This window comes from Wolffia australiana, chromosome 3 (assembly GCF_029677425.1).
Source record: "Wolffia australiana isolate 7733 chromosome 3, ASM2967742v1".
Classification (NCBI taxonomy): domain Eukaryota; kingdom Viridiplantae; phylum Streptophyta; class Magnoliopsida; order Alismatales; family Araceae; genus Wolffia; species Wolffia australiana.
In genome coordinates, this window is record NC_135837.1 from 23,394,645 (window position 1) to 23,466,733 (window position 72,089).

At 40.5% G+C, this 72,089-nt stretch overlaps 3 protein-coding genes across 12 annotated transcripts; all 3 read right to left on the reverse strand.

Annotated features, from left to right (window-relative positions):
* Window positions 1-15,927: 15,927 nt before the first annotated feature.
* Window positions 15,928-19,604, reverse strand: LOC144701365 (splicing factor-like protein). 4 transcript variants are annotated; one of them, XM_078573166.1, is made up of 4 exons: window positions 19,437-19,603; window positions 19,306-19,361; window positions 17,222-19,224; window positions 15,928-17,020 (listed from the first exon to the last, which is right to left on the reverse strand). In XM_078573166.1, the coding sequence occupies exons 1-3, from the start codon at window positions 19,477-19,479 to the stop codon at window positions 17,251-17,253; spliced, it is 2,073 nt and encodes a 690-aa protein (XP_078429292.1). In that variant the 5' UTR covers window positions 19,480-19,603; the 3' UTR covers window positions 15,928-17,020; window positions 17,222-17,250. The 4 variants fall into 4 exon arrangements, with proteins under 4 accessions (XP_078429292.1, XP_078429291.1, XP_078429290.1 ...); XM_078573165.1 differs by having other exon boundaries at window positions 19,306-19,604; XM_078573164.1 differs by having other exon boundaries at window positions 17,222-19,361.
* A 21-nt stretch (window positions 19,605-19,625) lies between these two features.
* On the reverse strand, window positions 19,626-43,362 carry LOC144701366 (RNI-like superfamily protein). Of its 7 annotated transcripts, none has more exons than XM_078573170.1 (17): window positions 43,235-43,362; window positions 42,901-43,089; window positions 42,726-42,828; window positions 42,349-42,411; window positions 42,082-42,252; window positions 41,895-41,968; window positions 36,014-36,107; window positions 35,388-35,430; window positions 30,414-30,476; window positions 30,019-30,248; window positions 21,412-21,532; window positions 21,217-21,326; window positions 20,998-21,111; window positions 20,421-20,591; window positions 20,187-20,333; window positions 19,976-20,121; window positions 19,626-19,891 (listed from the first exon to the last, which is right to left on the reverse strand). In XM_078573170.1, the coding sequence occupies exons 2-17, from the start codon at window positions 42,971-42,973 to the stop codon at window positions 19,743-19,745; spliced, it is 1,872 nt and encodes a 623-aa protein (XP_078429296.1). In that variant the 5' UTR covers window positions 42,974-43,089; window positions 43,235-43,362; the 3' UTR covers window positions 19,626-19,742. The 7 variants fall into 7 exon arrangements, with proteins under 7 accessions (XP_078429296.1, XP_078429294.1, XP_078429298.1 ...); XM_078573168.1 differs by having other exon boundaries at window positions 35,346-35,430; XM_078573172.1 differs by lacking the exon at window positions 30,019-30,248 and adding an exon at window positions 35,791-35,855.
* A 29-nt stretch (window positions 43,363-43,391) lies between these two features.
* Window positions 43,392-46,425, reverse strand: GATB (GLU-ADT subunit B). Its single transcript, XM_078573175.1, has 8 exons — window positions 45,658-46,425; window positions 44,776-44,985; window positions 44,558-44,698; window positions 44,283-44,486; window positions 44,023-44,220; window positions 43,882-43,950; window positions 43,695-43,811; window positions 43,392-43,605 (listed from the first exon to the last, which is right to left on the reverse strand). Exons 1-8 carry the CDS (start codon window positions 46,282-46,284, stop codon window positions 43,522-43,524), a joined length of 1,650 nt encoding a protein of 549 aa, XP_078429301.1. The 5' UTR covers window positions 46,285-46,425; the 3' UTR covers window positions 43,392-43,521.
* Window positions 46,426-72,089: the final 25,664 nt, after the last annotated feature.

Below are 72,089 nucleotides of genomic sequence, written 5' to 3' on the forward strand. Positions count from 1 at the left end.
TTAATTAGTGTTGAAATATTCGAGTGGATCATCAATTGAATTAACTTACTAGCTTTCCTTGGACGATACAATTTACTTATCACTATACGTCTTAAGTTAGGGTTTTATAAATTTTATTGTATAAGCAAAAATTGACAACGACAGGGGATTATAAAATTGCAAAATTTACGACAAGAGCTCTAGCTAAATCAGGTGGAGTCATAGATATTCTCATATCCTTAATCTAACTTTTGCGTTCCACAGCTTCATAGTTGACTATTAAGTGTATTACCCATTCTATATGAATGGGGGATGCAGGATCTATTAGTGCTAATCTCCATAAACCCATCTCTTTCAAAAGATCCTCACATTGCATCAAGTCTTCTAAGAAGTTGGAAACCATTGATCTCAAGTCGGGACTCTAACTCCTTGATATGCTTTTTAACTATTTCATCTTGGGCAATTGTCATCCTTTGCCCTCGTATACAGGGTGAATAGATTTGAGAATAATTTTGCAAATCCATGACCTCTATGTGGACAGCTATGTTTAATTCGATGAACCAAGTTCCATTTTCATTTTTCCAACTGTTTCATTATTTTCTTTTTCCTTTTATCTTTTTCTTTTCAAATTCCTAGTCGTTCCAATCGTTCATTCACTGGCATGATATGTAGGATTAACTAGTAACATACAGATAGTCCTAATTCTTTTTTAGGTCTGATTTTGTTTCTATCCCAGGTTGTAAGGAAGGTTGGTTTGTTCTGGTTTAATTTTACTATTTGTAAGGGTAAATTGCAGTACTAGCGCTAGCCCTCTACAGCAAAACGACCAAAACACATACATACATTCAACTACATAAATCATGACAAAATTATAAATCATGACAACCACTGAAGAAAAACACACGATAATGAAATTCTTGATTTGTCAGAACATACCTGCGCTTGTACCTGATTTTGAAGCCGAGTAATTTGCTAAAAAATTCCATTCTTCATCGGCTGCTTTTGGCTAAATAATGTTCTGAAGAATTCCCATTTCTTTGAAGATCGTCTTGCACCACCGCCTGGCCCTGTTCTCTGCCCTCGACCCTCAACCCTCGTCCTTCTCCCTCAACTTCCTCGACACCCCTCACCCTCAACCTCGCCCTCCCTTGCCCTCCTCGACCACCATCAACCGTTACTCTCGCCCTCCCTCGCCCTCCTCTACCCACCTAAACTCCTCCGGTCCTTGACCTCTACCCACCTCCTCCAACCCTCAACCCTCACCCCTCCCGCACTGTCGACCTATCTATTCTATCGATCTATCTATCTCACCGTTGTTGAAATTGTATCCAAGAACAAGAAAGGAGGGGAACGAGAGTAACACTCCCTAAGATCCTTTTTTTCTTCCTCTTGGAAACTCTCGGTCAGAGTGTTGATAGATCTTTGACCTGACGAGAGAAGAAAGGAGGGGAATCCAGAAAAGGACAGAGAACTCACCAGGAGGAAGACTCAACCAAGGGAAGGTCTAAAGCCATTGGTGACCCCAAAGTGGAAGACAATTCCAGTAAGTCAACATATATCCAAAAGGAAAATTTGAAAACTTAGATGATTCCTAACAAACTTAGGAGATAAATACATACTACTACAGCACAAATTTCACATATTCTGTGGAAAATTTCTGTTTTACACAATTCATAAGACAGTTGGTCAGCGTTGTTTTCAAAACAAACTTTTTTTTATTCTTTTAGAATATTTCTAATCCAACTAAGATCTCAAAAAAATACCTAACCAAAAAAGTTACAAGTCTTATTATGTTGATTTCCTAATTATCAATAAGCCAAAATTCTTCAACGTTCTGCATAAAAAACACCATATAACTACTCTGCTTCACTTGGGAATTTCCTCGAACACCTTATATCCACATTCTTTTAAATGATTATTCAGTAGTTTCTACTATAATTTGAATTCAAAAAATTGATAAAAATTAGCTTAATTCTCTAATGTACTTATATTCTCATGATGCAACTTTACGTCTTTGAATGAAATCTGTGGAGTAAAACTTATTTTTAAAAACTTATAATAACTATCTCTTCCTGCTTAGATATTTCTACAAACACGTAGTGAGGCCCTTGATTTACTTCAAGTTGTTTCTTGTTAATGTTCATTCCCCTGATTCCCTCTCTAATCTCCACTTGACTATCTTCAGATACACCTTCCCATGTTTTCCTATCTGGAATTTAAACAATAATAATGATAGTAATAATAATAATAATAAAATTTCCTATTAGTATTACTATTATAGAATCTTTATCCTTATCTTCTAAGTCACTACTAATTCTACCTTCAAGAGCCAATCCCTGAGGAGATAACTTTACTCTCTAATGTAGATCTTAGTGCAAGATTAAACACTCACAAATATCATTTGACTAAAGTAAATGTAGAAACGACGATGTTAACAAAAAAATTGGAGCCGTCGGCAATATCCTAGTTTCTAGGGTATTGTGGCTGCCTGATTGTCATTTTCATTGTCGTGATTGTCTCCCTCCTCTGTGGTGTTAGTCCACAAACATCTTAATGTTTGCCTCCCTCCTCCATGATGAAGGAGAAGTAAACAAAAATCATTTTCATCCTGGATGGAAAACATCATGTAACTACTCTTATTCACTTGGGCATTTCCACAAACATCTTGAATGCTCTCCTGATTAGTTGATATTTTAATTTTTTCTCTTGATTTTTTCTTTTTCTGGATAATAACTCCCCAATTTATCTTCCACTTTCCTATTCTCCCAAGCTCCATCAATCATATCATCTGTGGAGTTAAACTTGGTGAGGACATTTTCAATAGGAAAACTCAAAAATTTTATGCCCATCTCATGAAATAAATTCTGATAGTGATGAACCCTTTATGGTCAAGCTCCAGCTGCAATGACAACTTTTTGAAGCCTAAAAAAAATTTCTCTAAATGAAAGCTATGCGGTATCAATGGCATCGTTATTTTCATCACCGTCTGCATTATTTTATCTTTTATCCCTTTTAAATGTGTAAAATTATGTACCATATTTTATCAGAAAAAAATAAATATAAGCTACAATAGAGTCATTTACATAGCTCCGTTAAGTCTTATTGAATGTCTAAGTTGAGAACATATGCCAAACATGGCATGTTATATTGGATGGTGAACTTCGAGCTGATATTTTTCAAAGATCTTTACAAAGCATTTGTCCCTACTTTCTTTTTTGTAGTATTATTAATTGTGATAGAAAATACCTTCAAAAAATATAATGTAAATTAATTAGTAATTATGACAAAAAAATCATAATTAATTACTTACCTTCTGAGTGAGGTTATAATCTGTCATCAAAAGTGAAATACTTTGGCTAAGTATACACCTTGATGAGATCCAATTAGTTATCAAATAGAGAGAATTTATTCATGGAGATCCATCATCAATTTAGCGCATGATAATCCCAAGTATGGCAACACAATTGGAGCTGGTCAAAGTGTCCATCATAAGCGACACTTGAATTTCCTCTTCAATTTTTTTTATGTGGTGCATCATATTGTCTTCAAACGTGGAATAGGTGTTGGTTTTTGGTGCCTTGATTCAATTATATAAAACAGGTTATCTATGAAACGGAAGCGATTAATCGATTCATAATCAATCTTTAAAACAACACATCATATGTACCTTGTGGAGAAGTTGTTCCACCCTTGACTTGCTCACTCTGATATCATTCTGAAGATTTTTGCATGCCCGGCCTTTAGAAGTATCCACACATTGCTCTTGGATCTCCACTTCTTCTTCTCCAACTCTTCTTGAAAACCATGAAGACTCTCTCCTTGGTTGAGTGGAGAAGGGATCAGAGTAGAGAAAGGGGGCATCTCTGGCTGTCATGTGTGTCTAAAATGGGTGCCCCTTCCCCTATTTATACTGTACTTTATTTTATCTCAAAAACCCCATGAGAAAAATCTATTCACCAATGCCCCTATGATCTTATACGTATGACCCTCTAGGCCTATGTATCATTCTAGTTAATAACTTTAGTGGCCCAATAACAATTATTAGCCAACCTTTTTTAAAATATGTCAACATATAGATTAATTCACTACTTATTTATTATACCCAATCGATAGGTTAAGTTTCCAGCCTATGGGGAGGCAAGTTACACCTCGTGCTCTAGAAGATACCAAGTAGTGTTAAAACTCTCTTATGGAACCTTTTCCATCATCAGTTACTATATATGTATAACCCTTCATCTGCATGAGACTCTCAAACGACTTAGGGTATGTTTAATCGCGAAACCCTAATCCGCCATTTGATAATTGCTGATGGTTGAGGGGATCATTTGGGAGCACTTTCTCCAATATCCTCACAACCCTAACTACGAATTTTATGCATCGCCTTTGATGGCGCAGCACCGCCGGACGCCATCGACCCGGCACGCGAGGAGCCACCGTCATCACCGAGCCCGCCACCGACACGTGTCCAGCTGACACGACGACCCGCCGCAGCGACGCGCGACCCTGAGTTCAGGTACTCGGCATGACGCACGCGCCACTTCTTCGTCGGATTTATCCATTTCTATCTCCTTTTTGTCTTCCTTATCAGTGTAGTGAGGGGAAGGCCCATATGGGACATCTTCCCCTCCCAACCCTGCTAATGGGCCTATCTTCCCCTTCCTTTTCTTTCTTTTATCTCTTTTTCCTTTGTTGTTATGGGGGCCCATCTTCACCATCCAATATAAGGAGGGGGTGGGCGCCCAAGGAAAACACTCTTGAATTTGGTTTTTTTTACGTGGAAGTTGAAGAGTCAGATCGTGAGAGGAAGGAAGAGGAATTTGGTTTTTTTAACGTCGCCCACCATCGGCGCCCCTGCCGCTTGCCGACCAACCGCGTCGCCACCCCGCCTCCCGTTGACCGCTGCTATTGCGCTACGCGAGTTGCTGGGTTGCGCGTGCTGTACGCCATGCAGGCAGCACGCGCCGCGCACAGTACTCCGCCCGGCCAGCCGCGTGGACGTTCAGCGGTGCCCACCGAGCCTGGTGCCAGGTGGTCCTTTCTGCCATCCACCAGCGATCGCACGTGACCGCCGAGGGTGCCCAAGCTCTCAGCTGCGCACCCCTGCTCAGCCCTGTGGTTGTCCCCCGACCGCCGACCCCATTCGACCGCCCCCGCCGCCGAAGACACCTTGCCGTCGTAGATTATACCAACCGACGCCCGTGGTCCGTCCTATTACCTCCGGAACTTCCTCCGACTCAAGATATCCCTCGCCAGCGCGACGAAGGTATTCTCCTGCCCTGCTCTTTACGTCTCTTATTTCCTTCAGTGCATCTTAGTATTGCCTCCTCCGCGCTCGGGTTAGATAGGTGAGAGCGAGACAGGTTGAGAAAACGACGAATCTTCATCGAGGGTCTTACCTGCCCGGTACGAGTCGGGTTCTCCCGACGCGTGTGAGCACTTTAGCGAGGCTTCCCCGTTCGGCGACGTACTCGCCCTCGACCCTCTCGGGCGAGATTCAGGAGGTCCGTCTGACCTCACTTAGAGCGATCCCATCAATCACTGGAACGGCATCCCCGCTCGTCGGCGCACGCACGTACGACACGTAGGACATCTCGCATCGCACATCTTCATTCATACCTGTCCATCCGCACTGTTCGGACGACACTTACGGACGTTGTCCGAACGAGATCCTGATTCGATACCGAACCGCTACCTTTGGTGTCGACCGGATGACGTCTTGACGACGTCCGGCATCAGCCTTCCTTTAGTCAATGTCCTCTTATACTGAGGATGAATGATTTCGTCATGACCACTCAATCATCTCTGTGAGGATACCTCGTCGAAACCAACTCCATTGATTCTAAGAAGCTTCTTTTTCGTAACCTGAATAAAATTAATATTATGAGAGAATGAAGAAAAAAATAAGAAAGAATGTGGAAAAAAAGAAGGCATGAAAGAAAGAAAGAGTGAGAAAATGGGAGAATGAGAGATGGAGAGGAGGGGAATAGAGTGTGGTACTGAGAATGAAAGTGTGAAGAGTAGGAGCGCTAGAGACTGAGAGAGTGAGAGATAGAGAGAATGAGTGTAAGAGAGAGAGAAAGTGAAATAAAGATGGAATGATGTGATAGAGTGAGAGAGGGAGAGAATGAGAGTGCGAGAGTGAGAGCATGAGATGTTGAGAAAATGAAAGGGTGAGAGTGAGAGAGGCAGAGTATGAGAGAGTGGGGGAGAGAGAATGGGAGGAGAGAGCGAGAGGGAGAGAATCTGAGCATGAGAGGGAGAAACTGATATAAATAATAACAGAGGAAGAGTGAGAGGGAGAAGATGAGAGAGAGATAGACAGAGACAGTAAGAGAGGAAGAGTGGGAGGGAGAGAATGAGAGAGAGAGAGAGTAAGAGAGGAAGCGTGAGAGGGAGAGAAAGAGAGAGAGTAAGAGGGAGAGAATGAGAGAGAGAGAGTGGGATAAAGTGACAGAAAGAGAGAGTGAAAGGGAGAAGTGTAAGAGTGAGAGAAGGATATAGTGTGTGTGAGATAGAGAGAATGATAGAGTGAGAGAGGTAGAGATTCATAAAGGGAGAGAACAAGAGAATGATTGAGTGAGAGAGTGAGAGAGGAAGAAAGTAAGAGAGTAAGAGAGAGAGAGAGAGACTAAGAAAGAATAAGAGAGGGAGAGAGGGAGAGATAGATCGATAGAGAGAGTGAGCAAGACACACATACAGAGAGAGGAAGATGGAGGGGGAAAGACAGATAGATCAAGAAAGGGAGAGAGAGGAAGCTGGAGGGAGAAAGAGAGAGATCAACACAGAGAAAGAAAGACAGGGAGAAATAGAGAATTTGATCAACAAAGAGAGAGAAAGATGGGAGAAATCGAGAGAGATGGATAGAAAGAGAGCAAGACAGGATAAGAAACATACATACATTAACAGAGTGAGAGAGAAAATGGAGGGAGAAATAGAGACAATTTGACATTCAGGAGAAAGAAAGATAGATATATCGATAGAGAGATCTATCGATAGAGAGAGAGAAAGAGAGCAAGACACATATACATAGAGAGGAAGATGGGAGAGAAAGAGAGATAAATAGATAGATCTATCGAGAGAGTGAGCAAGACAGAGGAAGAAAGAGAGATAGATCAATAGAGAGAGAGACATGGTTATTTTTTTTCATGTTTCCAGGCTCTAGGCATATACAATCAATCAGTGACACATTGAATCTCCTTCCTCTTGACAATACCCATTATGCCTCTACCAATGTTCGTTATAATGCTCTGATTGTATCAGGAGCGGAGGGGAGAAAAGTGGAGAAGGGAGAAGAAGGCTGGGCACATGAAAAATTTTGGCCTCGGTAATTTTGTTCATGGCATTTGCCTATTTATACTTAACTAGAAACTTTCATAAAAAACACCTAAGCTTTAAGTATATCTTATGACATCCAAAAGGCCAGTTGTGTATAACCTGATAGGCCCATGTATCAGTCTAGTTAACAGCTCTAGCCACTCGATAAACTTTACTGGGCTTCTAAATTAATTATAGATATTATCATATAGATGAATTAGTTATAATTTGATTTAGCCCAATCGATAGGTTGAGTTTCCAACCTATGGGCTGCCAAGGTACATCTTGTGCTCTAGCAGATAAAAATGAGTATAATAACTCTCTCATGGGCCATTAAAATCACAATTCATTATGTACATATAATCCCTGATCTACTTGACATCCGACGGATGACTTAGAATATGAACAACTCTTGATGAAGGCAAATTACATATTTAATTTTAGTGGCATTGTAATTTTAATGCGCCTAAATCAAATAAGTTTGTTAAAAAATAGAAAATTCATTCAAATGTGTTGTAGGAGTGAGGTCATCTCCACAGGGACTGGTATTTAGAGGTGAATTTAATGATTGAGTAAGGGTGATAGAGAATTCAGTATTATAATACTGGTAGTTAAAGAAATTAATTTTAGTTGGGTAATAGAAGTAATAATAGTAGGGAAGATAGCAGAATAGTAGAAGATAAGTAATTAGTAGTTGTAAGGTAGTGTTTAATGGAGGAGAGAATTAAGATCTTACTTAATAGTAAGGAATAGTAAATGGTGTGAGAGAGAACTAGAGGAAAAGAGAAACAATAAAAGATATTATTATATCCTTTCATAGGTATTAAAAATTCTAGAGAAGAGATGTTTGAAATGAGTTGATGGTACTATAGCGAAGAGTGATGTTAATGCACGTAGTGAAGATGAATAGAAGATTAGTGAAATAGATGGAAAACTAAAATACTAGTAATGGGAGATAGGAGGTTTATTTATTCAATTAAAAGTAATAGTGGATATTAAGATTTAATTGGCTAGTGAATAAGACTTTATGGTAATAAGGTTTATGAAGATAACTGATAAAAGCATTTAATTTAGTAAAAGTTAAGAAGAAGAATGAAGAAGAAAAGAAATATTACTTATAATAGGATAAATAAGGAATTATATATTTATTGAGATGTAGATAAATGGGATAGAGAAATACTGATATATCCTAAAAGTTTAAGCTTAAGAGAGTTAGGCAAGAGAGTACAGATTATGTAATTTATAATATTTTTAAGTAGATAGATGGAGAGGCTATTTAAACCAGTCTAATTATCCAAATTGACATACAGCGAGAGAGAGAGAGAGAGAGAGAGAGAGAGAGAGAGAGAGCGAGAGATAGAGAGAGAGAGAAAGGTTAAGAGAAGATAGATGTAATAATAAGAGTAATTAACAGTGAAGATTTAAAGGAACATTAGATGAATAGGTAAATTATAATGGTAGAATACAACTCACAGAGGTGTAATATTTAGTATGTAGTAATATATATTTATATAGCTTGATATATGTTTTAGAAAATTTTATATATTTTCAGTATGTTTTTATATGATAAAATCTGGGGGAAAATAGGGACATAAGTGTAAATGCACGATGAACAGAAAATGCTTGATAAAATGCCTCGGAGAGTCTGCAATTAAATTGTCGTAGGTCACTTGATCTGCCCGTGGGGGTCCTTCAAGGGTCGTTGGATGGCAGATGGTCCCCCTTTTTGCTGGAATGGTTGACGGTCAGGGGCGGAGGGGGACAAATCTACCCCTGGTCATCTAATCTCCTTCTTCCGGAGTCCAACAACTATGATTAATCACAGCCATGGAAAAATCTACACCTGGTCGTGCACCCCCTAGCCACGTCAGCCACCCTGTCATCTGCCATTTCTCCTTTGTGATATGTTTTTCAGAGGCCTGAAAAAGAATAAAAGTGAAGAATTAAAAGTACTAATAAATTTTGCCGTTCGATCTTCCTTAAGAAAGTTGTACAGTCAAGATAATATCTGATGGGGGACCATCGTGAGGACATCAACAGGGGACGAGTTCAACTGCGCCAAGCTGCTCGAGTCGATGTTCGTAAACCCAATTTCAAGTATTCGGCTTAAGTTTGTCCATAAGTGTCGCATGCTATGTTTGGGCCATTATGTTTGGGCCTCGTCTATTATTTTCTTTCATCTTTGGAATGTACGTCAAGGGAGACGTCATCTCGCGATGGTTTCTTCCCTTGTTGTCGGCCACTTGGCAGCCTCCCTCCCTATATAAAGGGTAGGCATGCCCAAGGGAAGACAGGATGTTATTTTGAAATTTGAAAGTTTCCTCTTCTTTAGAGTGTCATTCTTTAGAGAGAATAGAGTAGTTCTAGATCTACAATGGTTGGAGATTGTGGTTCCCTCATTGCCTGCATCTGTCCTTCCATGTCGGGACCACTCCTTGGAATGACCTGCTGCCGACAACATCCCTCTCCTGTGCCAGGTTCTTGAAAATCTTCACGAATTCACATACTTGAGAGGTCGCCAGTGCAAGAATCATCTTCTTGAAATAGTCGCATGCCCAAGAATCATTATCTTGAATCACCACCATTGCCGCCGCCACTGCATTTTTAATGGCTGCCGCTGCTGCCATTTTCGTTCTCGTGTCTGCACTCTACGTGATCTCGCGCCCAAGTGCCTGAGCGAGCAATGACACGAGCCGGCGTTTGAGCGTTCCGCCACCACGCCATTCACCCCCCCCCCCCTCGATGGCGCGCCATCTGGAGCTGTCCGAGAATTCTCCAAGGGCCCATCGACCTTAGAACCCCGTGCTTCCCCGCAAAGCACGCCCCATCCCCTATGTGAGCCTGGTGCCCAGTCTTCAGTGCGCGCATTCTTGCACTTGTAAACCCGCACTTGAGCACTCCAAAGCCGAGCACTCCAAAGCCGAGCACTCCGTCTGCGCCGCGCATCACACATCGTGTGCACAGGGCCGTGCATATGCGCCTGCCCAGCGTTGCGCGCCTACACCAAGCCCCAGTGCTACCCACTAACGCCACACGTGCCCAATTGTGGTGTGATCATTCCACGTGCCCTGCCGCATCCTCTCATTGCCGGTGATCTACGTAGCGCGACTCTCCATCACCAGTCGACGCCGGTAATTACACAATGGCCACACCTACACCAGGTACTACTCATTTCCCCTTTCTGTTCAGTATTATTACATATTACAATGCCGTCATCCCCTATCAATTCCTTTGCCGTGTTTTAAAAAAATATGAATCATATAGGATAACCACATGTGTTGAGTGATAGGATATTCTTGTAGTAGAATACTAGCCATCTGATAATGAAAGTTGCGGACGCCTTTGGGCTATCGAGCTCCTTGTGTCTTAGGTATTTCATTGGTTTAACGAGTCATTGAGAGTTTGCTCATGACTCCTTTCTTTCGGAACATTAGTGGATCATTTTCTCTGGCTCATTGTGTTCCATCTCCTCGTTCTGTAATACGCGCCGCCGATCCCATCACCTTGGTATTACAGCAATATCCAAATACTTAAAGAAGCCCATTATGATGCGAGCTTCCAATTGGTTTGGCTCGAAGCCCAGTCATAATGTCTTTCTATTTTTCTTCTGATCGCGAACCATCAGGCCGTGATCAATCCCATCACTTGTTGGCCTGGCCCAGTGCAGAGCTGAGAGAAACAACGGGACAACTATATAAACCTTATAATGATATGTGATTTGAAACCAAATGCATATCACCCCGCATGTGTGGGCAGGCTACCTCTGTACTAGATCTCGGTGGGCTCCTTGTCAGGCTTCTCTTAGAATTGATGGGTCTTGTGCCGGGCACTATTGGTTTCTGGCTATGGGTAGGCTTGAGCACCCTGTGTTTTCCCACATGTGGCTTCTTGGGCACTGTTGCGCATTGGCTCAGCCCTAGTTTCCCACTTAAAACCGTTTTTTTCCTTATATTTATACATATATTTATAGATTTAAATATTTTTCTATCTCTCCTTTTTTGTTTGTTTGTTCAACTTTGACTTCCTCCCTGCAAAAGCATAGATTAGCATAGTAGAGGGAGCATTAATCTCATTAAAATTACCATATCTTAAACACATTTTTACTAGGAAATATTTGGACTTGTAAAAAAAATACATGAAAATGCATTTTTTTGTCAAATGCACCATTTAATCAGTGAGATGAGAGTTCTTGTAAAGATGAAAGTAATACACATAAAATGATCCCAAAATGACTTCAAAATATGCATAATTTGATTCCTTATTTAGGTTTCATGAACTATCAAACTCTAATCACTAGTAATAATATGTTGGTAAATCATTGGAAAACTATTATTTAATATTCCACAATCTTAGCTAAGGAATTCATTGCATCATCTTCCTTAAGCTGTCTCCTCTTATACCAAGGGAATATAATATCATCTTTTTGTTGTATCAGGTCATACAGTGACCTGATGGATTTTTTGTATCCATGCTACGATGGTCTGGAATTTCATGATAAAGAGCTCGTAGTTTATATCAGAGTACAATCGTCCATCCACATTACGTCTATAGTGTCTCCAGTCTAAGGATCACTTACGTAAATGCGATTTGAATACTACCATTCAACATGATTGACAGCTTGGTATAATACCAGTCATGAATTCTTATTGATCAACTCGGTGAACACTTTTCCAAGAGAGCACCCACTATGTGTCCTTAGTGTCTCCAATCTGATGGTTACATGATCAACCATACACATCACATGAGTGATACCAAAAAATGTTATTTTATTTGGACATGTAGATATTCTTCTCACGTATCTGTTGAATAAGAATATTTAGAGTACATTTTTCAAGACTTGTTATTCCATGCAGTATTATATCATTATTATTCACTTAGTCATTGCATGTGTTCATGGACGACATTATAAGAATAAGTCTTGGACGATATATGAAATGAGTCTTGGACAAGATATGAAATGTACTTATTGATTATGATAATGCATTCAAATGAATATATATATTCTACTAATGATTCTTGCATGAGATATGAAATGTGTGTGGCTTATCAACCACATATATTTCCATTATGGATATCAAAACCTGAAAATAAGACAAATTAAATATGCTAATTGATTATGAGAATGATAACAGATAAAATAATGTTATTTTTCCTAATCTAACATATTTATATGATTACAGATAGAGGATAATGATAGTTGAAAAGCTGATGTCGTAAAAATTTTCTACAAAACCCTTACCATAGTTGTTTGCCAATATCATTTATAGTATCATTGTCATAACACAACATCCTAGTGTCTGAAATGAATTCTTAGCCGGGTTTAAAGATGTTGAGAGCTCTATTGGGTGGAATTTATTTATCTATGAGGCAATCCAGATGATCCATTGACAGATCTCAAGACAATACACCTAAACCATAATGTGATCTTCACATGGTTCAACTAGTGTAGCAGAGCATTGTCACCCCCCAAGCACCCAATACCACTAAAAGGAACCCTCTTTTGTGTTTTTAGGTCCAGTTATCAACCATATCAAAGGATACTAAAAACAAATTTTAATCGAGGACAAGGCTGTGGAGTCTCCCTTATATGCCCTACAAAAGGACAAAGGAAACCATCCTACCCTCTATGAACCCTAAACCACCACTAGCCTTTAAGATATCTTCTACCCTTAATTTCCTCTATATTGAGCAGCTGTTTCCTCTTTTTCTCTTTAGCCTTTCCGGTTGATTTTTATACCTTTGTGATACCCATGGATTCTTACTCCTTAAAAATACTAGGATAATTTTTAATCGATCTCCAATTAAACCCTGTCTACCCATAGTTTGTGCAAGAGGCAGTTAAACAAACAATGTGTTCAAGTAGAACAAGTCTAGACTCAAACAACTGAGAGATGATCCCAAGGTGAAGTACGTGTCATGAACTTTAGTAGCGGACATTTCATGATCCTAGAACGATGACCCAACATAATTTAAAAATAATACTGGATGTGGATACTACACATCCCTAGAATGATAACACTACATAATTTTGAACCAATCCTAGACATGGACACTACACATCCCTTGAATGATAACCAATCCTAGACGTGGACACTACACACCCCTAGAATGGTTGCCCTACATAATTTCAAATCAAACCTTGTCGTGGACATTAGACGGCCCTAGAATGTTTCTTTTTTTCTTGATTCTACCTATCTCACCTTTGTATAAAAAACCAAGTACTTATTTTTTGTAAACTTGACATCAAAAGCCTTATTTTTATTACATGTTTGTGCAATTTGGAGTTTATTTGATCAACATTTTGGTTATCACCACTTTATTTTCCCCATTCTTTTCATTCTTATATCATCTTAGGTAAAGTTGTTTATTTTCAGTTGTCTTCATCATGAAAATGCAAGTTTGTATAAGTCATCTCATTAAATTGATGCGGTAGACTGTTGTACAAAAGTCAAAGATTTTCATTAGTACAAAAGCCTCCAATTATAATTATCTATCTTTAGTTTGCTTGTTCTATAGCAAAAGTATGGTTCCTAACAAGCTTGCTCATGTGTCTCACTTAATCTACTTTGCCAAGCAACAATTTTTGGATTTTAAAGCAATGATTGCCAAGAACCATACATGATTTATGGATCTTTAAAATATTTTTATTTATTAAATATATCAACATATAAATTAATTAGTCAATTATCAATTTAAGTCACTTGAAAAGTTGAGTGGCAAGTTATATCACATTCTGTAGAATATACAAAGGAGTATGGTAACCCTCATTTATCTCATTATCCCTCATCTGATTGATAATATTGGGATGACTTGGGGTATGGTCTAACTAGCATACCATAATCAAGCATTGGTGTCACTATAGATGTGTTATAAAAACATTAAAGAACTCTATTCTGATATTCGACTATCTTGGCCAAGGAATTCATCACATCTTTCTTGAGCTGTTCACTCTTATATATCCAAGGCAAACGATCACATCATGATCACTCAATCACCTTCGCGAACTTGTTTTGCATAGTCAAATCATGACTGTCCATCCACATTATGTCCTTACTGTCTTAGGTTTAAGGACCCCTCATATAAGTATGAAATGAATAAAATTTACCATTTGATCCCTTATTTAGTTAAAATTATGAGAAAATGCATCATGGGGGGATTTAACTATGAATCAATTCATTGATTAAAATTTATTACCACTTTATTTAGTATTTGATTTAGTTTATTATATATTTAACTAACAAATAGATATACCAGATCCAGAATATACCTATCAATATACAGATAGAATCAAGATGATTGACAATTAGCTATAACACCACATATAAATTAAGTAAACTCTTTTTACTAAAGAGCATCCATTATATATCATTAATGTCTTCACAATAATGGCTACAAGATCGGATATAGTAACCTATGACTAGATAGTGTTATTTTATTCAAATATTTCTATTTCTTTCTCAGGTATCATTTGAATAAGAATATTCAGAAAAAATTAAAAGATAAGTAATTTATGTATAATTATCTCATTATAAGTCACTTAATCATATCATCTATTCATCCGCTTAATCTGATGCATCAGTTACACATTATTTGGATGCATAGCATTAACGAATATAAAACAAGATGTGCCATGTGGAGAGTTAGCTCAATGGTCACATATATTTTCAATCAGGTATATCATTGTAAGCAAAACACTCACTAATTGTGTCTTCTATTTCTGTCTTTCACCCAACACATGTAGCTCTTTTTTTTCCTGAGGCAAGTATTTCTACTAGAGGCCATTTCCTATGGTATGTCATAAAATTAATATTTGAAATTTAATTTTAAAAATAAAATGAACCCACAACAATTTTAGAATTAATTATGCATCATTGTCTTATGCTCCTATACTACAACAGAAAAAGTTTGATATTGCTAAAAGCTATATGTACTTCGTAATCAATTAGTAATACGCCTAAATTAATCCACGTCAATATACTCAGTTCACCAAAAGTAATCACTTATAAATTAGTTATCAAAGCAATGCTTGAACTTTTATATTACAAAAACAAACAAACCTAGTTACAAAAGTAATTATCATTTACTAACCTTCAATACAGTGAAACATTAAAAATAATTATAGGTTATTTTTGGATCCAGAACACATTACTAACATCGAAATAATTTGTTCAAGTAAATGGCTTGTTGGTGATGCAGAAATTGCCAATCTCAGGTCGTCAGACTTGTGATGTATCTTCTCTACTTCTACCATTATTGCCACTATGGGAAACATTTTACTCCCCAGTCCCCACTACATTCTAAGTGCCAGAGAGATGAATCAGGATTCAACCAGTCCACATATCTCCATATTTTCCAACTGCCTAAGATTATGGAAAAATTATTTCTCCGCAATCCTCCGGTGGTTAACTTAACGGTTTGAACTGTTTTTCAAGTTCAGTTGTCCTCAAGTATCATTGAAACTACCCATTACGCAAAAGCTTAACATCATGTGGTCTGAAACAATACAATGAATTTAATAAAATCTTGAAATAATTTATATCGTAATAAGTCAAATTATTTAATGAATACTACATTTGTTTCAACGAGACTCAAAGGGCAAAATCTTCCGTAAATCACTGAGCCTCATTCTGTAGCTGTCATCAAACCAGTGAAATTCTGAAATAGTCCGAAACCAAAATTCATCCATGTCCTCATCCCTAACAATCAGTCAATCAATTAAAACCCACATCTATCCCTCTTTTTATAAATATGCGGAGCTATTTATATAAAAAACCAATACTTTTTTTTAAGTGTCTGACAAAGTTACTCAGCGCCAGCCACGAACATGGACGCGCAGAGAGCCACAGACCTGCTCCACAAATGTGTCCGGCCAACTTAGCAATATTAGTGAAGTTATCTATACATCAATAAGTGGTCCCAATGGTATTCTCCTTCTCGGCAAACGTGGAAAAACAGAGACGATAGATTGCAAAAGACGAACGCACAATTCCTAAAATAAAACAGATTTCATTCGCGACAACATGATAAATAAGAAAAACAAAACACGAAAAATGGCGAAAGGAGTCCAATTTAGATTTTCTTTTTACGAAACGATCGCCCTTTACTCGATGAAAACTATGGGCGACGGCATGATAATTATGAAAAAAGAACTCAAAGGAATTTAAAAAGAGGAAATACCCAAGGACTTGTCGCATAAAAACAAGAACAAGGATGGCTCGTGAAATGGAATCCACCAGATTGGGCATTTTGCACTTTCACCTGCCACACTCTGAGATCCTCATCAGGAGATGTGTAGTTTAATAACAATCCAAAGTATAATTTAACGCCCAAAACTACAGTAAATCAGATTCTGTGTCACCTGACCAACAAAACGGCCCACTAATCGCCTTCTCCAGGACTGATTGAACCCTCAGCAACATCAACCATCTTCAAGATCATGCAACGACGTTAAGCATTAATAAAAACAATGGAAAAAACAACACCATTGCCACCACGTCAGAGGGGGTTAGTGACAAGAATCAATAAGAAAAAGTCTTTAAAATATGGAAGTAAATTTTGAATCCCAGACACTGCCAAGCCCAAGAAGGGGTCTTTTATCACGAGTTCGGACTTCTGCAATAACCACAAGAGTACGACGGCAAGGTTAATGACGTCATCCTGAAAGTTCTTCAAGTACTAGCAACATGGAAAAATCAGGCACAGATGTGAGCTCCAAGAAAAATCTAGCCTGCCAAAAAATGTCCAATTATCACCAGAATCGGAGTTAGAATAACCAAGGAACCTGTGAAATTGTTAGCTAACAAATATTCAAATCGAACCACTTAAATGGAGATTGAAAGTACAAGAATTAGCAAATTTCAGTCGAAAAGATTTATAATGGTTGCCCCAAGAGTGATGATAATGTACAGTTATGGTAAGAAAACCGTACCGCTTCGATACATCAAGGACATGCACGCTTTACTTCATCTCTGCCATGAACTTCTCATACTCTGCATCTCCGCCGTAGTTAACCTGTTCTGCAGCCGAGGACGAAGGGGGTTGAGAGGCCCATGGCACACTGCCAACTGCATGCGAGGGATCAGCAGTCGAAGGCGGCGGCGGGATAGTGGAATAACTGGGTTGGTAGGCGAATGACGGGGGCTGGTACGCATGCTGAAGGCCCGGGTACATGTTGCTTGGCGGAGGTCCGGCTATTGAGCCCGGCGGCTGCACTCCCGGCGGGAAGTTCTGCATTGCCTCACTAGATGCCGGCGCGCCGTAATGACTGTACATGCTGGAACCCGGTGGCGGCGGCACATATCCATACTGAGGAGGAATTGGGGGGCCCCACGGAGGCGGCGCACTCATGTAGCTGCCCGGAGGAGGGGGCGGCGGCGCGTACTGTTGAGATGGGTAACCCCCAGAAGCTGCATCTGGAGGAGGGTAAGCAGGCGGCGGCGGCACAGTCGGACCGGGCGGCACCGCCGGCTGTGGAGGTTTTCCGGCAACCCTGACTGCAATTACCCGCCCTTCCAGATGGTACCCGTTCATGCTAGCTATAGCCTGGTTGGCCTGAGAGACCTCCGAGTACTTGACAAAGCCGTAGCCTTTGCTCAGCCCAGTCATCCGATCTTTGATCACCTTGGCAGTGACGATACTCCCAAAGGAAGAGAACAGCCTGATGAGCGCATCATCGTCAAAGGTAGGGGGCAGATATCCAATGTATAAGTTAGTCTCATCGTAATCCTTCTTCGCTCCGTTGGTCAATCCGGCCTGGGCACCAACTCCAGCGGTAGAACTGTTCGTCCAAGGAGGATTGCTGCCGGCAGGGCCTGTAATCGCGAGAGTTGCGCCTGACTTAGACAGGGAATCCGGGGCTGAACCCCCCAATTCGGCCAAGAAATTCTGGTACTCGTCGTCGAGTTTCTTCCCTGTTCCTTTCATGGGACAGTCGATGGTGGGATGGCCTCCGTCTCCACAAATCTTGCACAGAACATCACTCTTGAACGTGGAAGTTCGTGCAGGGCACGCGTACTGTCTGTGTCCAGGCTCGCCGCATAACCTGCAGAATTCCTCATCCCTGATAGTGCCATTGAGGGCCGCCAGCTCCCTCAACTGCTGCCTCTTGTGTTCGTTCAATACTTCGTCGACGGGCGTCAGAAGCTTCTCGATCATGGCCGCGGCAGCTTCGAGCGATTCCGGCGTTTCCGCTTCCACCAACACGTGCAAATCCTCATTTTCCGAAGGATCTGGTTTCAAATCCCTCTTTTGCTGGAGCCTGCCTTCTTTTACCGACCCTTTACCCCGGATTACAATCTTTGCGCCTGTTTCCTTCTCCATCCTCTTCTGGGTGTTACCTCTGGGCCCAATGATGAGTCCGATGAAGTTGTAACCAGGGTACTCTTTCATGGGTATGTAGAGCTTTTTGTGAAGCTTGGGCGGACGATAATCCGCCGGCGGTCTGAAAGCTGGGTTCTTTTTGATCAGCTGGGAAATGATCTCCTGGCGTTCTCTGTTGAGGTTCTCACGCGCTCGATACTCTCGCGTGTTGATGCGAATCCCCATGTTATCGTAGATGGGCTCAGGCGACGGAGATCTTGCCCCCTCCGGGCGATCGTCCAGCGGTAAGCCAGACTGGAGGAGGCGACTAATCTCCAAGAGCCTGATGTTGAGGGCTTGGACTTCAGGATCAAGGTCGGCCGCGAAATCCTTCATGAAGTCAGGTAACTGAAAAGTCTTCGGTTCTTCTTCAGACCACCTCGACTTCCTTTTCCGACCGCCCGCGCCAGAACCATCGCCGCTCTGCTCAGCTTCAGACGGCGGATCCCAACGGCTCCGGCGGCGTCGTCGGCTGCTGGCATCCTCCTCCCCGCCAGAGTAATCCCTGTCCGTCCCGCTATGCGCGCCGGCCACGCCGCTTTCAGATTTCAACTGCCTATCCACGCTGTCCCGCTTCCGAGAAGCATCAAGAATCTCAGAAGAGGCGCCCTGGTGATTGTGATTGTGATGTTGATTTAGGGTTTCCGAGGGAACCTGGCTCGTCGTCTCCGAATCGAAGGCTTGGTTCCCCCAAGATGAAGCCGGCGGACCTGAATCTTCGAACGAGCGATTGTAAACATCGGAGGAACCTTGGTATTGAGGACGATCGCCAGAAGAATCGTAACCTGGCGCCGGGGCAGACGACGCGTAGACCAGCGAGTCCCCCATCTCTCCCAGTCGAGATTGGAGACGGATCGATCGAAGGTGAATTAGGGTTCTTCCCACCAAGACGAACGTATACTTCTCTCTCCCTGTTCTCGCTAGCTCGAGAGCGGAGACGATAACGAATATCAGTCCCGGAGTCCCCACAGCCGTAGTTATAGAGACCAATATCGGATCCTCCAAAAAATCGGATCCGTACCCGTATAATTAAGTAAGAGTTTATTGGGCTACTGGGCCATGCCCAAAATGTAAAGAAGCGGATCGGGCTGCTAAGGGTCATCGTCGTAGGCCGCGGTGGACGGCGAGGATGGTAGGATCAAGACGGGCTTCCCTCTGAACCGGATATCAGAAAGAACGGACGGCGGAGATGGCGCGCGCAGGTTGGCGTTCCCCGTCAAGTCGACCCTCTGCAGTTTCCCTGAGAAATCCTGGCCGTTGGATCAAGTCGGCCAGTAGAATGCAATGGAGATGGAGAGGGAGGGAAGATGGGCCGGATCCGTACCCGGGAACCGATATAGGGCGTCGCCAATGACCCGAAGAGAATCCGCCGGCATGAAGTTAAACCCCGCGTTGACAGCGGCGAGCTCGGGGGCCGAAGGGAACAGCTTGGCCAAGAACTCTGCGGCCTTCATCCTGCCCCTGTTCTTGCTGCAGGAAAAGTCAACGTAAATGGGTCAAACTTGTCGAGTCAGTCAATGTTGACTTTTCCGTACCTGATGTTGACCCAGACGAGGTCAACGTGGTCCGGTAGACCCCGTTCAAGTTCTTGAAATCCAAGCGGACCCAAGCCCACGTCTTCGATGTTCAGCCTCCTAAGGCGAGAAGGCTCCAAGAATCTTGCCAAGGGTACGCCCACGCAGCTGAAAAATGACAATTTAATAAATAAATAAATTTAATCTAGAGAGTGATGGATCAAGTCCATGTAAGTTTTTTTGAAAAAAACTAACCTGCCAAGGTTATTATCAGCGAGAGATAAGGAATGGAGAGGCATCCTCAGGCTCTGGATGCTGTCAAGGAACTGAACGACAGCTGAGCTGGAGAGGCCGCAGTTCTCTAGTCTGATATCCGACAGAGGATCCGGGCCGTCGATCGACTTCAGGAAATATGGGATGAGGCTCCTAATGTAGCAAGAATTCAAGTGAAATCATGAGCCAAGCCTGAGTTAAATGATATGGACATCTTTTATGGTTATCATCAGTAATTTACGTTGATATTTAAATATCAGCTCTCTCAGATTGCCCGCATATCACAATTAAAGTGATTCTTCAAGGTTTAGGGTGAAGGCATTTTCATAGGTGTGTGGGGATAAATGTGTATAGAAACTAGGTCAACTTACAAATTCTGCCATGGGTAGATTTGTATTTTGACACAATCAAGTTATACCCTCGAGTGGACCCGTCCTTCGTGAGAAAAAAGTTTTCCATTATGAGCGCCCAGAAGATCCACTACCATCAGACCTAAACCCCAACCTTCTAAACACTAAACCCTGAGACACATGCATAGGATGAGAGAGAGAGAGAGGACCTTAAACCAGCATCAGTGAGCGGATTGTCACTTATATCCAACTGCTTAAGGCGAGGCATTCGAAGTAGAGCAAACTTAAGATCTTCTGCATCATCCTCCCCCAAGTTATTTCCCCTGAGGGTTAAATTGGATGAATCAGGAACAAGACCATATTGCCCCAGTTAGAAGTAATTCGAGTACCATTGGCAAAATTAGAAATATCTGACTAATTACAAGTACCTGAGGTTCAGAACTGATAGAGATGTCAGGCCTCCAACAGAATCTGAAGATAGTGTGGAAGGGGTGAATGTGTTGGATTCCCTTGGTATTTTGGAGAGCCATCCAGCAAGCTGTAAGCTTAAGTAAATAGATGACACTCTCAAGATAATTGTCACAATTACAATGAGAAATAATGAAAGAAAAGATCCAACTTACGTTATCATCCGAGATGTCCAAACTGGTCAGAAGAGAGGAAGATATGTGCAGTGCATCAAAAACCAAATTTGCTATTCTTGGCCCCATGCCGACATCACACAATTTCACCGCCCGCAATGACCTTATTTCGTTAAGAACATTAATTTAGCGATAAAATGAAAAATGGAAAAATAAAATTTTGATTTTCATCTAATATTACATAAAATGTCAGCTTAGTACAGGAGTAGTATTTTCATCATTCAATTCAGTCTGTCCTCGAGGTCAACAGCAAACAAAAACTCTGCCTCAAAAAAGTTCACCAGAGATTGAAAATCACCAAGAATTCCCCAGTAGCATGCTTTTATTTGCTCAATTTAGAACTGATCCACGAGACTAGTCATTTGATGCATTATATTTATTATTTATTATTTCAGTTATTAATTCTTCCGGGATAAATCAAAGGATTGTATCTGCATTACAACAAATCAAGTTACATTTTGACAGGAGTCTGTCACGGTATGTTGGATTACTTATATAAGAAAGAAGAAAATAGGCAGCCTGATAGAAAAGAACATGGAAGAATCTGCACGTGGGACCCCACGCGGGGAGTCCAACAAGTCCACAACCCAGACAGCATCAGTGGAGGGAGGAAGGACTTCTTATTCTATATAAAGAAGCCCCACAGAAAGAGAGAGGGCATCAGACATTTGGCTGGTCTTGTGGAGCAGGAGGCTGCATTCGGCTGAAGAGCTTGAGAAGACGCTACAGATTCGGGATATTCCCTTTCTGTCTAGATATCAGTACTGCCACAACTTGTCCTTGAGAATATTTCTCTTTCAAGAACTCCTTTTGTTGATTTGGTTGGGATAGTAGCAGATTTGAACCAAGATGCGGTGAAGATGTGGTGAGGCAGAGACGATCACAAGGATGGGGATCGTAGAGGGAGAGAGGGAGGACAGACCTAGACGTGGAGAGGGGAGACAAGGGTACTTCTTTCTTCTTCTACTTGGCTGCCCTCCTAAAGGGAGGGCATCCCTATTTAAAGGAAATACAGCAATCACTAAATGACTGAAATGCCCCTGTGGGCTAACATGACTAAACTACTGTTAAGATACCTTGGAACCATATCATTGGTATCACAGCCTTGGTCTTGGCCACCATGACTCTCAAGGCACTAGAATCAAGAATTGAAGAAATGGAGCCGGATATTGTGGATATGAAGAAGGAACAAAAGGTGTTACGAGATGAGATGAGGAAATCGAACAAAGAATTACAGAAATCTGGGAATGAAAATAGGGATATATTGATTCAGATGATGAAGAATATTACTATGAGATTGGATTCCCAAGGTGCTGCAAGATTTCACCCGGATGAGCGGACAAAAGGGAAAGGAAAAGAATGGGATATTAACCAGCAAGGGACAAGGACGGAAGATGTAAGCAAAGAAGGGTCAACGTCAACCGCCGTTGCGCCTACTCACATTATCGTCAGCAAGATAGAAGCTCCTACATTCAGAGGCGAGGATGTTGAAGGATGGCTATGCAGCATGGAGAAGTACTTCAGAGTCCACAAAATTGAGGAAAATGATAGATTAGATAAAGTGATGTCGTGTTTAGAAGGAGCAGCGCTCCAATGGTACATTTGGACAGAAGACCGATACACTTTTATTGATTGGTCAGATTTCAAGTTACGTATTGGTAAATGTTTTGATGATACATTATCAGACAATATCATGCATCAATTTATGGATATCAAACAGATTCGCACTGTCAAGGAGTAAAGAGAAGAATTTGAGAGACTATAAGTATATTTACCCCCCATTCCAGAGTATATAGCAGAAGAGACCTTCACAAAAGGTCTGAAACCAGAAATTTTTGCTGAAATAAAAAGGGAAAAACCAAAGGGTTTAAGGAACATTATGGATGCTGCTTTGGAAGCTGAGAAATGGTTAGAAACTATATGGCAGGCATATGATGAATCCCGACATAATCAGTTTCATCCTTACCAGATCACCAAGAAGTCCAACTGGCAAACTAATAAGGCCATCGTCACACCTGATGAGGGAGGTTTCAAACATAGTCGTGGGCTCAAGAACCAAGTCAAACCAGGGCAGAGTTCACACCAAACAACGCAAGATGAAGTTGTCAAAAAACAGAAGAGATTATTACTGACTAAAGATGAATATCTTAAAAGGAAGGAGCTAGGGTTATGCTACCATTGTAACGATAAATTTGGTCCAGGCCATAGGTGCAAGAAATCATTGCAGATCCTGATTATACCAGAGGAAGATTCAGAAGTTAATGAAACTGGCAATGAAGAGGAAGATTGGTCAGAAGGCGAGGAGCAGCCAGTGGAGGGAAACTTATTAACTGCTCACGTATCTCTTCATTCTATTCTGAGTCAAATTAGCCCCAATTCTATGAAATTGAAAGGCGAAGTACAAGGAAAAGAAGCCACGATTTTACTGGACAGCGGAGCTTCCCATAACTTCCATCTGTTCGAAGTTGAGTGATGAACTCAAATTCAAAACTGATGACTCGTCCCTATTTGAAGTGATTTTGGGTAACGGACAAGCAACAAAAGGACAGAGCATGTGTTTGGGGGTACAATTCTCCGTGCAAGGGGTGATAATGAGAACTAACTTCTTACCTTTGCAGTTGGGAAGTAGTGACCTGATTTTGGGAATGGCATGGCTCACGTCATTGGGATGGACTCATATACATTGGGAAAAACTTATAATCAAGTTTAAGACCGACAACCAAGTAATATCACTGAAAGGGGATCAAGAGCTATCTAGAGGGAGCCTAGATCCAAAATCGGCCAAAAAGTCACTGAAACAAAAGCAAGTAATGATGATGGAATTATATAGATTGGAAGGGATGACCATTCAAAGCTCCAACGAAGACAACAAAGAATTGGAAGCCAGCTTGAAGTCTACTTATCCCTCGGTGTTTGAGACCCTGTCTGCCCTTCCTCCACCCCGTGAGATTGATCACTCTATCCATTTATTACCGAACTCACAACCTGTAAACCTCCGACCTTACAGATACTCATACATCCAGAAAGATGAAATCGAGAAGCTACTTCAAGAGTTACTAGAGTCAGAATTCATACAACCGTCTCACAGCCCTTTTGCAAGCCTAGTATTGTTGGTGAAAAAGAAAGATTCAGGATGGCGTTTCTGTGTTGACTACCGAGCCTTGAATAAAATCACAGTCCCAAACCGATATCCTATTCCAGTCGTAGAAGAATTGCTTGATGAGTTGCATGGCTCCAAGATTTTTTCCAAATTGGATTTGAAATCAGGTTATCACCAGATCCAGATGAAAGAAGAAGATATTGCTAAAACTGCATTCAAAACTCATGAAGGTCACTTCGAGTTCAGAGTCATGCCATTTGGGTTAATGAATGAGCCTGCTACTTTTCAATCACTGATGAATCACATTTTCCGACCTTATATGAGATGATTTCTACTAGTCTTCTTTGATGACATTTTGGTTTATAGCAAAACGGTGGAAGATATTCGCGACCACTTGCATGAGGTTTTCAAATATTGACTTCAAACTCATTGCACATTAATCCTAAGAACTGCCGATTTGTGTGCTCCCAATTGGAGTTCCTAGGCCACGGGGTCTCTCATGAAGGAGTCATGGCAGATACACTAAAGGTAGAGGCTATGCGCAGCTGGCCAGTGCCCAAAAGTCTAAAAGAACTAAGGGGATTTTTGGGACTGACAGGTTACTACAGAAGTTTTGTTAGAAATTATGCACTTCTTGCAGCCCCTTTAACAGTTCTACTTAAAAAAGATGCATTCCTCTGGTCAGATCTTGCACAAAGGGCATTTGAGAATTTGAAGGAAGTCATGAGTACGACACCAGTGTTGGCTTTGCCAGACTTTAATTCTAGATTCGTTATTGAGACAGATGCATCGGGAGTCGGAATTGGAGCAGTCTTCATGCAAAATGGCCGACTAATTGCATTTTTCAGTCAAGCTTTGCCCAGGAGGAGTCAAGTGAAATCAGTCTATGAATGAGAATTGATGGCTATTGTAATGGCAGTTCAGAAGTGGAAACATTATCCCATACACCTACCTTTTATTATCAAAACAGACCAATACAGCCTCAAATTTTTACTTGGCCAAAAGCAAGTCCAGGAACCTTACAACAAATGGGCCTACAAGATGTTGGGTTTTAATTTTGAAATTGAATATAAACCGGGAAAGCATAACCAAGTAGCTGATGCTTTATCTTGGTCATCCTTATTTGGAATTTTGTCCAGCATGTCTACATCCCAGATTTGATTTTTGGATCATCAGGTTATTCAGGACGAAATAAGATCTGATTCCAGCTTGAATAAAATTCAAGAGGAATTAGCATTTAAAGCTGATTCTCATCCAAATTTTTCCCTCACACATGGTCGTTTATTCTATAAAGACCGTTTGGTACTGGCAGCTAAATCTTCACTTATACCTCACATCATGAGAGAATACCATGATTCAGTCATGGGTGGACACGGGGTTCTTACGGACTTACAACCGAATCATTAAAGATCTATATTGGCCAGGCATGAAGAAAGAAGTGAAAGAATACATAGACCAATGCCACATTTGTCAAACACACAAGATTTCAAGTCTCTCGCCTGCATGATTGCTGCAACCTTTACCAATTCCAGAGAAAATTTGGGACGATATTTCGATGGATTTCATTGAGGGCCTTCCTCAGTCACAAGGCTTCAATTGTATTATGGTGGTAGTTGACCGACTCAGTAAATACAGCCATTTTATTCCTCTGAAACATCCTTTTTCTTTGTCAGTAGTTGCAGACAAATTTGTCAAAGTAATAGTCCGCCTCCATGGCATTCCCACTTCCATTGTTTCAGACAGGGACAAAGTATTTACAACTACTTTTTGGAAAAAATTATTCAACCTCCAGTGTACTAGTTTACAGATGAGTTCCTCTTATCACCCACAAACTGATGGTCAGACAGGTGGTGAATCGATGCCTAGAAGGGTACTTACGATTGATGAAGGACCATCCAGCTGATCGCGTCCAGACTCAGATGATGGAGGACCATCCAGCTGATCGCGTCCAGACTCGTCGCCAGCCCCTACGCGGAGCCCGAGCTGACGTGAAGAACTAACACTTCCACTATCAGGCTTGAAGCAACATTGGCATCGTCTTGGAGCATCTCGAGTCGTCTTTGTGTTCTTTTTCTTTTCATTATCCTTGGATTATCGGAGGCCCTCCTGCGTGAGTACCGGCCTCCTGCATGTGTTTTCATTTTTCACTATGATTTAGCTATCATCTTTAGGGGAAGGAAATCCATATTGGGCTTCTTCTCCCCCTAAAGATCCCTTTTAAGGGGAAGCCCAATAGGCTTTCCGCTTAAAAGGGGGCCCAATTGGGCCTCCCACAACCACCACTTCCTCTCTGTAAGAAGGAGGAAGGGTAGACGTGGGAGAAGGTGCATGGTGTTTTGAACAATTCAGATCTGAAGTTTTCATTGACAGTTATCTTTGTTCTTGTTGAAGGAGAAAAAGTTTTCTCATGTTACGGTAATTCTGATCCCGTTGATCTCTTCTTCTTGAGAGCTTTTTTCGTCAACGTTCACTCCATCTTGAGAATTTGCTAGATGGCCGTTGGAGACCCCAATTTCTAGTCTTTATTTTCACCCTGGGGGAAAGATCAGTCGGCGCCCTCCATCTTCCGTATTGGATTGATCACAATCGAACTCGTCGTCACTGAAGATCCAGAAACACTGGTGTTGATGATCTGTCCCACAGCATTCGGCATTTGTTGATTACTTCTGTCCCACAGCATTCCGTCGTCCTTGAATCTGCTTCCCGAAGAATCATCATAGGAGTCATTTTTGTATTGAAATCCAGATCCCATTCAATCTTGTTGGCAGTTACCTTCTCCTTGTACATGGTGATTATTCTCTGAAGAAGAAGTCCCGTTTTGCATTCAAGAAAAGGCATCAAAGAGAGGGAAAAAGATCAGATTCTCAACCAGGACGAGAAGAGGCACACTATCAACTGCAATCACCTCCATTACCAGCAATCGGACAATCGATTGATCTGGGTATCATCGAATGGAGAGAATCCCCTCCAGAAACTGAGCAAGCGGTGAATAAGCCATTTGCGCTGACCTGTATTTCTTCAGTCCAGAATAATCCCTCTCGATCAGTAGACGGTTCCTACCCCAGTAGCCCCGATTCATTCTTCTTCCCACTGATATTCTGGCCGCAGAGTGGTCCAAGGGAATTCTTCGGGTGACGACTTGCCCTCTGATTCTTCTTAACGGACCACGCGACCTGGGTCCTCTGCTGATAGTCAACACACGGAGGGAGTATCCATCTCTAGTCTACAACATTGGACAAACTGCCGGTTCAGCCACGTGGAACGGCGACTACTACAATCCCATCTGCTGCTGCATTCAGGACAACGCCTGCAGGTTACGTCCGCTCTCCATTCTATCTATAGTGTTATTTATCTTCTTGAGTACTGGTCTTTATTGCTCCGCTGCCGCGAATGAAATTTAAGCGTGAGTATAGGATTAGTGGTCAATTATTGTGTTAGATATTCTTATCATTGGCGGTACTTGATCAGTTCGCATCCGTCGGTGGTGTGGACGTTCCCAGTCTGAACGATCCCTACCTCTTCGAACTCATACTGAATACGCGGATCATTGGGAGCTTGTTTGTGACAAAACCCGTCATGTGTCATTCAATTGGATTGCGTCTCTCGTCATTCAACGACTCACGTACTTCTCATTATTATTTTCGCAAATCATATACATTACTCCACGTCATTAACATCTCTTTAGAGCATATCCACCAGATGTAGCACGAAGTGTAGATTCCGACCATCGTGTTACATCAACAATGCTTTACTTCTGAAACACCAAGTACTTGGTCAAGGTGCTTGCATTGGGCAGAATTTTCATACAACACATCATATCATTCTTCAATGAAGACTACTCCTTTTAATGTTGTATATGGCAGAGATCCTCCCAAATTGCTACAGTATGGTAGTCCTCCCTCGCCCATAGAAGCGGTGGAGAATTTTATATTGGAACGAGATCAGATGTTGAAGATGTTGCGACAAAGATTGGCAGGCGCACAGATAGTAATGAAAGAAAAGGCAGACAAACACCGTAGAGATGTGAATTTCAGTATTGGCGATAAGGTGTATCTGAGATTACGACCATACAGAATGAGATCTTTAGCCAAACGTGTGAATGAAAAATTGTCTCCCAAATTTTTTGGACCATTTGAAATTTTAAAGAAAGTGGGATCAGTAGCATACAAATTGAATCTTTCCGCCTCCTGCGGCTTACACCCAGTATTCCATGTCTCAGTTGTGTAAAACCCTCGGTCCTAAGGATCAAACAGTTATGTTAGCCCCTCTGTCACCACAGATGGAATGGCAATTAACCCCAGCTAAAGTGTTGAATGTCCAAGATTCTAAAGGTTTTGTGGAGGTATGTATCAAATGGGCAGGATTACCAATTGAAGATTCTTCTTGGGAGCCACTCGCTACAATCAGAGAAAGGTTTCCAGAATTCCACCTTGGGGACAAGGTGGTTGTGGATTGGGAGGGGGGTGGTAACATAAGATTGAGGCATCTGCACGTGGGACCACACCCTGGGTCTGCATGTGTGGAGTGAATCTAAACCAAGAAGGCAACCGCCCAGGGCAGTAACTAACTGCCTGGGCTAGGAGCATTGAGAACTTGCTCCTATACAAGGAAAACCCCTCTGAATGGGATGGGGATCGATCACTTGGAGAAAGAACCTAGAGATTGAAGGCGTTGCTGAGCTGAAGCTGCATTCGGCTGGGGAGCTCCAGAAGGCGCTACAGATCTGGGATCTTCCTCTATCTGAAGAATTGTATTGCTACACTACCATTGTGAGTCAATTCTATTGTTTCCAAGAATTCGTTTCCTGATTTAGTTAGAACCATATCAACTACCCCCTAAATAGGTTAAGGATCCTATGAAGGATCCTATCATTACTCCCTCCTTCAAAACCAGCTTGTCTTCAAAACCAGCTCTGATACCAATGATACGATCATGGATCTAGGCTCGTATCGGAGGGACGGTAGAGGACGAGGCGAGGTAGAAATTCCCGGGGTAGAGAGGTGAAACAGGAAGGATCGGAGAGGAGGCCGAGCAGAGGGGGTAGGGATCGGCCGAGGACGAGCTGCCTGAAGATGTGGTGAGGCAGAGACGATCACAAGGATGGGGATCGTAGAGGGAGAGAGGGAGGACAGACCTAGACATGGAGAGAGGAGACAAGAGTACTTCTTTCTTCTTCTACTTGGCTGCCCTCCTAAAGGGAGGGCATCCCTATTTAAAGGAAATACAGCAATCACTAAATGACTGAAATGCCCCTGTGGGCTAACATGACTAAACTACCCCCTAAATAGGTTGAGGATCCTATGAAGGATCCAATCACTATCAGAGGCTTCAATAACTAACGTAAGTTACTGCATAGGCATTGCATATTTCAAAAAAAATAAACAGAATTTGGGATGATTCGGAATAAGAGGAGCATATTGAAAAACATATCTGGATCAGTAGCTAACATATGCTCTGATAATAGCCCCAAAGTATGAAGTAAATAGTACCTTCCCGATGAGAGAAATTCAAGGAAACTTGAATATGCATCAGCCTGGTTAGCAGCGAAAACACTTGATGATGTGATGGACAAGCATTGAATACCATGTATGCGACCTCCACTAGGGTAAAGGGAAGAGAACAGTCCTTTAAAACCAATGGAAGAAAATCTACAATGGACAAGATTCAAGGATGATAAAACATCCTTGTTTTGTGAAAGAATCTTGCACATTTCATCCACCTGTTGAAAATAATGAAATATCTTAGAAATCATAATCCCTCCCTAAAGTTTCTTACAGAAGAAGAATAGAATGACTAAATCATAGTTATACATGATTGTTTTAGAAAAAAGATTTCCCTAACTGTTAGCACTGAAATAAAATTTTAATGAATCTATGGGACATACATGGGCTTCAGATTTGATATTCCTAATGATGACATCTTGCAGCTGACAGGACTTGAGCATTTCCTGGCCATGATTAAAAACATTTCATTAATAAGTTTAATAACTCAGATGTGTACTTCATAATGACATTATAATAAAACATCGGACATGGTCAAGATTTTTCTGTGCAAGCTCAATGTTCAAAATAAAAAATTAGAAAATTAAAGCTCAATGTTACGAGTTGATAGGTTATTTCCTAGAACCTATCATAGAAAGAAGGCACAAAATGCCAGGCTGCCAATAGGTTGTGCACACAATGCGGCCCACGCAGCGAGCCTATAAATACAACTAGAGGCAGAGGACTATGCATTACAATATTTTCAAGAAGTGGTGGTCCCATTTGGGACAGGTTGGGCATGACCAAGACTGACCGTGGAGAAATCCACGATCAGAGGTATAAGGCGAGGGCCACTTCAGGCTGCTCCCATAACGTCTTCTGTTGTTCTTTCTCTATATTCCATCCCTCCCAACTGTGATTGTCAGAACTCTATTTTGGTGATATAATTCTGCTCTTCCTATTCCATATTGCTGAGATTTGCATCTACAGATCAGCATTGGTAGATTAGACCTACCAGAAGTCAAGACTTCCTTTTCCATTTTGTAACCCTGTTTTCTGTACTCCTCTCCTTACTGTTTCAATAATCCAGTATTTGACTGTTACTTGTAATTTTGGGTTCGGGCCTTAAACGACATGAAAATGTAATTTAAATAGGCCGGTGGCACCCAAAAGAAATAACAGGTGTTTTTATCCATTTTTCAACTCTCAACTAAATCTTTTCTTCTTCTCTGAAATTTCTCTCTCTGAGGCTGCGATCAAGTAGGCATCTATTGCTAGGTCTTCTACAAACTTGCCGTGCCTGGGAGAAAAAAGCTTGCCACATCTCTATTTCCTACATACAAGAGCTTGCTGCATCTCTATTTCCTACAACCAAGGTGATATTTCTTGACGGGATCTGCAAGGCTAAGAGATGGATTATAAGTTCTCCTATGTTGCAACTCAGCGTTTATCTCATTCATGAGCTATTGTCGCTTAGATACCAGATGATGCCCTGTTGTAGACTATATCTGTGTCAATTGAGTTAACTGACTGAATAATGTCATATGATTGAGAAAATCAAACAAAATCCTTTCCAGAATCTCAGCACGGGGAATACAAGATTACACGGAGGGCTGAAAGGAAGCAACAAACAGAAGAGATGTGGGGAGCTGAGATTGAATCAGTGCCGCTACTCCTGGAATTCACAAGGATCTCGTACTCTCCCTTCTTGACCGCAGTCAAATCTTCTTTATCCAAACAGATGGACATTGTTAGGACTCCATTACGAGTCTACCAGAGGAAGCCTGGCGGGCCACATCTGGGCCTGCGACTTGCAACAGAGCCCATTAGGGCGGAGATCACGGGAGCAATACCCACCTTAATAGGAGGGACCGAGGAGGAAAAGGATACGAAAGAATCGGTACTCTTTCCTTTCCCCTTCTCCTGATCTTCCCCTCGGTGCCCTAACCATTCTCTTCATTTCCTTGTTTCCCTCCCCTTCCGGGCATCTTAGCGGCCAGCAGACTAGCTACGCAGAAGACAGGCTCTCTGAACCACCGGCTTCACTCCCTCCTCCCTTCCCTGAACATCTCCTTCTCTCCTCTTTTTTTCTGAACCTTATTGGTGGCAACGCACTATTTCTAGTTGAAATTATCCCTGAAATCTCTACTCCTACTAAAGAGGGGAAACGGGGTCTTAACAGTCCTTCGACTGGAATGGTGCACCTGAGTTTTCAGGTGCAACCCCTGCTCCACATGATGAATGATGACGTCGTGATTGTATGTGATACATCATTTTCAAGAACATACCTCAGACGCACCACAAAAGAAATCGGTAAGTCAGGTCGCACGTGGGGCACTCTCTTGTACGTATGACGAAGTCTAAAAATTAAGGGAAGCGGGAAGGAAGACAACATCTTGCTTCAAGAAATCAGTTTGCACTTCTGGCAGCTGTGGCTGAGGCTGGAGTGCAAGAGGCACCTGCAGGCAGAGAGGAGGAGGTACCCTTCATCTCAATCTGTACCTTCCCGTTTCTCTTCTACATTCTTCTCTCTCTGTCCTGTCTGGTTTACCAATTCTGATCTGAACTCTATTCTGAAGAACATTAGAATTCCAGATTTACGTTTCTTGATCTTGATTGAATTACTACATCGGGAACACTCTACAGAGAAGGTTATTGCATAAATTCTCTATTAGATACCACAGCGGTATCAGTATGAAAGGTCCATGATTGGGCCCTATCATTGCTTCAGTGCCCACAGACCAGTTGGTCCCCAAGTTGGAAATCATGGGAACTGCTTTCAATGACTTCATGATCCTCTCAAGTGGCTTCAAAGTTAGGCAGATTCTTTCACTTCAGGAGCAGTTGTAGACTATCCATCCCATGTGAAACGAAAAGAAAAATGGCTTCCGGGTACACATAGCCTGATTGGGATCACATTTAGCATGAAGCCTCCTGTATTGTCATTTACTCCTTATTAATTGTTCCACTGTTTGAGATGTGGGTTAAGAAAATGGCCTAAATTTCTGATCTGTTTGAAGCTCATAAATGTGGTCACCCAAAAGGATTTGAGGGGTGAATTGGTTGGAATTTGAGTAGAACCAGTCAAGTTACTTGAGCCATTGGACATCCAATATCAAGTTGAAATTTCAGAGATAATGGAAGGCAATCCAGCTCTAATGAGCCCTTGTGTGTATAAAGATGTTTAAGCATACTATCCCCTACGATCTCGTATCTGTCTGCTAGCATCCCATCAAATTGTGGACCTTCTATCACTGGTATTGACAATGCCATTAAATATGCAGATTCATAAAATTATGAGTTGCTCCTCTATCTATCAATATCATGGCCTGGAATCCATGTATGATACCACACATTTTTAAAACTTCTGTGTGCATGGAATTGAGTCAATCTAAGGTTAACTTGAGCTAAGAATAGTGGCCCTTCAGTGATGAGCTCATACTCAGTTTGCATTGGGTCATCAATATCTTTGGGTGAGTCATGAGCTTCATCACTTTCTAGAATTAGAATCAGATTTAGGCTCTTCCTGCATTGATATCCTCGTGTGAATTGATAGTTACTGAAGGAAGAAGAGAAGGATGATGGGTACTTAAGTCAGGGAGAGCACAGTCATCCACAATAAATATGCAGCTTCACTTGTTAGGGCATAGCAGCCCAGGGAGGAGAAAAAAGGAAAGATACCAAAAAAAAAAATTTATTGCTTGAGAAAACCGTCTGCACTCATACAAGATGATCTCGGATCCACTAGCCATTGGATACTGTATCTGAGAGTCATAAGTTCCAACTGTCAAATGCCGCCAAGATGAAAATGCAGATACAAAGATTTTGTGTACACTGACAAAACAGCAGAAAACATAAAAAAACTTTCTTCCGCCAACGGTTACAATAATAACAGAGAACTTTATCTTTCTCAGCAGAAACTCCACATCCATAATTGTTAATTTCCAGTGTCTTGCATTTCTATCGTCATTATGATGAACTACTGACTGAGTTATAGTAGAGGAACTGGAAGCCCTTCATATATGAGTATTTAATCGTTGAATATTAGGTACCTACTAATAAGGTATGGCTGCGATGTGAGGACACAGTTCTTAGACATCTGAGTAGGCAAGTATGCACATGGGGGGGGATTTTTCCAAGCTCTGTATAAGATGCCCAAATGTGACTCACCTCTAACAGAAGAATCCATCAGATTCTTTGGGCCATATGGTCTATTTTTAAAAACTTCAGTTTGAATATCTGGTGATAAACCTCGGAGAAATGCACTTTCCTTAATCTCAGGAAAGACAAGAAGGAGCTGTGAAAAAATTGCTTCAAATTCAGTACAGTATTCTTAAAACAGATTTTGTTGCTTGATCTCCAAGAGACTCTGCTGTAAGGAATGAGTTGACATACCATACAGTTTTATCAATTGAATCTTAAAATCCAACCAAGTAGTCACACCAAACTCCACTTCAGCATAAAGGAACCCTGTCAAGGTAGGCTCTTCTGAATTGAGTGCAATGAGGTGCAATTTGTCCTTATCCAGTAGACAACGTAGTCCAAAGAAATGCTCCATTATTTTTTGCCAAGATTCAGGTTCATAACCACTAAAATAGGAAGATCTCCTCATTTAAACCCAGAATCGTAATCAGACCGTGTGGAGGTTGAATAGACAACACTACTCACAGAATTCACAAGGGTCTCATGCTCTCCTGCCCCAACTGCAGTCAAATCTTTTTTATCCAAACAAAGGGTTGTTTGACCGATGTGATTCGGTATTATTTATAGGCCTCGGCAATCCAACATCTTCTAATGTGAGTCGCCACTTGTAACCCCTGCTCCATGTGATGAACAGTGGTGTCTATGATTTTCTGTATGATAAGCCCATGATTGAAACCTATCACCTGATAAGATCCTTTGTAACAGGATGATGCCTGACCCATTAGTCCCTCTTCATGGGCCCACCCATGGAACCTGAGACAATAAGGCTCGAGTCCCTAGAGGAAGGCTAAGCACAGATCATTTTGGTCTCCCTATCCCCATACATCTTGATCCCCTTCCTGCTCTAACTTTTCTAGCGGTTTTACTCATCTCCTCTGCCATCTTCCCCATTGCTTGTCTGAGGACAAGTCCTCTCTACCTGATTAGAAGGTGCTTGAACCCATTTAGCTGTCTCTCCCCAAAAAAAAATTGAAGATTCATCAGTGAAGAGAAAAAACTCAATAGATGCCCAAAATGGGGCCTGATGTTTAATAACAAGTGACATTTTGAGCTTTATAAAAATGAAGGATGAAAAAATAAGGGCATCAATGTTTATCTGCTTTGTAGTAATACAGGCTGACGTCTATACAGACCTCATGATAGTCATCAAAACAGACAAATTTGAAATTTCTTACACTTGTTCCTGCAACGAAAAGGACATTTTGTAGACGTAGACGTCTGTGTTGAAAACAACAAAATTAAGGTCAACATGAAAATTCAAGCATTATCCTAAGGATATTCATAAAAAATACATTAAAAAGACAAGATACATTGAAAACTCATTTTACTCAACTTTTATTCTATGGCTATTCAGAAATAATTACATTGACATAAACAGTACCATTCAATAAATATTCAGCGTAAAATGGTGCACTCAATGCTTAAGGTGAGCCCTACGCCTTCATGTGTTCATTGGATGACTTAGAGAATCGCCAAATTTAGATTTGAGCTTTGAAATGGGCAACTGAACGAAAAAATTCAGATATTTAGAAACTCCTAGACTAGCTGCTTATAATAAAAAAGGGAAAGAGATCAGACTGATGCGATGGCAGGTAGCCTGAAACTCCAACTTCTCAGTCAAAAATGATGCACATCTAGTCTTTCTGAAACATTTGTTGAATGCCACAAATCATGATTCGAAAGAATAATGATTTCATGATGACAGAATAAATCCCAAAACAGTTCCTGCTGGCAGATTACCACCACAAGATACAACAAAGACACTTGAAAAATATGAAAGTAGATCAATGTAATCAACTACCTTGCATAAATGCCGAAATGCTGACAATGATAGGATAACTTTGCACACACATTATGCTTATCCTTACAGCAACCAATTGAGTCCAGCAGTGCATCTGGAATGCATAAATGTATAAATAGGAAACTTTATATGTAGTTGAAGTTTCTGAAAGAAAAAGTTGACTGTCAACATTTTCATGAAAAAAAAACTTGTATGCAGACAACATCATCAGTAGAGGGATCAGATGAACCGCAAGATGTGCAAACTATGGTAATCTAAGGTCAAGAGATGAGTGCACTGAATGTGCGAGTGGTAGGGCCTGGCTAAGTTTGTATCCTGAAAAGGGGAGAGAGAGAGAAGACAAATGGGAGATTGATGGAGTGGGACTTGCCAAAGGGATGGGTTTCCGACTGGGTGGGTGTCATCAGCAGGACTATGATGAGGAGACTCAGTCGTGAAGGAACTGTTAACCCAAATTATCCATCGCTGCCCTGAAACAAAGAGGGCTACATTATTTAATGGGGACGCATACGAAATGAAATGACAAAATACCCTAAGGGACTTGGGGTTCTGTTAAAGACCTTCTTAGGACTTACCAAAGCAAACGACAAAAGAGGGCTGCCATGTCACATACCTGCCTGGAATACGAGCGACCAACAGAATGAGAACAACCAGGAGCAGAAGAGAATAAAGAGGAATCTCAGCAGAGGCAGAGGCGAGGCATTTTTCAGAATCAGTTAGACAGGAAATTCTCTCGAGGAGGAGGGAGCCGATCCAGCTCGTTCCACCACCGCCGCAAGGAGGGAGCCGATCCAGCTCATTCCACCATCACCGCAAGGAGGGAGCCGAGCTGGTCTCGCCTGCATCCATCTAGTTACGTATTTCAGTTCTTCCCAGTGTAGTCGAGGATCTTGGTTTCAACTCTTTTTGAAGAGTATTGTTTCTCATACACGCCGACCGAGTACGTACTCTATCAACTGTTTTGTCGGATTCTATAAACGCACAACTCTCCGCACGAGGATCCTACCAGGTTCATATCAATTATCTGATATGAACCTTGATCTAGGTTGAGGGGGTAGAGGGCGAGGCAAGGTAGAAGTTTCCGGGGTCAAAAAGTAGAAACGGGAATGATCAGGATGGTCGAACGGAGGAGGCAAGGATCTAACAGGGACAAGCCGCCTGAAGATGCAGTGAGGGTTTGACAATTGCAACGATGGGAATTGTTGGAGACTAGCAGATAACTGAAAAGCAGGGGTAGGGATCCCATTGGAGGGGAGCCAGCTGAAGATCCAGTGAGACAATCACAAGATAGGGGATCGCTGGACGGTCAAGGGGACAGGACCGAGACAGGGAGGATCAAGATAGTGAGCCACGAGGCTGATCTTACCTTAAGTCTTATCTGCCCTCTTAAAGGGAGGGCTGCACATATTTATAGAGAGAGCAATCTATCATAAACCTCAAATTACTAAAGTGCCCCTAATGGGCTAAAATGCCAAAGATACCCTTGGGGGTATAGGACCATATCATAATCCTCCATCACCTCTGGCTTGACTTCCCTCAACTAACGCTTTTTAATTTGACGATGCTTCTATGGTGGTGGCATCCCTGTGGGTGAATTTGTCACTGTGGTTCACCACAGTTACAACATGAAGGGTTTTACAGCAAACCGTATCCTGGGGTAAAACTTTCACAGAACTCTGATACCATCAAGTATCAAGAAGGATTTATGCAATTTTTTTTGGCAATATCACCAAAAAGAAATTCAAACAAAAGCTAAGAGGGTTCTTTAGAATTTCAAATGGCCAGGGCTTGATTTCCGTACAGATTAGAAAAGACTTCAAACAAGAAATGGAGCTCGCCGAAAGAGATATAGAGATAACTGCTGAAAAGAATCCGATGTTTCTTCTCCCCTCTGGTCACAGGCCTCTCTAGAGCTCAGGCCCTCAGGTGTAGCTGCCAAGTCAGGTAGCGACTTCTTGAAAAGGTCTTGGATCACTTATTTCTCCTACTCCATTGTATTCATAGCATTTCTGTCCGAGTGTGCCACCTTTTCTGCTTGTGTCTCTGGTTCCCATGCTCTCTTCTGAATTTGTCTTTGGTACATTCTTGAAAAAAATGCATCACACTCATAGCAGAGCCTGTGTCATTGCAACCCTGTTGTCATAGAAGACAATTCATCCTGGGTTAGTGAGGTTCCCATACTTATTGCCATCTGATTACAGAGCAGAGGTAGTCTGGCTCATCGCCGAGCCTGTGTCATCTCGCTTGTCCAGTGAGCTGTCAATCATGTTCGGAATTGCCTCCGATGCCAGGGCACAGTCAATGAGACATCTGCAGATTGAAGGTCTCACCGACTGATTTTGGCAAGTTGTTGAGGCCGCATGGCAGTGTTTAGGGCATTCATCTCCAGCTCCTCGGAAATGCCCTGAAGATACCCCACAAGCTCTAAAAATGTAGAGACTATTTTGTCCCCAGCACCCATCAGTTTCAGCTAGTTTTCCATACACTTCTTTTGGGTGAAGAACACAACAATGATATAACTGGCACTCAAAGCCATCCCAAATCTGGAAGCCTGCACAATCATCCTTGAAACAGAACCAAGCTGATGGTTTGCCTTCCATGTAGGATGACACTATGCACAGATGCTCCTTGTGGCAGAGAGGGTATAATTTAAAATAGTGCTCCATGTGGCAGAACTACCCCTCTGGGTCACCAACCGAAAATGGTAGCATGTCCACAACAGGATATTTAGGGGCTGCCTGGTGAGCTCATGGTCGTCCCCATGAATCCCGGCCACGGGAGTAACAAGATGTGTAATCAGAGTTGCCTTCAGCATCGTACTAAAGGTTATTGTCAAGTGGAGGCATGGTGCCGCAATCGTGTCAGGTCATAACTGGTGGAAGACGAGTCAGTTGGGTTGGTGCACGTGGACTAGTGCTCCAGGCTGATGTCCCCATGATTTTGGCGAGGGAACCTAGTCATTCATATCCACGTCGGAGGGTGTGGATCATCGAGGTCCTTGTTATGATCCCCATGGAGATCTAACAAAATCAAGAAACGGGACGAGGGATAGAGAGGAGAATAGGAGAGATGGAAGAGGTAAGAGAGAAGAAGAGAGAGCGATAGGTGAACAAACTCTCAAGAACCTCCGAATTGGGAGTTCTTGCCCTCACCAAAGCCGAATACAGCTACTCGTGCCAAGAAACCACAGGGTAATCATTCATCAAAAGTCCCTCTAATGACCTTACAAGGGGGTATATATAACCCTACGATTTCAAGAATCGGTTATCTCATCAGGACTCTAACAATACTTCCCCCATCGGTGACAGCTTGTCCTCAAGCTGTTCAAGACGATCTCCTGGATCCATTATTGGACTGCCAGTTGACGTTGGAATGGGTCAAGCTGGATCCTAGATTGGGTTGATGGCTGCTTTGAAAACAGATGTGGTGATGACATTGTTTTCGGTAGAGGTGCATCCAATGGAGACGGCTGCAGCCATCATGTAGCGCAATGGTGGCAACAGCAGAAGAAGAGGGTTTGCGATGGTGACTTCTGCAGTAGATAGAGTGACTTGCAGCGCAAAGGCGGCTGACGGCGGTAGCATCTCAGCTGGATCATGACAGAAGAATGTTGGGTTGACTGTGGCCCTGGGTCATGGATGGTATTCTCCTGTAGGGCCTCAAGAGGTGGGCCCAATTTTGAGTGACCAGTGAGGGCCTTTCTTTGCTCTGGCCCAAAGTTTAGCACATGGGCCAATCGTGCAGCCCATTCTGGCAGATGGGTTTCACGAACCATAGTTTGCGACGGACAGTCATTGTTACAGGTGTATCGGTGGCAATGGCGGTAACAGCAGCCTGTTGTCATGATGGCGGTGGCGATTTGGCAACAGTGGCTTGGTAACTTGATTTCATTGGGGGAAGGGCGAGGACAACGGCTCTGTGATGGCATCGATGAGAGTGGACGGAGCAATGGGCAGGGCCTTGGCCTCTGCAGTACAAGGCTGAGCAGCGGTAGCAGCCTTGGTTGCATCTCGTTGAAGGCGGAGAAGGAGAAGTCTCCAGTTGCATTTTTGGAGGTGTTAGCGATGGCGACCACGGTGGACTCCGCGACTAGGGTTGCAGGTCCAGCCATTGTGTTTTGCTCAGTTGCTGGAGCTTTTGCCAAGGCAGTTACAGTTGCTTTTGTAGCAGGCAGGCCGACATTGGAGGTCACCACTGCTACGGTGGTTGAAGCGACAACAAATGTAGCTTCTACTGTGGCAGATCTGGGAGTGACGCCTGATGCAGCGTCTATAGAGGATGAAGCAGTGGCAGATAAAACATCAGTAACACCAGAGTCTATGGAAGTTGTGGCAGCGGCAAAGAAAACATCGGTGACGCCAGTTCTTGGAGTGGTGACGGCAGTTTTGGCATTGCCTAATGCGACTCCTGCAGATGATGCATTGGAGGCGGCAAATCTTGGAGCAACTGTTGGAATGTCGCCTAATGAAGCTTCTCCAGAGGATGTATCTGCGGCAGGAGATCTTGGAGTGGCCGTTGGAGCTTCGCCTGATGCGGCTTCTGCAGATGACGTGTTGGCGGCGTCGAATCTTGGAGCGTCGCCTGATGCAGCTTCTGCAGATGGCGTGTTTGCGGCGACAAATCTTGGAGCGTCGCCTGATGCAGCTTCTGCAGATGACGTGTTGGCGGCGGCAAATCTTGGAGCGTCGCCTGATGCAGCTTCTGTAGATGACGTGTTAACGTCGGCATATCTTGGATCAGCAGTGGATGGAACTGCCGATACGACAGAAACGGCAGCAATCGCTGCAATCTTCTTTTCCTTCTTGATTGGTTGAGGTTGACTGTAGATTTGCTTCAATTCCAACAACAACTGCCCTACATTTTGCAGACTTCGCCGGATGCTGGCATATGAATCCAACTCTATTGCCACAGGTTGCAAGAACTTCGGCTCTGATACCAATGTTATGATCCCCATGGAGATCTAACAAAATCAAGAAACGGGACGAGGGATAGAGAGGAGAATAGGAGAGATGGAAGAGGTAAGAGAAAAGAAGAGAGAGCGATAGGTGAACAAACTCTCAAGAACCTCCGAATTGGGAGTTCTTGCCCTCACGAAAGCCGAATACAGCTACTTGTGCCAAGAAACCACAGGGTAATCATTCATCAAAAGTCCCTCTAATGACCTTACAAGGGGGTATATATAACCCTACGATTTCAAGAATCAGTTATCTCATCAGGACTCTAACAGTCCTCAACTGGATAAGCCTGAAAAGGGTGGGCGACGATCGATTCCGCATGCATGTGAACATTCAGCCATGGAAAGTGGCTGTTTTTGCCCTGTTCATGCTGCAACAGGGGAGCCCCAAGCCCAGGGGGTTTCTGACCAGTGTCCCAGGGAGGTAGAGCTCGGGCTTGTGGGCAGGCGGAGTGGGCGGTTGGCCATGTACTGTGCAGCATTTCTAAAGTTTTTTGTCTTTTCAGCTACAGGAGACAGCTTAGTAATTTCCCTCTCAGGTTACTTCTCCCTCCCTCTTACCACTGACATCTCCTTCCCCTCTCACTCTCTCCCTCCCAATCAGTCCTACATGATCATCTTCTTTCTAACAACCAGTTAAGTTACATCTCGATAGGATTGCAACAAGGATCGGATCACCCACTCATAGAAATTCAATGCTTATCCACCTAATGAAAAGTTGAGATTTAAAATTTAGACAGTCTCAAGCGGGAAAAATAAATATCTGACTGTGGGATCTCAAAAACGGAAAGGAAAGAAACGGACAACATAGATTTCTTTTTTGAACGAAAGAGGACAACATAGATGATCAGAGAAACAAGGAATTAAACCAAAACATATGATGTGAGAAGCAAGAAAAAGGGAAAGGACAATAAAAAAATGACTAACTTGAAATTCCTATTTCTTTAATGCACCCATCAAAAGATGGAAGTAGCGCCTTCTCTGATGCTTCGTCCAGGCATCTGTATTTCGAACATGTTTCACAGCGATCCATCATTTACACGAAAACTATTGAAAAGGACGGGAGAATTCCCCATAAAAACCAATTTTGAAAAATTTTAAATGATGTTCTTACTCTTGCAAGTGTGATTCCCAGTATCTCTGATGCCAGTCAATTCTTTCTTTGTCTTCATGGCTTCCTACGAAGGCTGGCACCTCTATGAGCCTTATTCGCGGCATCTTCTGGTCATTCTCAGGCCATCGTACCTTAAATAAGGCCTCCCAAGTCCTACTTAGTTCATCGTACCTAAACAGGAAAAATACTGTTAAATTGTGTCCACTCCTCTCATTTTACACACTTCAAAGTAGCAAAACATATAGCTGCAAGAAACTATTCATTGACCTTCCACGTTTGTTCTCTTCAGTTGTTCCGATCGTGTCTGATCCATCCATATCGCCACAGCAACTGTCATTTCATCCGAGTATTGAAAAATAAGATTCGGCGAAAACAAGCAAAAAGCACCAGATATAAAGAAAATCCATCACGGCCGAAGGGTATGAACCATCAAGTCATTAGGGAATTGATCAAATTATCAAATGTTTCCCATTTCCGACTGGGTCGATGTGATGTCTGTTGATTCCAAGATGATGTGCTCCTATTTCAGGGCAAAGATTTGCCCGGAGAGATAGATTCATCGCCTATCTTTGTCATCCTCAGGCCGCATATCATGTTTTTTATCTTTCAGCAAAAAGATGGATTTCTGGAAGTTCGAGGCTTACAGCGCGGCCTGTAACTTTTCCATGGCGAGTGGCGAAAGATGCATCAGTAACGCGTCGAAAAGATCAGAAGGCAGATCAAAAACATCCTGCAGGTCATCAAACCCTGGAAAACACAGAAATTATCACCATGGAATGAAAAGAAAGGCGCATAAATAGATATGTGAGTTAATCGCACCACCATCTGTTCCTGATGCGGCCAGAGAAATCGCCTTCATACAAAGCGACGTCAGAGACGGTACGTCGCCCATGGAACTCGACTTCGGAGATCAAATGCAGAAATCTTCAGCTCGTCGACTCGAAGTTACGAAGATCAACACTGTAAGGAGCGCATGATCCACAACTTCCGTTTCTGCAACATCTGATTCTGAGAAAAAAATCGTTAAAACGAGGTTTTCCGCTCGATTCGTCAGAAGCAAGACAGAGGAAGACGAAGATTGCGAAATCAGCTCCTCTACGAAGAATGCCGAGCTGAGGAAAAGGAAAGAGGATGCGGCATTTGAGGATTGAACCTGGATTCCGCGCAACGACGGCGGCACGCAAGCTCAAATATTAATCTTTCAGAACACCGATCGCGCGAGCTCTGCACTCCTCTCTTTCCCTTTTACTGACGATTGACGAATTTTAAAGCCGAGATTACCGTCGGAATATATATGTACGAGGATTGCGTTGCTCAACACGAAGAAACCGATTCCTTTCCTCGATTCGTTGTTACATTCGAACAAATCGAAAATTCCGAAGAAATGACGACATTGCCCCAATAATCAGAAGAACTTGAGGAAGAAAAATTCCCGAAAGCTCAGTTGCTGCCCGCATTCAACTTCTCCAGGAGGATCTTGTTCAGTAGCGCCGGATTTGCCTTGCCCTTCGATTCCTTCATCACCTGCCACGAGGAACGACTATAAATTAAAAAAAAAACTGCGCAAATATCCTGTGTCGAAGGGCGAAGCAAATTCTCTCTTTAGTCTTTACCTGGCCAGCGAAGAAGCCCTGCAGCTTCGTCTTCCCCGAGCGGTACTGCTCGAGCTGCTTCGGGTTCGCCGCGATCACCTTCTCCACCAATGCTTCAATGGCGGCCGGATCCACGATCTACATCAAGAACATCATCTTACCATCTCAGATATAAAGAAGAAGAGGAAGAAGTTAAGAATACACTCGCCTGAACCAGATCCTTCTCCTTGATCAAAGCTTCCACCGTTCCCCCCTTGGACAGCAGCTCCACCAGGATCTGCACAGAACGGTTGATTTTCAAAAAAAAATCTAGGTTTCAATGATCCGGATCGGGTATGTTCTTCCGCACCTCCTTCCCCATCTTCCCGCTGATGGTTCCGCTTTTAATGGAAGAAATCAGCTCCGCGAGCTCCCTCGGGGCCAGCTTGATCTCGCCGATGGCCAACCGCTCGCTCTTCAAGAACGCCGCGATGTCTCCCATGATCCAGTTCGCGGCCAGCTTCACGTCGGCGCCGCTCTCGACCGCGGAATCGAAGAAATCCGCCACCTGCCGAAGAAATTCTCAGCCGATCGAGCCCCAAATCAACTTCCGATCCCCGCGCTTCTCACCGCGACATCGTCGGCGAGGAAGAGCACGTCTTGCATGCCGAGGCCGAGCTGCAGGTAGCGCTGCCGCTTCGCCGCCGGCAGCTCCGGCAGCGCGGCCCGCACCGCCGCCACGTAGTCAGCGGAGAGGACGACTTCGGGGAGATCGGGCTCGGGGAAGTAGCGGTAGTCGGAGAGGCCTTCCTTCTTCCTCATCGTCACCGTTCTCTGCGAAGAATTCGGACTGAGCGAGAGAAGAATCCGCCGAGGAGAGATTGCGAGGGAGGAGAATCAAGAACCTGCGAGGCGTCGTCCCAGAGGCGCGTCTCCTGCACGATCTGATCTGCGTTGCCGCTCTTGATCAGATTGATCTGCCGGCAGATCTCGAAGTCGATCGCGCGGCTCATGGCGGAGAAGGAGTTCATGTTCTTGATCTCCACCTGCCGATCAAGCCTCGGAATCAGTCGCCGGGGGAAGAGGGGGAAGAATTTAGGGTTAGGGTTTGAGGATTGCTGACCTTGGTGCCGAACTCGGACTGGCCGGCGGGGCGGACGGAGACGTTGACGTCGCAGCGGAGAGAGCCTTCCTGCATGTTGCCATTGCTGACGCCCAGATATCTGACCACTCTCTGCAACTCCGCCGCGTACTCCGCCGCTTCCACCCCGCTTCTCATGTCCGGCTCCGATACAATCTCCAGCAGCGGCACCCCCGCTCTGTTCAAATCTACCTGCGGCGAGACAACGAAGACGAAGAAGAAGAAATTTTATCAATCTCCAAGAAGAAGCAGCGAGAAAAAGAAGAAGCTGTGTCAATCTACACTAAGAATCAGCTGGAAGGAGAAGAAGAAGAAGCTATGTCAATCTACCAGAAGAATCAGCTAGAAGAAGACGAAGAAGCTATGTCAATCTATCAGAAGAATCAGCTAGAAGAAGAGGCTACGACAATCTACAAGAAGAAGCAGCTAGAAGAAGAAGCAGGAGTATCAATCTACAAGAAGAAGAAGAAGCTATGTCAATCAACAAGAAGAAGCAGCAACTAGAACAAAGACGAAGTATCAATTTACAAGAAGCAGCTAGAAGAAGAAATTATATCAATCTACAAGAAGAAGCAGCCAGAAGAAGTTTTATCAATCAACAAGACGAAGCAGCTAGAACAAAGACGAACTATCAATCTACAAGAAGAAGCAGCTAGAAGAAGAAGTTGTATCAATCTACAAGAAGAAGCAGCTAAAAGAAGAAGAAGAAGAAGTTTTATCAATCTACAAGAAGAAGCAGCTAGAAGAAGAACTTATATCAATCTACAAGAAGCAACAGCTAGAAGAAGTTGCATCAATCTACAAGAATCAATCTACAAGAAGCAGCAGCTAGAAGAAGAAGAAGAAGAAGACGAGGGGGCTTACGAGAGAGTAGCTGCCGGAGTCGGCGTGGAGGAGCTTGCCGGCGTCTTCTTCCATGTGAACTCGGGTGATGCCGAATCGGCGGTGCCCGCCGCCGAACTCGAGGGGGAGGTCGACGTCGAGGAATCCCCGGGCGGCGATGGGCACATCGAACTGCGAGATCTGGTAACCCTTGGGCAAGTCCGGGTAGAAGTACTGCTTCCGATCGAACTTGGACGTCAGCGCCAGCTCGCAGTTGAGCGCCAGCCCCAGCCTCACCGCAAACTCCACCACCCTCGAATTCAACGCCGGCAGCGCCCCCGGCAGGCCCATGCACACCGGGCACACGCTGGCGTTCGGCGCCGCCCCGTACGAGTACTCGCACGCGCAGAACGCCTTGGTCGCCGTGGAGAGCTGGACGTGCGTCTCGATGCCGATGACGGATTCGTAGCCCTGGGACGTCGCCTCCGCGTCCTTCCTCGTCTGCGCCAGCGGCCGCTCCGCCGGGGCTCGGGTCTGCGCGCCGCTGGAGTAGATCCGGAAGAGCGGCCGCCCGCGGCGCCGCCAGCGGTCCGGCGACGCCGCCCGCGCGAAGCACAAGTTCTTCAGCCGCAGCCCTCTCCCGCAGACCGCGGCGCCGAGCGACGCCATGTCTGATGTTCTTTGCGAACAAATTGGAGACTCCGGCGAAGGAGAGATTCCTCGGTAGATCGATTGGCCTTCTCGGCTCTCAGCTTCTCTGCCGGAGTTCCATCGCTCGAGGACGAAGCTCGGCCCCTCATCCACACTGAATTCTTCGGCTGGCGGGATGAAGAAGAAGAAGAAGAAGAAGCCGGATTTGTGGAAAAATCCCCGGTTGTAAGGTTTTCTTTTTTTTGACTCTCTTCTTTTTTATTTTTGTGACCCCTGCCCACACCTAAAGTCCCTTGCGGAAATTCTTCCCCTTGACTGAAATGTGGAGAGTCTTTGTTATATTTTTTATTAAAAAAAATCATCATTTTTTTAGTTTATGACATATAGCTAACATCTACAGATATATTGAAATGATATTGATCTCGATGATGATAATCTAAAGATGTTTATCTCTTCTCGGGAGTTGTGGAAAAGTCCCCGATTATAAGGTTTTGATTTTTTACTCTCGTGTTTTTTTATTTTTGTGACCACTGCCCACACCTAAAGTCCCTTGCGGACTCGACTCAATTGTGGAGAGTTTTTGTTATATTTTTTTATAAACAATCATCATTTTTTTAGTTTTTGACATCTAGCTAACATCTACAGATATCTTGAAATGATATTGATCTCGATGATGATAATCTAAAGAGGTTTATCTCTTCCTGATGCCGTTGTCGTCATCTATTGACCTCCAAAGGGTGACGACCTGAAGTAGGAACAATTTCATCATTACTCCTCGATATTATTATTTCTCACTCAAATGAGTCCTATACATGAGGGCGAGTGAAGCTCTCTTTCCAATGTTTACATAATATCTTTAAACATGTGGAGAATTAGATTGTTTATCAAGTTTGCAGTGATTTGAGGGTAGTAGATGTCCGGGAAAGATCATAAGAATCTGACTCAAGAAACTAAATGAATTATTTGGAGTTAGCGGCATCTTAAAAGTGAAATGGGATCTTAATGAATAGTGTGCATAAAAAAATTGTAGAGAACTTGGGCAGATTGGTGAGGTTGACTTTGACTTCATGGTATCAAGGTAATGCCTCCTCGTATAAGATATATTTGAACCTCACTAAACGAATAAAAGGCATTTTGTGAAAGAAAAGATTGAGGTAGGTGTCATTCCCCAAACTATGTATTTTCACCAAAGTGCTACCAGGATCAGGATTCTATCAATTGGCCAACAAGTTGAGCATGATCAACATCCACACCCAAACTGTGGATGGGGGGTTTGATGAGAGATATTGTCCTCATACTTTTAATTCATACATTTATTTGTGCAAGCGGCCCATGTGTTATATTTGGTCCATAGAGTTTTTTCTTTTATTTGGTTAATACATAAGATTCCGCATCCCCTTGTCAATTAACTAGTATTTAATCCAGTGTTAAAGTAATGAAATTCCCCTTTTGGCCTCTTGTATGTTGCCACCAAAGAGAGTGGTATCAAAGGGAAACGATCAATTAAAATTCATCTCTAACACACTACACGCGAAGTGTTTCTTGTGGGGAACTTATTCCACCCTTGGCATGCACCCGCAGAAAATTTTCTAAAGTTGTTCAAGTGTGCTGCCTCTAGAAGTATCCATGTGATGAAGGCGAAAATGGGGTTTAAGTTGTCGTTGTTATTTTCGCTTCGATCAAATAAAAATATGTAATAGTAAACTAACTCAAATATGTATAGAGATGAGTAAGGTCATCTCCACAGGGATTGGCACTTAGAGATAGAATTCACTAATGAGTAGGATAGTCAACGAACACCACTAGGTGTTTGTTTTCATTTCTAAAGAAAGGTAGAGAAGAATTTAATAGTGATTTATAAAGGAAAATATCCTTACTGATTTTATTTCGACCTCAGACTTTATAGATAGGTATGGGAAGCAGATTAGTGATTTTAGCAAAATTTCGTAGAATTTTTAGAGGTCGAATTATATGAGAAAATGCAGGGGCAAATTCTGGAATTTAAGTGTTTGATGAAATGTCTAAAAGAGGATTCCAGATTTGTATGATTTGTTTTATAAGGAACGAGATCGAATTTCACTGCATTTCACTTCAAGATGGATTTGTAATACGAAGCATATCTTTCCAAATTTTATTACATATTTTTGGAGATTTTTTAAATTAGTGGAAAAGTATTCAAATGGGTTTTAAAAAGATCGTTTTAAATATTGCATGTAAGGTATTTGAAGAAATGTGTGAGAGAGTTTTCGGAATAATTTTTTTATGTTTTTACTCGAAATCGATTTCATTCGATTTCGAGGAAAACGTTTGATGAGATTAATCGTTCTTTCTTGAAACTGTACGAATTATGGAAAAAATAATAATAATAAGCCAAAGTACTTACCGGATTTCTGCGCCAATTCAGGATCGCCAGAGGCTCCTGATCCTTCCCTGGCCGCGTCGTCCTTCAGGTAAGCTCTCTGCTCCTCCTTCCTCTCTTATCTCTTCCTGATCTCCCTTCAGGTCGCGGCGCTGTCACTGCCGTTGACCGAGAGATTCCAGAGAGTTGAGAAAAAGGCGGAGGATCTTCCCTCCGTCGTTAATTTTGATTTCAAAATGGGCGTTCAGTTCGGCCGCGAAAAGATAAAGTTTTCAGTGATTCATGATCGTTTTATAGGTCAGGAAGGGTTGGATGACCTTCCTAACCAGTATGGGATTATTCCGGCGAAGTTTCTGGTGACGAATCGGCGAAAATCCGCCTTCTCGTCGCCAGATTGACTTCGCGGCGACGGAGGCGGAGGTGGGATGAAGAGGATGATCAGAAAGCATTCTGATCGTCCGATCTTCCATTTAGAGAGTCCAATGGCTACGATTAAATCATAGCCGTGGACCCCTTTAACTCCGATGGACCCATGTTGCGTCAGCGGCGCCTCGTCAACTCCAGATTGCTACGTGACCATTTTTTATTCGTCCACGAAGGCGTCCCATGCTGAGCTGTCCGACTGAAAATAAAAGAAAAGAAATTAAAATATAAGGACGATCTTGAAAGTTCGATCTTCCGAAGAAAGATTGATGGTCAAGATTAAGACATGGCTTTTAAGTAAAGCCCGAACTGACACGGGCTTTGGGCCAGGTCGGCTCGAAGCCCGTTCAGAATTTAAACGTCATTCCCCTTAGATTGCAGCCCGATGGGACGCGATCGTTCTCTTCCCATATTGGCCCGGCCCGAGTGCATTTGGGATATGGGAATTCGCAATCCCATATTGACAATTTTAAAAATATGACTTGGTATATATATTCTGCACTTCCTCATAAAATGAAATTAAATCCACACTTACCTCTGGGCGCTGACAAATTTTCTTCACCTGCTATGAGGCGCGGCCGTTGTTGGGCTTGTGCTGCGCGTGCTGTCCCGCGGCTGCGGCCTTAGCTGTGGCTGCGGGCAGTGCGTGCTGTGTGCCTTGCTAAGGTTTGCACCTTGGCTTGGCTGCCCTTTCTTTTATTTATTTTTTGTAATTTTTATTATTATTTAACCATCAAATTCCTTACTATGCTTATAAACGCAAATACCTATTAAAAATGGAACATTTTACATAATGAACGAATATTTTCATAAAAGTGGAATTTGACATAAAATGCATGTTTATTTCTTTTAAAATGACCTCATAACCCTTCATTAAATGTAGTTTTGCAAGCATGATTAGTGACATGTCACCATGCAATCAAGATGCACTTAGATCTCCACTTCCTGTTCTCAAAGCCTTCTTGAAGCTCTTGTAGATCTTCTCACCATGAAGATGGTCTTCTTGGTTTATGGAGAATATGATGAGGAAGAAAAGAGGGGAGGCCTTGCTCTAGCTGTGTCCCTCCCCTATTTATACTTCACTTGAGATTTTTCACCATTAAGTAAACGTATATCCACCAATGCCCCTATAATTTTATGTGTGACCTCCTAGGCCCATGTATCATTCTAGTTGATAACATTAGTGGTTGAATAATAATTATCATCCATCTTTCTTTCTCTAAAAAGAGGTTTGTGTGGTCGTCATATATACCTGCCCCTTCTTCGTTCATCCATTTAGGTTAGAAAGCCAACCTTATTAATCAACTATATCAACATATAGATAAATTAATTGAAGATCCATAAAACAGAATTGATAGGTTAATTTTCCAGCCCATGGGGTGCCAAGCTACACCTTACACTCTAAAGATACACACTAGTATTCGAACTCTCCCATGGAACTTTTAATGCCATTGGTAGTGCATATGTACAATCCTCCATCTGGCATGAGAATCCCAAAAAACTTAGGGTATGGTTAATCATCAAACCCTAATATGTCATTCGATTAACACTAATGCCTCACGGGAATCATTAGAGAAAGCCTTTTCCAATATCCTCACTACCATAGCCGGGGATTTAGTTGCATCGTCTTCCTTAAGACAATCTCCTCTTATATAAAAGGTACATGATCCCCTCTTGGCCACTCAATCACCTTTGTGCTTCTTACTATATCCGCATTGAGACTTGTTTAAATCCCATTGTTAGAGGCTCATAAGCCGTGGTCAAAACATAGTAGTCCATCCACAATATGTCCTTGGTGTCTCAGGTCAATTATACCATTGTGGCGTGAATCAACTTGTTTGACATTCAAGTGTAATACCCTTTAGCGATTTATACATATCAATTTAGTGAACTCTCTCTCTCTAAAGGTCACCCGTTATATGAGCGGTTGAGATGAGCGGCCTTCTCCGAGCGCCTGCCAGGAATCACTCATATACCTTTTTCTTTTGTTGCACATGGCGTGGACGAGTAGGATCCAAATGTAATTGGGATATTTATGCTTGCTCCACTCCTATAAACACAGATAAACAATCCATTTCATATATAAAATCCCCTTGGGTGGTGTCCATGGCACGAATGGATCGTTCTACAGGCACAACCGCAGGGTTCGAATTACCCAGCACCATGTATTTTTCTGATAGAAAAAGGTTTCAGTCATTTCAAAAATAGCTGAGTAATTTTATGAATAACAACTTTTGGCCTGAGCACAATCAAGCATGTGAACCTACTAAAAATCATCAACAAATATAATAAAACACCTTCATACATAAAAACTAGATATCGAGCAAGGTTCCCACACATCACTATAAATGAATTCAAAAGGTTTCAAGCACTCGACATTCAATGGTCTGAATCAAGATCATCTATGCTTAGCCAACTGAGCGGCTTTGCATGGACGAGTAATAAAGTTGACCCGCGTAAACATATCAGGAAAAAATCCTTTAAAAAACAAAAGATGGTTGATCTTCCCAGTTGTGGAGTAAGTGGATCTTCTCCTGCGAGCCGACGGAGCGTTCCACAAAAGTGAAACATCTAGTAGCCTTCTCTTCTAACAGGAATACTCCCCTCTCTTCCCTAATGGATCCAATCTTCCTCCTCGATACATTGTCATGAAAAAAACATGGGTCATGTTCAAGTAAAAATCTCCATCAAGTACCAACAACAAGTTTTTGAATTGAAAGTAAATGTCCATTAAGTTCTGGCACGTGCAAAACTGATTTTAAAATTTCAATAATTATGAATTCAGCTTCATCAAATCCTATGCATGGAATATAACCTCCACCAGTAATAACAATTTTTGTTGTGCCATCCATAAAATTGTACTTATCAAAGCTCAGTCTACCCGGTGCCATATATCTGTAGCTCTTGTGTCTAACATCCAACTTTGGTGCGTTAAGGTATTATATTAAAAAAACCATACAAATCATAAAAATCACCTTATCAAGTTAGGGAGGCTGATGATTGATCCTTGGGTTTCACTTGTCCTCCATCATCTAATGATTTGGGCACATATTCATTTTTTCACTCCTGGTTCTTCAAAACAACTTCCAACATGTGTCCTCGGTATGTCACTTTTTTCTTCAATAATTGCATAACAGTTCATCCCTTGGATGAACACATCATAATTTCCCCCCAGTCATTTTTGGTAGGGAGCCTTGCTTCATAGCTGGTGCATTTCTCTTTTTCACTGAATTAGTGTCTATCCTTTTCACTAAAAACATGGTCTGGGTTGGCATACTAGTTTCAAAACCTACCCTTGGACAAGTTTCATCTTCATCTTTTCCATACCAACAGCTTGATCTAAATATGGAATTATTTCTCGAATGAGACTCCATCTCCTCACACTTTCATATTCAGAGCTGATTCCTTCATTGAAGGAAAATGGTTCTTGCTTAAAAGTGTATCCTCTTTCTGTTGATTGAGGATTCTCTACTAGAAAAAAATTATATACTTCTCTCCATATCGTCTTCAATAAAAATGCATTTATGATCATAAAATTTTATTTCTTGGCTTGAGCTGCCTTTGTATTGAGGTAATATTACCTCCAGCCATTATTCTTTTTGGAACTATTCTTCTGGATCTCCTTTCATAGTTTCTTCATATAGTTGACATATAAAAAATGTCATCATCTCTGTTACCATAGTACCAAGAATCCATTGTTTAATAAGTGTCTCCTTCGCTCACCATGTCATTTACATTGATTCCCTTTCAAAAGAAGCTCCTTGCTGAGGTGATCCCTCAATAACCTCCCTCAAAAGCTAACTCCACAAGTTTGATCCGTTCATAAATATTGAATCCATTAAACTTGGGTTCAATATCTGGAAATAACAAAACAGATGTGTGGTTCTACTAGATGAACTTCTTACTTGCCCTTTCCATGAGTATGAAAATATCTTCTGGAAGATCCATTAAGATTCAGAATAAGAAGTGAAAAATAAATCTACACCAAGCTTAAAGAGATTAGGAATCAAAGTCCTCTCCTATATGAACTACTCTGATTCCATGTTAGGACTGCTCAGATCTCGTACTTCTCCTTTTGATGCTCCTCTCTCTTGTTTCAGAAGACAAGAGGCTAACTATTAGGGTTTGAATCACCCAAAAGTGACATTTCATTATATCATCACTAGATTAAATACCAGCCAATATACAAGGGTATATAGACCCCACTTACTAATATGACTCAATACCTATATCACTAGTCCATAACCTGAGTTCTACATATTCTTATTGAAACTATACTCCAGAATAACGTCAAAATATGCTGATAGAAAAAGCACAGTGATCATGGCCAATCTCATAGCCATTAGTGGTCATTCAACTTGAGATAACAAGGATGTATAGTGGATGGACCCTTGTGTTTTTAAAATGACCTTGATAACATACAAATTAAGAGGATAATTTCATTACATACATATTTATTTATATTAAAATGATGAACATGTGCATAATATCAAGCCTAAAATGAGTAAACCTATTTTAAATGGATTATATGATTTCTTTAGATTATATGGCATTTTAAAATAATTTTCCAACATGATATTATTAAATAAATTAATTTTATGAGCCAGAATGTTCTATTATATTTTTTTTGACATTAAAATCATGGAGATATTAAGTCTGAATATACATTTATTAACTTTTTGACTTTGAATTTATTTGACAAAAAGTATTCAATGTATTGTCCTCTTATTTCCCACCTTGCCACAAATTAGCACAGTTAATCATTGGAAACAGGTGTTACTACGATGTCACAAATCATGACGGCAATGGTTAAATTGATGCCTTTTGTTGTCTAGTATGTATGGTTGACGTGGAGCAATTAAAAAAAGAAAACTCATAACGTAATCATTATTTTTAGATGTTACTTGTAGATGAAAATTTGAAAAGGCAGAATGCTTTTGTAGTGCAAGAGCATCGGCAGAAAACAAAGAGAAAACATGAATGTGGAGCCACAATCCGCATCGACACCTCATTACAAAATCGAAGGATTTTTTTGTCCGGGAAGAATGACATGGGTTAGTGTGTCATTATACATAAGCAAAAGCATGTTGATAAAACATGCAATGGTGCATGATAACTTGTAAGTTATAATACAACATTGATGAATATTACGTAAATATATGTGTTATATTGGCCATATTTGCATGTTATCATATGATTAAATGGACATAAATAGCTTGCACTATAGTTTCATGATTTGTTTTAATTTTTTAGCATTTTTACATGATATTTTGACCTTAGTGCACTGAAGATTTATTTTTTCAGGGCATAAAATACATGGCTAGAGGCTGTTAAAGCTTTTACTAATTTTTCTGAAAAATTTCCATATTATTTTACAATTTTTTTATCATTATTGAGCCAAGAAATAATTTTCAGAGTTAAAATAATATATTTGTGTGATTTATTTTGCATTTAACAATTATTTTAGCAAATTTTAGTTAATTCCATGTCATAGGATAAACATGGCATCTGCAATTCGCAATGCCATGATTATCCAATCATCGCATTCATCTCGTCCTTGGCGCAAGTGGCTCGAGGAGAAAGATTCCTCTCTCTCTCTCTACTTTTTTGTGACAATAAATTCATGTGTTGAATCAAAAAACGTGTGAATTTATTGAAATCACAGTCACCCTCTTTTTTATTTTAAAAACCAAGGGAGGTTTCGCGGGGCGACGTGGTGCAATCCCAGCAATGCAAAAGGTTTTCTCTCTCTCTTAAGGGCAATGATTGAGTCATTTTTACCGTGCAAATACGTGGCAGCTCGTGACCCTAAGGGTGGGGAAAATAAAGAAACAACTTCGGTGAATCAAGAAGCGCCATTTTTCACCTAGGTGGAGGATGCATGGAGGAGAGATAAAACATCCAATGGCTGAGATTAATCTCCACTAAAATGGCAATATCTTGAGATCTAACCGTCTGATTGCGCCCACATTTTGAGGGTAGCTTTGTCTTTTCACCCTCGACAATCCATTAGATTATAAAATAGAGGTCGGGAAGTTGGGGAAAACTGCCAAGGAAGCTCTCCCCCGACTATTTTGGCCCGGAAGAACACATGAGTTTCTCTGAAGTCGACAGTTCTTGCTTCAAAGATCAAAATTTTAAGTTTCTTCTTCATTATTTGAACATCTTCTTAAATGATTTCAAAACTCCAAGACATGGGCAAAATGTACATGCCTTTGGAGATGAATTGACTGGTGTTTTGCATTACATTTTGGTTTTGATTCAAGATCTGAGTTTAAATTCCAAGTTCTAGACAATTTGTCATCTCATCTTGCATCTTAGATCCATAGATTAGAGTCAAATTTCACCTACAACTATTTCCCCCCAAACTTTCCCACTTTCTATCTCTATGTTATCTCAACTACTTTCTCTCTCTATATCTAAAAATTTATTGTTGGAAAATTCAATTCACATCTACCACACCTAAATCCAAATTTTCATTCAAAATTTTGTCCGTCTTCGAGTCGAATTTCTAAATCAATTGCTTTGCTTATTAATACCCAATTTAAATACATAAAAATTCTCTTGATGAATCACATTGCCTTGCATTTTAGTGATTTGATTCATTTTGACATAAGAATAAAAATCATCATTTCGTAATTTTTCTGACCGAAAATATAAATATCAATATAAAGATTCTGAATAATTTTTATTAACTACAAAAAAAAATTAAGCATAACTAGGGTCTAGGGCTCACTAAATGCCAAATCAATTCATTCGTTGAATCAATTGATATAAAATGGATAAAAATTCTTGAGAAGTGACTCCATGTGGTTTGACCCCTTTTTCATCTTATCTTTCATAATTTTGACTAAGGGTAAATAGTAAAAAAAAATTTGCATCAGCCTAATTCTAAACACTATTAACTGATTTTTGTTACCCAAAATTAGGCTTATCAGTGCATTACCATGCCACAAGTTAATTCATAAAATAATGTTTCTTTCTATTACTTTTTCATACAAAACATGTGTCAATATCAGAGCTGCAAAAGACAAGTAGACTATGACATCCATTAAAAAAGGATAATATTTTTTACTTTCAACCGCCAACAGAAAAATAAGAAGCGATAAAACTGCTAAAAAGGAGAGAGAAAATTTAATCAAATGGACAACTAGGACATATCCGACTTCAAAGTTTAATATCTAACGATCTAAAAGTATAATTGAGCTGAAATTATGAGGATAAATTCATCTTTACACCCTATTTCCATTCACGTTGTTTATCTATAAATTAGGACACAAATATTTATAAATCATAATTAAAGTTTCTTCCTAAATATGTGGGTTGATTGAAAGAGAGATTTTAAGATCCATCAAGCTCGTTCTTGGTGTATTGAGTGTTTTAGAAGAGGCACCAAAAAATGAGGTAATCCTAGCACAGTGTAAGGATCTATGGAAAGTCTCATCACCTTACATTGATTATTATAATCATTACTGAAAAAAAATTCAATGCAATATTTATACAGGTGCCCATACTTGTTTTTTCATTAACTAGGCATGCTAACCTTCAGATGCAATCAAAATGGTGAGACAACAATGGTGGATCAATAATGTGGCCCATTTAGGTGAACATGAAGATATTCAACTTCTTGATGATCACGTGGATACACCTAGGGACCAAATACTTGAAAGGCTTAACATAACTCACTTTAGGAATTGACAAATCACATATTTGATTTCTGCAAAGATGATTTGATCATCAAGATTTTTATATATTTTGAAGGGCTATATTAAGATTCTCGTTTATCTTATGTTGTGTGACCCATCTCTGGATCACATTAATCGCAGCCTAATATCTGAAAAAGATAAAAATTTGTTCGAGCACATTGTGACACTTAATTCAACTTCGTGTACAATCGGTTTACTCACCTATTACCTCGTTTGTAGGATCATTGACCTCAAGCACATCACATCATATGTCAGACACACTTCTGTTATTCTCCACTTTATCCTACCTTCATAAACCTTCATCCATTTCAATTTTGAGTTCTGATTTCCTCGTGAAAGAAATCACACAATTAACCTCATTACTTACTACTCATTTTAGGTATCATTTTTATGCCTGATCTGATGGGTGTTGATAAACCAGAAATTTAGTTAAATAAGTCCTTTTAAGGCTGTGATTTTTTCAACAATATTTATAAAATTTGCCTTAGATTAGATTAGGAAAACTAAGGGTCAAATCCACATGGAGCAGATAATGGTCGAGTAAATTGCATTTCAAATATTTAAAATATTTTCTAAATAGGAAAATTAATGAAAAGAATGAAAACTAGTCAAATCTATTTTAGATAATTGAAATACATAAGTATTTTATTTTTGATAAGATCCAACATTTAAATGTGAGTTTTTAAGGAATCTTGGAGAACTTTTACGGTGAGAAATAATAGTTAACATTAAAGAAAACCTTTGTTTGCAATTTGAGGGCGACACCGGTCCATTGAGCGGGTAATAGACTAAAAATGCTGTAACTTTTTTTCAAATGAGGAATTCTTCAGTTTTGTTTCATTTTCTGGAAATCCTGAAGTCTAGGCTATCTATTAGAATGTTTATCTAGAGAAAAAGGCGATAAAATGCAAATCAAATATTCAGGATATCACACAAACCTTGCCACCACTTCCGCCAAGGGCGAAGTGGTGCTTTTTCTCCAAGAATCTTGATCATCCTTGAACTTTCTCTCCTACAGTCTTATAAAAAAAGAATGGATCAAATAAATCTGACACTAGGCATCTAATAACAAATTGGGAGCAGAAATCCAAGATGAGATACAATAAGAGGGGAGAAGATAACAAATAAAAGTTCCCAAACTCTCCCAGCCAGTAGATTTAATTTCAAGATATTGGAGGGCTAGTATTTCTTGATTTTCTACCTGGACCCACGTTCTCTCCTTCCCAGATTTAAAAGCAGGACTTTCAAGTTCAAATTGTGGGCTAGTTCCCCAATTATTGTCTTTCCTTGACCCCATCCTTAGGGAGGTTTGAATGGGCTTCTAGAGTGGGCTTCTTGCGTATTGGGTCTCTTCTTATTGTGTATTGGGGCCTCTTCTTAGGTTTCTACTTTCCACCCATTTGTATCTCAAATTCACGATTGTATTTACCTAAGTCCCGTTTTTCAAGTAAAACTCCAAGAAGATGAAATCCGCTTGACTCTAAGGAGTCAAGTGGGGTTAGTCAAAAAATCAATAAAATATATAAAAATAGAGCATAGGAAAATAAATAAATTTCTCATTTTATCCTTCAATGGTGAATAGTGCTAGTCCAAATTTTAAAAATATGCTTTAAAGAAGTATAAAAGCATAATTTTATTGATCTAATTTGATATTATAAGATGGTTAGGTCTCAATTTATATAATATGTTTGTTCTTTTTCTACTTTATTCATCATTGGGCAGAATCCAAATTTATTGGACCAATAAAGAAAACTAGTATATTACACTATTTTTTAAGCATTTTTATACCCTTATATCTTTGAAATTTTGTTGAGCTACGAATATTTTAATCCATGGAATATCAAGGGTCTTAAAGGCACTTGAATCAAAGATTCTCTAGGATAAGTGAATCCAATAGAATATGCTTTTAGTAGTAAGGTGGATTTCCAAAGAAAACTAGGTTTGTGAATGCTTTCTACCTAATATGTGATTGATCTTGAAAATTATTTTATTATTAGTTTACTCAAAATTAGTGCCACCATGTGGGGCTATTGTCTCATACATTCATAATTTGTGTTGCATAGTCCTATCGCTATAACCTTTTATATTTAGTTCTCTGTTTCTTTTTTTGTTATGTGAATCTTCCCCTTTACTCTCATCTCAATGGCTATGGATGATTGTTCTTAAGAATAAGCAGAAAATTAAACTTGCTACTAATAAATATGCCACAATACGTAAATCATAAGAAATATGATTCTTCCCCATGTGAGGTGCGGCTAACCTATATCCAGGAATAAGTCACATGAAAGTAATATTATTCCATTACATTGCCTCTTTCTTTATGATGTGTTCACTCAATATAGTGATTGCAGTGAATCCTTCGAAATTATTGTCCACAGAAGCTCTTTTTGCCTCGGGATCCCATCACAAATCACACTTTAATCCATACTCCAATAGTATTTTTGTAAATAACATCCAACTTTAGATACTAATGAAAAATAAAATTGTACTGCCAATATACTATTCAACAAAATTATACTGCCAAAAAATTATATTGCCTCCAAGAATTTGTGTTCCCAATATAGGTGTTGATGCAAAAAGTAAAGCAAAGTTGTGTAGAAGTTTTTTGTAGTTCATATTCTCTTACATATAGTCTTTGTGATTGATGTTCATGGCGATGTCAAAAGAGTAATTAATAGTTTGATATCCCAATCTAACAAAAATAATTATTCATTTCCCCTCTAGCCTTTTCATAACTAAAGAGAATGATGAAGCTCAATTTCTTAACATTTTCTTGTGCTCTCCCAGTCTGATGACGCATTCAAAAATTCCTTTTCAGATTTAGAATTGTTATCATTATAGTTATTTATTTCTTGCAGAAATTTTGACTTTTATTTTGACTTCGACATTAACTGATTGTGTTTTTTACCAAGAGAATTACAGTCAAATACCAGACAAAATGGATTTTCCCAACATCTACATAAGCAAATATATTGGTCCATTTACTTACAAATATATTGGTCTGGTGAATCTAGATTTTCACATGAAAAAGAGCTAAATATAAGGCACACTAATATGCACCGTGATTCTAACATATAAAACCAGGATTGAATCCTCACCACGTACTGTAAATTTTCATGGAAACCTCTAAAGCTTAAAGTTCTCTCAAGCCATTATAACATGCTTTGGCATCTTAGCATAGTTAAACTTCCTCTGCACCGATGACTTTTTTATTTTCTCATTGTTCTTATCATTCACATCGCCTTAATGTTGATCTTTAGAAACCCAGTTTTAGATGCAATATTCCCACTTTTTATTCAAGATTTACATCTCTTATCAACAAAGTTGGGAACCATAGGGTCAGATTATATCATAAATTGCTTTAATCTAGGCATAATATAAGGATATACATTGAGGCTTATTGCACTTACTTCATTGTCTTCATGTTGACATGATCCATCCATACATTCCAAGTCACATGCATCCATCCACATTCATCCTTCCACATCTATCCATGATTACACATCATCCATCCCTTTATTCATCATTCACATCCAGGAATGACCAAATATAAACTTATCCTTATCTTCATTAATTATCATATCTAAACTTATCTTTATCTCCCTTCTCATCTCTTCACATTTCTTATTAAATAAAATATCTTCTCTTATCCCCCATTTATCATCTAAATGGGCATTTAAATCCCTAGTTCATTTTCCTGTCGAGACAACCCTTTATCATCATTAAATAGCTCAATGAATGAAGGATTATAAACTTTTATCGATTAACAAAAATAACGACGACAAAGTATTACATCAAAGGATAATATTGGGTTGGGGGTCTAGCTATACCTCGTGATCTAGTAGATAAAAAGGAGTATACTGACTCACTCATTGAACCTTTTGTAACCGGTTACCAAGTATGTATGGTCCCTCATCCACTTGATAATCCTAGAATGATTTAGGGAATGTTCAAATGTTCAAACCACAATCGGTCATCTGAGTTGTTTCTTTTAGAGCTAGATGTGTAGCTTGGCACCCCACATGTTAGAGACTTGACCGATTGATTGTTTCTTTTAGAGCTAGACCTTCTTCCCATAGCTTCTTTCAATCCCCAATGTGATCAAGATGACATAACGATAATGGTTGAATGTGATCAGGTTCTGATTCATTGCTCCTAAAGTCGCGCCTAAAGTCGCTTCTTTGCTCCCCTCCCACTTGTAAAATCGCGCCTTGCTAAGTTATTAGTCAAATTATTATTAATTGACTATCTTAGGCCAGGATAAGGGACGAGTCCTTCCTGATATCTTAATTTGGCAGCAGTTTCTAAGGGAGGAGATTTGATATGCCAGAGGTCACATGGATATGTCTAGAGATTGCACACTTGAGACACTCAACAGGTCTCACTCGAGGATCTAAAAAATCACAAATATGATCTGTGCCTAGGTGACTTGTTCATTAGTTTTGTAAATATTGTTTCAATTTTATTTTCTTATGCATGAATCTACTTATTTTCATCCAGATCAAGGCCATAGAACCCAAAAATGGGACCAAAATTCACCATAATAATCATATGAGTGAGACAATATAGTGCTGTTATACCTCGATACTTTGATTTCCTTCTCAAGTATCCTTATAATAGAAATATTTATAAAACCTACTTAAAGACTAATGATCCCAACATTATGATGTCATCACACTTGACTAAGATGGATAATTTATTCAAATATTTCAGTATAAGCATCACATGTGAACTATAATGAATAGATTGAATTAATGAATAATGAATGAGGTGTGAAATATCTGATTAAAATGCCGACCACATTTATGTCCATCAATCATATATCAGTAATAACCAAGAGTCTCCCATTAATTAAATGAGTTTGTTTTATCCTCATGTAAATCTGAAAAATTATCTCAAACCAAGTATATTTGGAGTGTATGTTTTTCTCATAAACCTTACCCAATATTAAATAAGTTGGGATTAAAAACTATTAAATGTATATTTTTTGGTTATTCAAACATCCAAAAAGGATATAAATATTTTTTATCCCGACCTCTCTCGATCTAAGGAACTTTTTGTCATCCAAAGATGTTATTTCATAAGACTTACATGCATTATTATAGCACAAGGGCAAAAACTCCTACAAAGAATGGTGTTGTGCCTAGGAGCTCGAGAATCCATAATGAATGTAGAAATATCCCAAATGTAAATGTCCAGAACACTGAAAGTGAACATTATTATTGATAAAAGTCTTCACTCACTTCCATCAGCTCAAAGAGAATAAATGAATGAAATTAGATATCAGATGGGTGAATCTGATGTTTGAAACAAAAATCCTGAACAAGATATTGTAATAGAAAGAGAAACTGAAGAGCTGAACATTCCTATAGCCTTCAGAAAAGAATAAAAAAGGCCAGGTACAACAAAAAAGTTATATCCTCTGGAATATTATTTGATGATGCCTCATTAGCACATGAAACATTCTTCATTGAGTTGGGTAAAGAAAAGATGCTAGAAGTGCGGATGAAGTAAAAAAATATCAAAGGTGGAAACACGCTATGGATGATGAATTAAATGCATTATGCAAAACAATACATCGGAAATAGTTATTAATTTTAATTAAAGGAAAAAAAAATTACTTTCATCACCAGATTGTGTTTAGTCTCAAGTATAATTCAAATACAGAGGTTGAATGATTTGAAGCTATATTATGGTATAGATCATCTTAATATATTACCTATGGTAGCAAAGATGAATACTATGCTCCCTAGCGCATATATAAATATACATGGAGATGCCACCTCATTATGATAAATACTCTGGAGACAACATTTTCAAATTTTGCAAGAGAGTATATGGTTTGAAACAATCACCAAGAGCCTGGTGTGGAAAGCTTACCAAAGTAATGGAATAATTTAACATTAAAAAGAGTAACAGCAATCACACACTATTTTATAAACACAATAGGGTGATGAAAGTTACCATCGAATTATTTTATGTAGGTGGCATAATTGTGACTGATGATCAAAAGAAAGAGATGTCAACCTTAGGCTATTGTTTGTCTCCAAAAATTGATATGAAGCTCTTAAACCTTTTATAATATATTCTTTGCATATAAGCTTCATAACTTTGATGAAAGTTACTATTGTATAAGTTTATCTTTACCGCGGTTTACTTTTATCACGGTAAAATGATATAATTGATTTTATGAGAGAAACACATTATAAAGTACCAGCCTTTTGATACATAATTTGATTTTGGTCACAAAATGAATATGGATAATGATAATCTGGAAACTAGGGGTCTAAGTTATTGATAATAAGTATCACTAACCTAGGTTGAGTGAGGAGTTCCCTTGATTAAGCAATAAATTCATATTCCGGACTGATAAGGGAGTGGGGGTCGAACCACAGAGAGCACAAAATCAAATCTGAGTGAATTTAAACTAAAAGTAGGTGTGTAAGAATTTAAGGATTTATTTTGATTAAATGGAGTGTAAATGACATGAATTATGATTTTTAATCAGTGAAAAAAATTCAGTTAAGTTCAGAATACATTTATTGATTTTTAGATATTTTTCTTAATTTAACTTATTGGAATTAAATCGGGAAAAAAATCAGAAGAAAATTAATTTTTAATTGTTCTTCTTGAACAAATCTTGGTGGAAAATGATTTTGACCAAGATTTGCACAATTCTGTTTCACCCCCTGATAACTTGAAAATTATCATGTTTAATTAATGAATATTAAATTATATTTATGTGTTTTATTGGCCATATTTGCATGATTATCATAGATAAATGGGGATAAATGAGTAACACTTTGATTTTATGGATGTTTCTAATTTTTTATTATTTTTACATGGTATTTAACCTCATTTCATTAAAGAAATATTTTTTAAAGGGCCTAAAATACTTGGTTAATGGTTGGTAAGGGCTTTCCTAATTTTTCTGGAATTTTTCCATATTTTTTTATAATTTTCTGACCATTATTTAGTAAAGAAATGACTTTAGAATTAAAAGAATTGATATTTATAAATTTATTTAATATTTAAATAAAAATTTTGTATTACATAGGTGGCATCCACGTCATTCGCCTGAAAATTTGGGTGAATGATTGGAAGCGTCAGGATTAATCAATGATTGCCATAATGAACGAATGATTGCTCAAAAGACAGCGTGGCGCAGTCGGCGAGAAAGGTCCATTTTTATTTTTGTGCAATAAATGCATGCAGAGAGTCAATCTCCGCTTGCATTTATGGCGTACTTCCTCGTACGTACAGTCGGTTAGCCGCGTGCATTGATTGCACACGACAATCGACAGGCGCGTTTATAGTTATTAAAGAAGTCGCTTTATTTAATATATGCGACGTCGATTCGCCGCGTGCATTAAATGCACATGGAATTCAATGCTGCGCATATTAAATAAAATGATGGTAAGCTCACCTCTCTTTCATTTTTTTATTTTGAAGGCGCTGACGAGGGCGACGTGGCTCATTTTTAACTATTCAAAGAGAGCATCGATTCACCAATGATTGTAAGCTGCGGACGTGGACAACGACGTGTCAGAACGCGATCCAAGAAGGGTAAAATGAGAAATAATGCGCCAACCAATCAGAAAATGACATTTTCTACCTTCTTGGAGGAGAGATAAAATCAATCCAACGGCTAGGATTAATCCTCAGTAAAACGGCGATATCTTGAGATCTAGCTATCCGATTGAGCTGAAATTTTGAGGGCATGTTTGTCTTTTCCCCCTCTACAATACAGATGGTTGGATCTTTAAATAGAGTGTGGAAGAAGGTGAAATTCACTTTTTGAAGCTCTCCCCAAGGATTTGGCCAGGAAGGACACATGAGTTGCTTTGAAAGTTGACAGATCTTGATTCTGCATTCAAAGTTGTAAGTTTCTGATTTGTATTTTAAACTTCTTCTTGAGAGATTCTAAAACGCCTTGGCATGGGCAAAATGTACATGCCCTATAAGTTGTTTTGAATGAAATTATCATTGCAATTTGAGTTTGATTTGAGATCTGATTTTTAATATTTAGTTTTAAATAGATTTGGAACAATTCTGCAATTTTAGAATTTTAATTTATAGTCAAATTTTACCTTTTCCCCAAATTCTTCACTTTCTCTCTCTAGGTTAATTCGTCTATTTTCTCTCTCTAGATTTCAAAATTGATTATTTGAAAAATTAATTCAATATATAAAAAACCTAAATATAAAATTTCATCTGAAAATTCATCCATGTTGAAGCCCAATTTCAAAACCCCTTTCTTGATTATTAAATTCCCATTTTTTTTAATAAAAATTGTCTTAAAATTTTATAATAATTGGGAAATTAATAATTCAAATTAATCTGATCTTATAATTAAAATTATCCAATCTTGAGTGTTTTGACCGAAAATATTTAAAATAAAAATTAAGTTTTTACTTAATTCTGATTAATTAAAAACATCATTAAGTATAATTAAGGTTTATTAATCGTAAAATTAATTCATTCTTGAATTAATTTATTAAAAATTAGATAAAAATTCTTGCTTATTGCCTCCCTGTGGTTCAACCTCTTGCTTGATCTATACACTGTATTTAGTGATTAATGGTATTTATAAATTTTGTTTTATAAGTCTACACGCCCAATCAACGACATATTTACACACCATTTTTAGGCTTATCACCTCCCACTTGTGGGATCTGCCAAGCGGTCTGAATGGAATTGTGTGTGTTATTGGGCCAAGAACAACCGATACCCATAGGGCAAGTGATCTAGAGAGTGAAAGAACCACAAATCTTGATTTCTACCACAAGAAATCGAGATTCGTCTAGGAGATGGGTAGAGAAAGAAAGAATTGGCGTACGTTGCTGGTAGGCCTCTTCTTCCCCCTCGACAATCCATGGATGATTCTCACTTCTTGGACCCTTTGGCAGCTCCAATGTAGAGAGAGAGAGGAGGAAACCCTTGGGGGGGAGAGAGAAGGACTTCTCTCTCCCACTAAGCCTTGTCAGCTCACCGTCCACTTGGCCCTCACTAACTCTCTAAGCTCTAGAAAGAGAGAGAGCAAGGAAATAATCTTCTCATACTTTTGTTAAAATTCCAAATGAAAATTCAGGATGTCTTTTATAAATAAATCTAAAGCATTTATATGCATGCCTTAGATAATGGATCAATTTGATGGGTGCGATTTGGGCCAAGCCCGTAGGCCCATTAAAGCCCCTTCCACAAGATTTGAATCCTTTGAAAGGGTCTCTTGGAGTTCCTCCTTGGGTCTTCTCTCAAGAGGGAAGCCCATTTGCCCAATGATATCTACTTTGGCTTTATGAAGAGTCCCTTGGTCCTTTCATAAGAGCAATTTTCCTAGTCCTGAAAAAAGGTCCAAAATTCTCCAAATAAGAGGTTAAATTCAGCCCACTTGACTAATTGGCCAAGTGGGTCAGATTAAGTACAAAAACTATATTTCATACTATATAAAATATGAATATATGCGGAGAGTTCTATCATGATATTTCACTAAATGCACATGCTCCAAGTTAGGATTTAGTATGAAATGTGAATAAAATGTGCCTTAGTTAACTCTTATTTAATACCTTTATATTGAGTTATCAGAGAAAATTCTGAGGCAGCTGACCAGGAATTATACCAATGACTCATTGATGAATTGATTTACATGTTACTTACTAGGTCAGATAACACTTATGTTGTAAATGCTTTAATTCAAATCATGAATAGACCTAATATTACTCATATGAAAGCTACTTCCAGAATTTGAATATACCTAAAAGTATTTAATTATCTATACTTACACAGATTTTGCAAGGTAAATATCTATAATACAAGTATGTAAGCCTTTATAAGGGGAACTTTAGCAACTTGGAAAAGTGAGAAACAAAAAGTAGTGTTTACATCGAGTGAAAAGACTGAGAGAAGAGGTATGTCAGAATGGGTAAGTGGAACTGAATGGATGGAAGGTACGTTAAGTGAATCAAAGATAGCCCTACATTGTACAATTAAAGATATTGAGGGAGAATAAATCAACAATAAGCATAGTCCATGATAAGTTTCAAAATGAATGGACAAAAGATATTGACATGGATCAATATTTCATCAAAGTAAAATTGGAGGTGAGAGTTATTTACACCTTTACATACAATCATCAGATAATTGCACTGATACCTTAACCAGGGGACTGGTAAGACTATTTTTTAAAAGATTCTTCACAAACTTTGCTTTCCGAAGACCTACACAAATGAGATGACACAAATATCATCCAGATTTCTTGACAATTGTGTTCATTCAATTAAATATTAAGAATTGAGCTTGGATTATTAAATCAATTTTTGGAACACATTTCTCATCATTTGAATTGATAGTAGGTTAATATGTGAAACAAGACAAATTCTTCAATGCATCACACAATTTGTACATATATTCATATAATTCTAGACTAGGAGGATGATGTCCATTCCCATTTATGAGCAGTCAGAACTCACTTAGATGGCATCCTTTAATTAATTTCTTATTGTCAACCAAAAATAATGGCACAATTTCATGTGTAGGTGCCGTAGGAGACCCCGAGGGGGAGAAGAACCAGCTGCTGACAGATGAGGACGTCCCACCAACATGTTGAGGTCTCACTCTTGTAGATATTTTCTTTGTGTCTTGGGTGTAGGAGAGTGGTTCCATGTGTAATCAGGATATGTATGCTCCCTCCATACTTACAAGCTCTTGCAAACACTAAACCTTTACGTACATAAAACCCCCCTGGGTAGAGTCAAAGGCATAACTGGATCAGTATACGAGCATGACCCTTGGGTCAGTCATATCGAGTACCATGTTTTTTTACATAGAATCCAAAAGTAATCACCAAGGCCTCCATCTAATGGCCTGTACAGAAAGTGAACCTCCAAAATCCAAAGTGTTAGGAAGTATATGGATCAAACAAAGCATAAAAAATATTTGGTGAAGGACACTAGTAACAATAAATAAGATATGGTTCAAGCAATTTACCAGCATTTGACATAAATATATTAATCTAAATTGTTTCATAATCACTATACTATGACATTAAGTATGACTTAATACAATGTTAGATTTTTGTTTGGTGTCACTAGTCATAACTACCTATTTATTTTGAGTTACTATTTGTGATTTGGTTTATATGTATGTTGTTGGTTTTTTAACTACCTTGTCAAATTTTTGTGAGCATGTTGGTACACCTTAAAGGCTGTTTAATGTAAAAGCTATTGATTGAAGATCAGTTTGATAATTGATTTAAGAATTCTTGTCTACGACGGTTTGGCATTGGGTATATAATTAAATCATAATCTTTAAAGTCTGTAATCTGGATTCAATAGCCTTGGACTTAAAAAATTGAAAATTTTCATTTTTTTGTTGTGTTCATCTCTTGATTTCGCAGAGCATTTGATATTCAATGGTACACTAAAGAAGGAATGTAATTCTGATAAATTTTTTGTAATTTTTTTTAAGAAAATGGGAATTTAAAAAAAAAGTATTTTTTATAAGACAAAATCAGGAGAAGTCAGGGTGCTTCTATCGACACCCTACAGGTGTTTGACAGAATGTCTCAAGAAAGCCGAATGCAAGAATGAATTTAATAGGTATTTTAAATATAATTTTATAAGGTAAAAACAGGATAAAATTCGTACAAAATGCCCGATGCTCATAAGGTGTTCGTTAAAATGCCTCAAAGAAGGCCGATCTTGGAAACAAGAGAGAAATCAAATTCTGACTTTGACTTGAATCAAATACACATATGTAGAAAGTAAAAAAACACATATTATTCTACCATTTAGAGTTCAATAATTAACTTGAATCACCCTTTCTCAAGAGATCGGAGATTGGGAGCTCCGATCACCAGCCCCTGACTTCGATGCGCTTCTCCTACCACCTTCATCCATGGTGACGCGAATCCAAGGAGATATGGACTTCCTCTGGTACCATCCTGAGCTGGCAAAGCCTCCCTGGAGCTGTCACCTTCTTCGATTCAATCGTACAAACTCAGGATGGGTCTCCCGGCACTGCTTTGGTTTTTTATGAGAAGATGTTGGATCAGGGGGCCTTTGAGCCTTTTTAAAGACCAAGGATAGTCCCCAGTGGGCATTGGATGGAGTGGTTCAGCCATGGGGTTTTCTAAGGGCCATTGGATGGCTTATGGCTGTCCCCATGGCTTGAAACTGCCAACTGGCTAACGGTGTCGATGACCAGGGGTGGAGGAGGTCGGATTCGCCCTTGGCAATCCAAGCTCTGCCGCAACTAGTCCAATAACTCTGTCCTCATCAGCCGCCACTGCCAATCAAAAACACATGAAAAAGAAACAAAAACAAACAAAGAGTTAAATATAATGTGGACCGTCTGATCTTCCTTGCGGAGATCGGCGGTCGTGATTAAGATGCTACTTATGAAGCGGCCCCTTATGACGTGGGCTTCGGGCCATGTTGGCTCGAAGCCCACTCATTGCTTCTTTCTTTTTTTCTTAAGAACGCAGCCTGTTGGGCCACGATCCATCTCCCCTCTTGTCGGCCCGATTGATGCGAATATGAAAGATGTGTAAGTTTTGCAATCCCATATCAAAAATTCCAAAATAAGTTTATCTATATAAATGCCATTCAACACTTCTAATTGAAATAAATTACCTTAGTCCCTGCGCGTGTGCGCAGACTGACTCTTCAATTGGTCCGCTGATGGTGGGCCTACTATGGGCCTTGTGGGTGATGGCGTGATGCAGCCCGAGCCCCCAGGATCGTCTTCGAAGACGTCAACTTCATCATCGACATCACCGCCGGTTCGCGTCCAGCCCATGGGGCAAGCCAAAGCGACGACACGCACACTCGGATTCAAATATCCCAAGTAATCGGCTCGCTATCTTCGTTTCCTTTGTTGTTTCGTTCAGACTTTCATCCGTGTTTTCTTTCCGTTCTGTCGTCTTTATCTCTCCTTTTCCGCCTCTTTTATCTCACCTTACTTGTTGTAGTGAGGGGAAATCCAACCTATAAGGATTTCCCCTCCACCACCACTAAAGGGGTAGGACAATGCCCTCTCCCCCCCTTTTCTTCTTCCTTTCTTTTTCTTTCCCTTTTCTCTTCCTTTTTCTTCTTTTTCTTTTGGTTTGGGCTTGTTGTATTAAGGCCCATCCAACCCACCTATAAATGGGACAGAATGGTGTTTTGAATGAGTATTTTCTACCAACGGAAGTTTGCTCAGAAACGAGAGGGTCGCCGCTCACGATCGAGGAAGGAGAAGAAGAGGAAGGAAGAGGAAGAGAGAGGGAGGAAGGGAGGAGAGGAAGGGAGAAAGGGGAAGGAAGAGAGGGGCAGAGAGGGGGTGCCACCGCGGATCACCGCCCTGTTGGATGTGGAGAATGGACTGGTATTCTGCCAGTCCCATGTGGGAAGGTTTTGTCCCACATGGAAGAAAAAGAAAGTTGATCTCCTCCTTGGGCTATAAAAGGAGGAGGTACCCCATGTGGGAAACTATGCTTTTGCTGTTTGCTTTTGCATGGTTGACTTGTGGTATCTCCGTTGTTGAGATTGTAACCACTAAAGTCTGAATATATTTGTTCAACGATTTTGCTTCTTCACATCTTGGATTAATTCCGTGATAGATAGAGAAGTCTGATTGGGCTTACCAAAGCCGGGTATTAGACTATCCTTTTCTTCTCTCTACAACTGGTATCAGAGCCCAGGTTCTGAATTTCCTGATTTGGAAAATTCTGGTTGAAAGCAAGAGTGGGAGCAATGGCTGTTGAACAAGGAAAGGTTCGAATTGAAAAGTTCGATGGTACCGATTTCGGGTACTGGAAGATGCAAGTAGAAGACTATTTGTATCAAAAAAATCTTTATTTGCCACTGGCTGAAAAGAAGCCAGAAACAATGTCTGAAGGTGATTGGGCCCTGCTGGACAGAAAAGCCATGGGTTTCATTCGGTTGACGTTGGCAAAGAATGTGGCATTTAATGTAAAGAATGTCAAGAGTACATCAGAAATCATGAAGACTCTGTCCGACACCTACGAGAAACCGTCCGCATCCAACAAGGTACACCTTATGCGCCGCCTATTTAATTTGAAGATGGTTGATGGAGCGAGAGTAGCGGATCACGTTAATGAGTTCAACGTGATCATCAGCCAATTATCGTCTGTTGATATTCTGTTTGATGATGAGGTGATGGCTTTGATCCTGCTATCTTCACTGCCTGAAAGCTGGAATGCTACCGTGACGGCCGTTAGCAGTTCTTCCGGAAACCAGAAGATGAAGCTTGAAGATATCCGAGGAATGATCCTCAATGAGGATATTCGGAGAAAAGATTCAGCTGGTCCATCAAGTTCTGCCCTCATCATAGAGAGCAGGGGAAGATCTCGAGAACGAGGCCACGGAGGTGGAAAGGAGAAGTCAAAAGGAAGGAGTAAGTCAAGACCAAGAGCGGATAAGTGTTGGCATTGCGGGAAGACGGGGCATCTGAAGAAAGATTGCAGGCTCAGGAAGGGTGATGATGGACAGAAGAATGAAGATCATTCAGTAAATGCTGCTGCTGCTGAGGTACAAGATGCTCTAGCAATGAGCGAGGATGTTCCAGATGAATGTTGGTATTTGGACTCCGGGGCGTCGTATCACTACACTCCTCATCGAGAGTGGATTAGTGACTTTATTGCCAGAGATTTGGGCAAGGTTTATCTTACGAATGATGGTCTGATGCACTGTCATGGATCAGGAGATATGCATATCAAGACTGCTGGAAATATGATGTTCAAGCTATCCGGTGTGAGGTATGTTCCTGGCCTTAAGAGAAATCTGATCTTTGTGGGACAGCTTGATGATGCAGGATATGGGATACACTTCAAGGATGCCTCTTGGAAGATCACCAAGGGGGCAATGATTATGATGAAAGGCTTGAAGTGTGTTACTCTATACAAGACGACTTTGAGCAGGGATTGCATAGCTCTCGTTGGGACAGAGGATGATACCATGACTTGGCATAGAAGGCTAGGTCACATGAGTGAAAAGGGAATGAAGATGATGCTGGACAGAGGCATGTTGCAGGGGCTGAAATCACTTGAGATGAGCCACTATGAAGATTGCATTCTTGCGAAGCAAACAAGAGTCTCTTTCTCCAAGTTGGCAAGGAGGCCGAAGAAGGAGAAGTTAGAGCTGGTTCATAGTGACGTGTGGGGTCCTGCACCCGTCCCTTCACTTGGTGGATCGAGGTATTATGTTACTTTTATTGATGATTCGACTCGAAAGGTGTGGGTTTATTTTCTGAAGAATAAATCTGACGTATTTCTGACCTTCAAGAAGTGGAAGAGTCAGGTTGAGCTCGAGTCCGGCTATAAAGTGAAATGCCTG

Coding starts and splice junctions, on each gene's coding strand:
- LOC144701365 (XM_078573163.1), bottom strand. CDS start 19,479: ATGGGGGACTCGCTGGTCTACGCGTCGTCTGCCCCGGCGCCAGGTTAC.
- LOC144701366 (XM_078573168.1), bottom strand. CDS start 42,973: ATGGGCGACGTACCGTCTCTGACGTCGCTTTGTATGAAGGCGATTTCT. Junction 21,533..30,018: donor GAATTTCTCTCATCGGGAAG/GTACTATTTACT, acceptor TAACGAAATAAG/GTCATTGCGGGCGGTGAAAT. Junction 19,892..19,975: donor CGCCCTATATCGGTTCCCGG/GTACGGATCCGG, acceptor AGGATTTCTCAG/GGAAACTGCAGAGGGTCGAC.
- GATB (XM_078573175.1), bottom strand. CDS start 46,284: ATGGCGTCGCTCGGCGCCGCGGTCTGCGGGAGAGGGCTGCGGCTGAAG. Junction 44,221..44,282: donor TCCTCGCCGACGATGTCGCG/GTGAGAAGCGCG, acceptor TTTCTTCGGCAG/GTGGCGGATTTCTTCGATTC. Junction 43,951..44,022: donor GCGGGAAGATGGGGAAGGAG/GTGCGGAAGAAC, acceptor CGTTCTGTGCAG/ATCCTGGTGGAGCTGCTGTC.